Source organism: Ranitomeya variabilis, chromosome 2 (genome assembly GCF_051348905.1).
Source record: "Ranitomeya variabilis isolate aRanVar5 chromosome 2, aRanVar5.hap1, whole genome shotgun sequence".
Lineage (NCBI taxonomy): Eukaryota > Metazoa > Chordata > Amphibia > Anura > Dendrobatidae > Ranitomeya > Ranitomeya variabilis.
In genome coordinates this window covers 756,074,126-756,146,214 of record NC_135233.1, presented here as the reverse complement: position 1 = coordinate 756,146,214, position 72,089 = coordinate 756,074,126, and positions in this window count along the sequence as shown.

Below are 72,089 nucleotides of genomic sequence, written 5' to 3'. Positions count from 1 at the left end.
TGCTCCTTCCTTTCTGAGCTCTGCCATGCACCCAAACGGTGGTTCCCCCCACATATGGGGTATCAGCGTACTTGGGACAAATTGGACAACAACTTTTGGGGTCCAATTTCTCCTGTTACCCTTGGGAACTGAGGGCTAAAAATAATTTGTGTGGAAAAAAAATGTTTTTATATTGTCACGGCTCTGCGTTACAAACTGTAGTGAAACACTTGGGGGTTCAAAGTTCTCACAACACATCTACATAAGTTCCTTGGGGGGTCTAGTTTCCAATATGGGGTCACTTGTGTTGGGTTTCTACTGTTTAGGTACATCAGAGGCTCTGCAAATGCAATGTGGCGCCTGCAGACCATTCCATCTAAGTCTGCATTCCAAATGGAGCTCCTTCCCTTCCGAGCTCTGCCACGTGCCCAAACGGTGGTTCCCCCCACATATGTGTTATCAACGTACTCAGGACAAATTGGACAACAACTTTTGGGGTCCAATTTCTCCTGTTACCCTTGGGAAAATACAAAACTGGGGGTAAAAATAAATTTTTGTGGAAAAAAAGGAATTTTTATTTTCACGTCTCTGCGTTATAAACTGTGGTGAAACACTTGGAGTTTCAAAATTCTCACAACACATCTAGATAAGTTCCTTAGGGGGTCTTCTTTCCAAAATGGTGTCATTTGTGGGAGGTTTCATTGTTTAGGCACATCAGGGGCTCTCTAAACGTGGCATGGTGTCCTATCTCAATTCCCGTCAATTTTGCATTGAAAAGTCATACGGCGCTCCTTCCCTTCCGAGCTCTGCCACGTGCCCAAACGGTGGTTCCCCCCACATATGTGGTATCAGCGTACTCAGGACAAATTGGACAACAACTTTTGGGGTCCAATTTCTCCTGTTACCCTTGGGAAAATACAAAACTGGGGGCAAAAATAAATTTTTGTGGAAAGAAAGGAATTTTTATTTTCACTTCTCTGCATTATAAACTGTGGTGAAACACTTGGAGTTTCAAAATTCTCACAACACATCTAGATAAGTTCCTTAGGGGGTCTACCTTCCAAAATGGTGTCACTTGTGGAGTGTTTCAATGTTTAGGCACATCAGGGGCTCTCCAAATGCGACATGGCATCCCATCTCAATTCCAGTCAATTTTGCATTGAAAGGTCAAATGGTGCTCCTTCCCTTCCGAGCTCTGCCATGCGCCCAAACGGTGGCTTACCCCCACATATGGGGTATCAGCGTAGTCAGCACAAATTGCACAACAAGTTTTGGGGTCCAATTTCTTTTGTTACTCTTGGGAAAATAAAAAAATTGGGGGTGAAATATCATTTTTGTGAAAAAATATATTTTATATTTATGGCTCTGCATTATAAACTTCTGTGAAGCACTCGGTGGGTCAAAGTGCTCACCACACATCTAGATAAGTTAATTAGAGGGTCTAGTTTCCAAAATGGTGTCACTTGTGAGGGGTTTCAATGTTTAGGCACATCAGGGGCTCTCCAAATGCGACATGGCGTCCTATCTAAATTCCAGTCAATTTTGCATTGAAAAGGTAAACGCCGCTCCTTCCCTTCCGAGCTCTGTCATGCGCCCAAACAGTGGTTTACCCCCACATATGGGGTATCAGCGTACTCAAGACAAATTTTACAACAACTTTTGTGGTCCAATTTCTCCTGTTACCCTTGGTAAAATAAAACAACTTGGAGCTGAAGTAAATTTTTAGTGAAAAAAGTTAAATGTTCATTTTTTTTAAACATTCCAAAAATTCTTGTGAAACACCTGAAGGGTTAATAAACTTCTTGCATGTGGTTTTGAGCACCTTGAGATGTGCAGTTTTTAGAATGTGGTCACACTTGGGTATTTTCTACTATATAGACCCCTCAAAGTGACTTCAAATGTGATGTGGTCCCTAAAAAAAGGTGTTGTAAAAATGAGAAATTGCTGGTCAACTTTTAACCCTTATAGCTCCCAAACAAAAAAAAATTTGGTTCCAAAATTGTACTGATGTAAAGTAGACATATGGGAAATGTTACTTATTAAGTATTTTGTGTAACATATCTCTGTGATTTAAGGGCATAAAAATTCGAATTTGGAAAATTGCAAATTTTTCTAAATTTTTGCAAATTTCTGTTTTTTTCACAAATAATCACAGGTAATATCCAAGAAATTTTACCACTATCATAAAGTACAATATGTTACGATAAAACAATGTCAGAATCATCAGGATCCGTTGAAGAGTTATAATCTCATAAAGGGACAGTGGTCAGAATTGTAAATGTTGGCCCGGTCATTAACGTGCAAACCACCCTTGGGGGTAAAGGGGTTAGTCTGTGTATTAAATGTCTACCTTTAATAAAACATTTATATTTTGAGATACATTTTGACTTATGTTCTCCTCATATTTGATTTTTGTTGGTTTACCTGACCGTGATTTTGCTTTTACAGAGCCCCCGATTTTCCATTTGTTAATCACAGTTTGAATGCTGCTGACTCGCATTATCAATTCCTTGGATATATTTTTGTATCCCTTTCCTGTTTTATACAGTTCAACTACATTTTCCCGTAGATCCATTGACAATTATTTTGCTTTTCCCATGACTCACAATCCAGAAATATCAGTGGCTGGATGAAAGATGCAAGAGTCTTTCTGGATCACAGAAACTCAAGAAGAAAACAAAAACAGGCAGAGATGCTTACCTGTCTAAATGGGCCCCAATACAATTGCACTACCAGTTTGCAGCGAACCCAAGTAAAATGGCAACTGCACAGGTGCAATTCCAAATGAGACACCCAGCCTTCATTCAGGGATTGGCCGTGTGGCAGACCAATGCACACCATATTCTTGAATATTGGAGCATTTTTTTCTTTTTGTGGTTTTCATCCCAGAAACTCACTCAGCTTTTATGCACACACCAATCACAAGCAAACAGGTGAAAGGTGTGCATGTTATCAGGCCAAAATCACTAGGCTATGTGAACTTCATCCAACCACTAACCATGAGTGGAGAAAAAGTTTTGGTGTTAACATTCAAATTCTCCGAAAAAAAGGCCAAAAAAGCAAAAATTCTGCCGGGGTATGAAAACTTTTGAACACAACCGTAGCTGCAGATCATTATGGAGAAGCCCATTTAGCATTGCTAAATAACACTAGACTGCTCTCTGATGCTTCTGCAGTGTGGAAAATGGTGCCCAGTAATTTTTTCCTGTGAACCGTGCATTGAATCTCAAAATGTTCAAATTTGCATGAAACCATAAATTTCATCTTGAACTCGATCTTTCTTGGAACGATCCACTTGCTTCTAATGGGTATGAGATCAAAATTCAACACAGCTCCATTGCAGCTGATAATGTTAACTTCAATTGTTTAACCAAACCAAATGCAACATGTAGAGAGGAGCAGCTGACTACAGAGAGCGATCAGGAGAAAAGCATGGAATGTACATAGCATTAAGAGAAGTATTTGGTGGACCTCCCTTATAAATGAAGAAATACAGTATGTAGGTAAAAGACCAATATACAGTTTTTGACATAAAACAAAGGCAATAGGAAAAATAAAAGAATGATTGCCCAGCCAAAAAGTACAAATAATCTTCTATCTTGAGTTTTTATGGGCATTGTATTATTGTACGGTATGAATTATTGAGTACCACCAAGTGTTCACAGCTCTGTTCAGTGATTTGGCTATATAACTTCATTATAGGGTAATAATGGACAGCAATGGCTGTATTTTTGGGCTTTGAATATGAAGTATCCTATTGTATACTATTCTCACCTCATTTTGTAAACTCCGGTAGTTCAACATGGAAAATAAATGGTAGCCCTATATGGACTACAGTATATACAGGTCCTTCTCAAAAAATTAGCATATAGTGTTACATTTCATTATTTACCATAATGTAATGATTACAATTAAACTTTCATATATTATAGATTCATTATCCACCAACTGAAATTTGTCAGGTCTTTTATTGTTTTAATACTGATGATTTTGGCCTACAACTCCTGATAACCCAAAAAACCTGTCTCAATAAATTAGCATATCAAGAAAAGGTTCTCTAAACGACCTATTACCCTAATCTTCTGAATCAACTAATTAACTCTAAACACATGCAAAAGATACCTGAGGCTTTTAAAAACTCCCTGCCTGGTTCATTACTCAAAACCCCCATCATGGGTAAGACTAGCGACCTGACAGATGTCAAGAAGGCCATCATTGACACCCTCAAGCAAGAGGGTAAGACCCAGAAAGAAATTTCTCAACAAATAGGCTGTTCCCAGAGTGCTGTATCAAGGCACCTCAATGGTAAGTCTGTTGGAAGGAAACAATGTGGCAGAAAACGCTGTACAACGAGAAGAGGTGACCGGACCCTGAGGAAGATTGTGGAGAAGGACCGATTCCAGACCTTGGGGAACCTGAGGAAGCAGTGGACTGAGTCTGGTGTGGAAACATCCAGAGCCACCGTGCACAGGCGTGTGCAGGAAATGGGCTACAGGTGCCGCATTCCCCAGGTAAAGCCACTTTTGAACCATAAACAGCGGCAGAAGCGCCTGACCTGGGCTACAGAGAAGCAGCACTGGACTGTTGCTAAGTGGTCCCAAGTACTTTTTTCTGATGAAAGCAAATTTTGCATGTCATTCGGAAATCAAGGTGCCAGAGTCTGGAGGAAGACTGGGGAGAAGGAAATGCCAAAATGCCTGAAGTCCAGTGTCAAGTACCCAGTCAGTGATGGTGTGGGGTGCCATGTCAGCTGCTGGTGTTGGTCCACTGTGTTTCATCAAGGGCAGGGTCAATGCAGCTAGCTATCAGGAGATTTTGGAGCACTTCATGCTTCCTGGCACCTGCTCACAGTGCCAAAACCACTGGTAAATGGTTTACTGACCATGGTATTACTGTGCTCAATTGGCCTGCCAACTCTCCTGACCTGAACCCCATAGAGAATCTGTGGGATATTGTGAAGAGAAAGTTGAGAGACGCAAGACCCAACACTCTGGATGAGCTTAAGGCCGCTATTGAAGCATCCTGGGCCTCCATAACATCTCAGCAGTGTCACAGGCTGATTGCCTCCATGCCACGCCACATTGAAGCAGTCATTTCTGCCAAAGGATTCCCGACCAAGTATTGAGTGCATAACTGAACATTATTATTTGATGTTTTTTTTGTTTGTTATTAAAAAACACTTTTATTTGATTGGACGGTTGAAATATGCTAATTTATTGAGACAGGTTTTTTGGGTTATCAGGAGTTGTAGGCCAAAATCATCAGTATTAAAACAATAAAAGACCTGACAAATTTCAGTTGGTGGATAATGAATCTATAATATATGAAAGTTTAATTGTAATCATTACATTATGGTAAATAATGAAATTTAACACTATATGCTAATTTTTTGGGAAGGACCTGTAGTTGCTACAAAGTACAATGAACAATGTATTCTCATGTCTTTCCTTCTTAAAATACAGTTTTAAAGATTTTGATCTATATAATCAAGGGAATAGTTTCAGTGCTATTCACAGTCAGTATGTGTGAAGCGATCAAGTATTAAAGTGTCTCTCAATAGAACTCGTGTTCTAAAAATTTGAAGCAAATTATGGACTATGTTGGTTTCAGCTAGAATCAGTAGATTTTGTACATCTAGCACATATGCCATCACATCTGAATGTCAATTGATGTAATATATTTCCCACAGTGATACCAGAACTAGTTCACGTCCATAATAGGTTGGAATCCTATGAAAATGATTTAAAATAAAGGAAGGAGTGTTTATTGGATTATTGCCTGCTGGTAAAATGAAGAACTTGTTAGGTGATGCCACAATCTATATACTACCCCCACAATCTATATACTATTCAAAGAACAGAAGCAAATGTATTATGTTAAAATGTAAAGATAATAGACTCCTTCCTTCCAAATAATATCTATTTTCGCATATTCCTGATCTTGGGTTTGTAGACTTCGGAGATTGTGTCTCATCACTAAATTATTTAATGGATGCTGTCACTACTAGTTATTGATCACCGTAATAATACTTTTAAATAGTGGGTTCAGAATAGTTATAGAACCTACAGAATTCAGTGTTAGACTCTCTAAGTATCTTCCACATAAATGTGAAATATGTGTCCCTGGAAGAAGACGTAATAAATTCATTTCTTTTGAACAGATCCAGACGGCTAGCTTAAAATACATGCTGGTAGGGTAATAACTGGGACAAATTGATATTTCATGTGCTCTACAGTGTAATCAGTTTGCTTCATCTCGATTTCAGGAAAAGTATTCCATGCCATCTCTTTGCAAATTTAGGCTACCAATAAAATTAGAAATAGCTGTGCTATGTTGATCCCATAATTATATAAAAGCTTTCTCTGCCTGAACGTATGTAAGACATCTATATATTTCCCATCTATTTTCTTATCTCTGTGTTTGTAACAATCTTGATGTTAAAACTATGGTGTAGTATAAATGTCACTTCAAAAAACCTTGCTTTTTTTCCCTCAATGTATATTTTATGTATTTGTTTGGAATCCCTTTCCGTAGAGTTTATCTTGATATATGTGTCGTTTGCACATATGGAAAACAATAACAACAACATAAACTAGCTGTAATGCTGTAGTACACTACATTGGAAAAAATAAAGAATGATAAGAATCAGAAATTATGTCAAAATAAAGCTTTTGTTGTATACCGCAAATCCATCTCAAGACACAACAAAATAATATTACATGAGACTCCGTAGCCAAAAATATCATAGTAATAAAAATAGTTCATAAAAGTATTAGATAAAGTATATTTTAACATAAGAAAATAATGGTATTGCTATAAAGGTGCTTAAGTTTCAATAAAAATTCTACCTTTTATTTGAAGAGATCCGATGTGCCAATTGTAAAAAATCTAACTAGCAAATTAGGCTAACAGTGTACTAGGGGTATCTAAGTACACTTGGACTATCTTTTTTTAAATACATTGACTCAGCTCCAGCCTGATTTACACATAGTTTCTACTTTAAATTTCTCATGATGGGCACAGATCACAAAAAAAAAGTAAAATTTATGTTGGGTGAACAAGTACTTTTAGAGCTATACCATTTCTTTCATATGTAAAAATATGCCGATAGGTTCACTTTTACGTATAATCTCAAATGATGGAGTGACTAAGGAAAATGTTAAAGATACAGCGGCCCTTAGAGATTTAAAACTGGGGATATTATGACTGGTTTAATATATAAATTTTAAGATGAGCAAAATTATTTTGAAAAAAAAAATTCAACTTGATTGTCTTAAAAACTTTTAGGTACTAAAATCCAATTTCTTTGCAATTTGATTTGCTCAAATTCAGCAATATTGTGGCATACATTTTAGTTCCTGGAATGGAATAAAAAAATTATACTGACCTCACCCAGGCCCTCACTTGTCCCTCCATGCAGCTCTCTGCCTGGTCCTCTACATAGACACTGTTGTACTGGTCCAGTCACCCTTCTTTCTTCTTCACAGTGTTCTCCAGCATCTCCAGCACTAACTGAGTCTCACTGTGCTGCCCCAAAATGTAATGAAGTCGCTTGAGGGTTGGTGAGTGGTGAAAAGTACTATGAAGACCAAACAGCATACTAAAGGTAGTTAGCTGCTCGTAAGATTGGGCAAGGAGATGCAGAGAGGAACCGGTGATGACATGGATGCCATCGGTGGGTGTAGATCTGCAGAGGTTTTAGAGCACAGTATGGTAATATAGTAAGGCAAATGGGATGCAAATCAAATTTCATAGCTATATTTGAGAACATTTCTGAGAATGCAATGTAAATTGCATTACAATATTTTGGCTCTATATAATTAAAATATTATTACTGTTGTTATTACTATTTTTATTAATTAATAATGATAATAATAATAATAATATTGGCTCATCTCTAGAATTTTTATCAAGCTTAGACTAACCTTAAGAAAATACACATGAAACCATTATTTAAACTTTAAGGTGTAGTTTTATCACAGAATGTATAGAGTGAGCTCAGGGTATAGGATTAACCCCTTCATGCCATGGCCATTTTTCTTTTTTTTGCTTTTGTTTTTTCCTAAACTTCTTCCAAGAGCCATAACATTTTTATTTTTTCATCATTATTGACATATTAGGGCTTGTTTATTGTGGTATGAGTTATACTTTTGGATGACCCCAATCATTCTAACACATGGTGTACTGGAAAAAGGGAAACAAATTACAAGTGCGTTGAAATTGGAAAAAAAGTGCAATTTCTTATTTATTTATTTTTTTATTTACCATGTTCATTATATTGTAAAACAGACCTGACAATGTGATTCTCCAGGTCAGTATGAGTATGCAGATACTAAACATGTACAGTTTGGGCTGGCCTGGTCAAAATTACTGTTATTGTGAACAGTTAAGCAAGTTGTAGATGGAATGATCCTTTAAAAGGCCTATTATTAAAGATGACACATTTCCTTTATGTTTTAGGAAAAAAAAAAAATATATAGTCATTTTTTAAATTGGCCGATGCGAAAGTTTGGGCATTAATGGAGACTTATGTGCTTAGATAACTTTGACCAGGATTATCAGAACTTAACCCCTTAAGCACCAGGGGTATTTCCATTTTTGTGTTTCCATTTTTTGCTCCCCTTCTTCACACGGCCAAAACTTTCTATTTTTTTGTCAAAATGGCCATGTGAGAGCTTGTTTTTAGTGGGACGAGTTGTAATTTTGAATGCCACTATTGATTTTACCATGTCATGTACTCGAAAACAGGCCAAGTGCGGTGAAATTGCAAAAAAGGTGCAATCCCATAGTTGTTTTTGTTTTGCTTTTTTACTATGTTCAGTAAATGCTGCAACTGACCTGCCATTATTATTCTCCAGGTAATTATGAGTTTAAAGACACCAAACACTTCTAGGATCTTTTTTATCTAAGTGATGAAAAAATTCCAAACTTTAATAAAATAAAAAAGTTGCGCCAATTTCTGATACCTGTAGCGTCTCCATTTTTCATGATCTTGGGTTGAGGTAACGATACCATTTTGGTGCAGATACGATCTTTTGATTGCCCGTTATTGCATTTTAATGCAATGTGGCGGCGCCAAAAAAAATGTAATTCTGGCGTTTTTACTTTTTTTTATCCCTACGCCATTTAACAATCAGGTTAATCCTTTTTTATTGATAGATCGAGTGATTCTGAATGCAGCGATGCCCAAAATTTTTTAAAATTGTTTTATTTTGAAGGGGGTTGATTTAAACTTTTATATTTTTTTATTTTTTATATTTTTTAAAAAATGTTCTTTTACTTTTTGCATGTTTCAATAGTCTCTATGGGAGACTAGAAGCTGCCATAATTCGATCGGCTCTGCTACATACAGGCGATGATCAGATTACCTGTATGTAGCAGAATTACTCACTTGATATGAGCGCCGACCACCAGGCAACGCTCATAGCAATCTGGCAGTGACAACCATAGAGGTCTCCAGGAGACCTCTGGTTGTCATGCCGACCTTTCGGCGACCCACGGTCATGTGACACAGGCGCCGATGGGAGGAGGTAATGATGCACTTCCTGACCGTGCAGGTTAAATGCCACTGTCAGAGTTTGACAGCGGCATTTAACATGTTAACAGCCTCGGGTAGATCGCGATTCTATCTGCAGCTGTTAGGGGCACATGTCAGCTGATCAGATCAGCTGTCATGTGTGGGCTCATTGCCGGAGATCACACCAAACAGGGGGAGGCGTCCAATGATGGGCTATGCCTGTCATCGGACGTTAAGGGGTTAATTACATTGTTTGGGTCATGGCTTGTTCTGTCATGATTCTCAATGGCGAGAGAACATAGCCCAGCATATATGAGAACTAGCTCTTGGAAGATGGAAACTATACTGACCATGAACTAAACCTGCCGCACAACTAGAAGTGGCCGGGTAGCATGCCTACGTTTTTTTTATCCCTAGATGCCCAGCGCCAGCCGGAGAACTACCTAATTCTAGCAGAGGAAAAGAGAGTCCTGGCTCACCTCTAGAGAAATTTTCCCAAAAGGCAGACAGAGGCCCCCACATATATTGGCGGTGATTTTAGATGAAATGACAAACGTAGTATGAAAATAGGTTTAGCAAAATCGAGGTCCGCTTACTAGATAGCATGAAGACAGAAAGGGCACTTTCATGGTCAGCAGAAAACCCTATCAAAACACCATCCAGAAATTACTTTAAGACTCTAGCATTAACTCATAACACCAGAGTGGCAATTTCCGCTCACAAGAGCTTTCCAGACACAGTAACGAAACAGCAGCTGTGAACAGGAACAAAATGCAAAAACACACAAGGACAAAAGTCCAACTTAGCTGGGAGTTGTCTAGTAGCAGGAACATGCACAGAAAGGCTAATGATTACATTGTTGACCGGCATGAAACTGACAGACGAGCAAGGTTATATAGCGACTCCCACATCCTGATAGGAGCAGGTGAACAGAGGGGATGATGCACACAAGTTAAATTCCACAAGTGGCCACCGGGGGAGCCCAGAATCCAATTTCACAACAGTACCCCCCCCTCAAGGAGGGGGCACCGAACCCTCACCAGAACCACCAGGGCGATCAGGATGAGCCCTATGAAAGGCACGGACAAGATCGGAGGCATGAACATCAGAGGCAGTGACCCAAGAATTATCCTCCTGACCGTATCCCTTCCATTTGACCAGATACTGGAGTTTCCGTCTGGAAACACGAGAGTCCAAGATCTTTTCCACAACGTACTCCAACTCACCCTCAACCAACACCGGAGCAGGAGGCTCAACGGAAGGCACAGCTGGTACCTCATACCTGCGCAACAATGACCGATGAAAAACATTATGAATCGAAAAGGATGCAGGGAGGTCCAAACGGAAGGACACAGGGTTAAGAATCTCCAATATCTTGTACGGGCCGATGAACCGAGGCTTAAACTTAGGAGAAGAAACCCTCATAGGGACAAAACGAGAAGACAACCACACCAAGTCCCCAACACAAAGCCGAGGACCAACACGACGACGGCGGTTGGCAAAAAGCTGAGTCTTCTCCTGGGACAACTTCAAATTGTCCACCACCTGCCCCCAAATCTGATGCAACCTCTCCACCACAGCATCCACTCCAGGACAATCCGAAGATTCCACTTGACCGGAGGAAAATCGAGGATGAAACCCCGAATTACAGAAAAACGGGGACACCAAGGTGGCAGAGCTGGCCCGATTATTGAGGGCGAACTCCGCCAAAGGCAAAAAAGCAACCCAATCATCCTGATCCGCAGACACAAAACACCTCAAATATGTCTCCAAGGTCTGATTAGTCCGCTCGGTCTGGCCATTAGTCTGAGGATGGAAAGCAGATGAAAAAGACAAATCTATGCCCATCCTAGCACAGAATGCCCGCCAAAATCTAGACACGAATTGGGTCCCTCTGTCAGAAACGATATTCTCCGGAATACCATGCAAACGAACAACATTTTGAAAAAACAGAGGAACCAACTCGGAAGAAGAAGGCAACTTAGGCAAGGGAACCAGATGGACCATCTTAGAGAAACGGTCACACACCACCCAGATGACAGACATCTTCTGAGAAACAGGCAGATCCGAAATAAAATCCATCGAGATGTGCGTCCAAGGCCTCTTCGGGATAGGCAAGGGTAACAACAATCCACTAGCCCGAGAACAACAAGGCTTGGCCCGAGCACAAACGTCACAAGACTGCACAAAGCCTCGCACATCTCGTGACAGGGAAGGCCACCAGAAGGACCTTGCCACCAAATCCCTGGTACCAAAGATTCCAGGATGACCTGCCAACGCAGAAGAATGAACCTCAGAGATGACTCTACTGGTCCAATCATCAGGAACAAACAGTCTACCAGGTGGGCAACGATCAGGTCTATCCGCCTGAAACTCCTGCAAGGCCCGCTGCAGGTCTGGAGAAACGGCAGACAATATCACTCCATCTTTAAGGATACCTGTGGGCTCAGAATTACCAGGGGAGTCAGGCTCAAAACTCCTAGAAAGGGCATCCGCCTTAACATTCTTAGAACCCGGTAGGTAAGACACCACAAAATTAAACCGAGAGAAAAACAACGACCAGCGCGCTTGTCTAGGATTCAGGCGCCTGGCAGACTCAAGGTAAATTAAATTTTTGTGGTCCGTCAATACCACCACCTGATGTCTGGCCCCCTCAAGCCAGTGACGCCACTCCTCAAAAGCCCACTTCATGGCCAAAAGCTCCCGATTCCCAATATCATAATTCCGCTCGGCGGGCGAAAATTTACGGGAAAAAAAAGCACAAGGTCTCATCACGGAGCAGTCGGAACTTCTCTGCGACAACACCGCCCCGCTCCGATTTCAGAAGCGTCGACCTCAACCTGAAAAGGAAGAGCAACATCAGGCTGACGCAACACTGGGGCGGAAGAAAAGCGGCGCTTGAGCTCCCGAAAGGCCTCCACAGCATCAGGGGACCAATCAGCAACATCAGCACCCTTCTTAGTCAAATCAGTCAATGGTTTTACAACATCAGAAAAACCAGCAATAAATCGACGATAAAAGTTAGCAAAGCCCAAAAATTTCTGAAGACTCTTAAGAGAAGAGGGTTGCGTCCAATCACCAATAGCCTGAACCTTGACAGGATCCATCTCGATGGAAGAGGGGGAAAAAATGTATCCCAAGAAGGAAATCTTCTGAACCCCAAAAACACACTTAGAACCCTTCACACACAAGGAATTAGACCGCAAAACCTGAAAAACCCTCCTGACCTGCTGGACATGAGAGTCCCAGTCATCCGAAAAAATCAGAATATCATCCAGATACACAATCATAAATTTATCCAAATAATCGCGGAAAATGTCATGCATAAAGGACTGGAAGACTGAAGGGGCATTTGAAAGACCAAAAGGCATCACCAAATACTCAAAATGGCCCTCGGGCGTATTAAATGCGGTTTTCCACTCATCCCCCTGCTTGATTCGCACCAAATTATACGCCCCACGGAGATCAATCTTAGAGAACCACTTGGCCCCCTTTATACGAGCAAACAAATCAGTAAGCAGTGGTAACGGATATTGATATTTAACCGTGATTTTATTCAAAAGTCGATAATCAATACACGGCCTCAAAGAGCCGTCTTTCTTAGACACAAAGAAAAAACCGGCTCCTAAGGGAGATGACGAAGGACGAATATGTCCCTTTTCCAAGGACTCCTTTATATATTCTCGCATAGCAGCGTGTTCAGGCACAGACAGATTAAATAAACGACCCTTAGGGTATTTACTACCCGGGATCAAGTCTATGGCACAATCGCACTCCCGGTGCGGAGGTAGTGAACCAACCTTGGGTTCTTCAAAAACGTCACGAAAGTCAGACAAGAATTCAGGAATCTCAGAGGGAATAGATGATGAAATGGAAACCAAAGGTACGTCCCCATGAGTTCCTTTACATCCCCAGCTTAACACAGACATAGCTCTCCAGTCGAGGACTGGGTTATGAGATTGCAGCCATGGCAATCCCAGCACCAAAACATCATGTAGATTATACAGCACCAGAAAGCGAATAACCTCCTGGTGATCCGGATTAACACGCATAGTCACTTGTGTCCAGTATTGTGGTTTATTACTAGCCAATGGGGTGGAGTCAATCCCTTTCAGAGGTATCGGAGCCTCCAATGGCTCCAAATCATACCCACAGCGTTTGGCAAAGGACCAATCCATAAGACTCAAAGCAGCGCCAGAGTCGACATAGGTGTCCGCGGTAATAGATGACAAAGAACAAATCAGGGTCACAGATAGAAAAAACTTAGACTGTAAAGTGCTAATTGAAACAGACTTGTCAGGCTTCTTAGTACGCTTAAAGCATGCTGATATAACATGAGTTGAATCACCACAATAGAAGCACAACCCATTTTTTCGTCTAAAATTCTGCCGCTCGCTTCTGGACAGAATTCTATCACATTGCATATTTTCTGGCGTTTTCTCAGTAGACACCGCCAAATGGTGCACAGGTTTGCGCTCCCGCAGACGCCTATCGATCTGAATAGCCATCGTCATGGACTCATTCAGACTCGCAGGCACAGGGAACCCCACCATAACATCCTTAATGGCATCAGAGAGACCTTCTCTGAAAATCGCCGCCAGGGCGCACTCATTCCACTGAGTAAGCACAGACCATTTGCGGAATTTTTGGCAGTATATTTCAGCTTCATCTTGCCCCTGAGACAAGGACATCAAGGCCTTTTCCGCCTGAAGCTCTAAATGAGGTTCCTCATAAAGCAACCCCAAGGCCAGAAAAAACGCATCCACATTGAGCAACGCAGGATCCCCTGGTGCCAATGCAAAAGCCCAGTCTTGAGGGTCGCCCCGGAGCAAGGAAATTACAATCCTGACCTGCTGTGCAGGGTCTCCGGCAGAGCGAGACTTCAGGGACAAAAACAATTTGCAATTATTTTTAAAATTTTGAAAGTGAGATCTATTCCCCGAGAAGAATTCAGGCAAAGGAATTCTAGGCTCAGACATAGGTGCATGAACAACAAAATCTTGCAAATTTTGTACCTTTGTGGCGAGATTATTCAAACCTGTAGCTACACTCTGAAGATCCATTTGAAACAGGTGAACACAGAGCCATTCAAGGATTAGAAGGAGAGGAAGAGAGGAAGGCTGCAGTATAGGCAGACTAGCAAGTGATTCAATTAAGAGCACACTCAGAACTAGAGGGAAAAAAAAAAAAAAAATTGTAGCAGACTTCTTTTTTCTCTCCTTTCTCAGCCAGTAATTTAACCCTTTTTTGGGCCGGTCAAACTGTCATGATTCTCAATGGCGAGAGAACATAGCCCAGCATATATGAGAACTAGCTCTTGGAAGATGGAAACTATACTGACCATGAACTAAACCTGCCGCACAACTAGAAGTGGCCGGGTAGCATGCCTACGTTTTTTTTATCCCTAGATGCCCAGCGCCAGCCGGAGAACTACCTAATCCTAGCAGAGGAAAAGACAGTCCTGGCTCACCTCTAGAGAAATTTTCCCAAAAGGCAGACAGAGGCCCCCACATATATTGGCGGTGATTTTAGATGAAATGACAAACGTAGTATGAAAATAGGTTTAGCAAAATCGAGGTCCGCTTACTAGATAGCATGAAGACAGAAAGGGCACTTTCATGGTCAGCAGAAAACCCTATCAAAACACCATCCAGAAATTACTTTAAGACTCTAGCATTAACTCATAACACCAGAGTGGCAATTTCCGCTCACAAGAGCTTTCCAGACACAGTAACGAAACAGCAGCTGTGAACAGGAACAAAATGCAAAAACACACAAGGACAAAAGTCCAACTTAGCTGGGAGTTGTCTAGTAGCAGGAACATGCACAGAAAGGCTAATGATTACATTGTTGACCGGCATGAAACTGACAGACGAGCAAGGTTATATAGCGACTCCCACATCCTGATAGGAGCAGGTGAACAGAGGGGATGATGCACACAAGTTAAATTCCACAAGTGGCCACCGGGGGAGCCCAGAATCCAATTTCACAACATTGTTCACTATCATTGTCAAGAAAGGTCAGGTAATGCAAATTTCCCAGCTTTATAAAAACCCAATCTTCAATAACCTTGTGCCAAAAACATCAGAAATGGCTTCTATTAGGTAGCTGCATAGCACTCTGAAAATGAAAATTTTAAAGTCTCACAGAGCAGGAGAAAACTATAGGAAAATTGTACAGCATTTTCAAGTTGCCCTTTCTTTAGTTCAAAATGTTATTAAGGGCTCTTTCAAATGTCAGTGTCTCCGGTACCTGTGGTGACTGATTTCACACATACCGGAGACACACACGAAGTGAATGAGTCTGTGCACAGGTCAGTGTGTTTCCATAAACCATGTGTCCATATGACCCACATGTAGATATGTCGGTTTTTTACCATCAACATGGGCCACAAAACATCCCGCACACATGCACATGGATAACACACTGGGATGTTATCCGTGTAACATGTTTTGGTGAATGAGAAGCAGCGGTACAATAAGCGCTGTTCCCCAGCGCCGGTGCTGAAGACGGTTCTCATCATTCTTCCCTGCTCTGCTGTTGATCAGCACGAGCAGGGGAGAATGATGAAAGTTATTGTATATTCAAGTGATAACAATGACAGCAGACAGCAGCTGATGGGACTATTATTCCCATCAGCCTACACTTGATGCCACTAATAACAGTGACAGCAGGAATGGCTGATGGGAGTATTCCTCAACTGGCGCCTGCGCTTTAAATAAATGAAAAACAGGTGTGGGTTCCCCTGCATTTTGTTAAGCAGCCAGGAAAAACTCACAACTGGGGGGCTGCAACCCACAGCTGTCAGCATTAGCAAGTCTGGTTACCGAGAATAGAGGGGTCCCCATGCTAATTAAATAATTTAAAAAAATGGCGTGGGGTCTCACCAATTTTTGACAACCAGCCTTGTGAAAGCAGACAGCTGGGGACGAGCTTAAAAATAGCAGCCCGCAGCTGCCCAGAAAATTCACAACTATTAGATGCGCCAATTCTGGCGCTTTGCCCGGTTCTTCCCACTGGCCCTGTAGTGGTGGCATAAGGAGTTCATATTTGTGAGGTTGATGTCACCTTTGCATTGCCAGGTGACATCAAGCCCATGGCTTAGTAATGGAGCCGCATCTATAAGACACTCATCCATTACTAATCCTATAGTTATATGGTAAATAAAGACACAGCCAGAATCAAGTCTTTTATTAGAAATAAAACAAAACACATCTTTCCATTTTTATTTAAAAATAACAACCACAGTTTTACTCACCTAACGCATAATTCCACTGAATCTCTCATCACCTGTAATAAAACTAAAATAAAAAGTAACAATATCCCTCACCTGTCCATCCTTCTGTCCCACACCATAATTCATGTCTGGGGGATGAATAGTTTTCAACCTGGATGCTGCCAAGATGCGACCATCCAGGCTGAGAACCACTGGTGTAGTGAATTGAGGCGAGTGCAGCATCATTGACCAGTGGTGACATCATCGTGGTTACTGCCAGTCAGTGAGGCTGCACTCCCAGCAAGGCTGAACTACAGTGACCTCAGCACTGTGGGAAAAAGTCAGTGATAAGATCACCTCAGTTCAAGCTCAGTGACTTCACCGCACATCACGGTGAGAAATTCTCACAGTGATCTATTGTGAACTCACTGAGCTGAGCTGTGGTGACTAGGGTTGAGAAAAACGGATCGGTCAATTTCATAAATCGCCGACTTTCGGCAAAGTCGGGTTTCGTGAAACCCGAGCCGATCCCAGTGTGGGATCGGCCATGCGGTCGGCGATCTTCGCACCAAAGTCGCGTTTCATATGACTCGTTCAGCGCCATTTCTCAGCCAATGAAGGTGGACACAGGGTGTGGGCAGCGTGATGACATAGGTCTCGGTCCCCACCATCTTAGAGAAGGGCATTATAGTGATTGGCTTGCTTTCAGCGGCGTCACAGGGGCTCTAAAGGGGTGTGCACGCCGACCGCCATCTTACTTCTGCCGATCGTAGCATAGGAAGAGGTTGCTGCAGCTTCGTCAGAAACAGGGATATTGTTAGGGAGGAAAGATTAACCTCCAAACCGATTGTGCTGTAGCGATTTCCACTGTCCAACACCACCTTTTCTTTGCAGGGACAGTGGAGGCTAGATTTCTGTGCATCAGCTCTGTAGCTTATAAGGCTCCCTGATAGCTGCATTGCTGTTTGTACGCCGCTGTGCAACCAACTGCTTTTTTCAAACCAAAAATCCAGTTGCTTCTTTCTGCACAGTTCTCTTGTTCCTTTGTCCACACTCTTGTGTGCACCAGTCCTTTTTATTGCTGCCATACTTGTCCTTTGATCATTGTAGGGAGATTGAAATTCTACTACAGCCCTTGTATTTTTTTATATATCTGCCAGCCACTTTCTGACAATCAAATTGTGTAGTGTAATACAGTGGGCCTGATTTTTTCCTGCATTCTCCCACACATAAAAAGGGAGATTTATATTGCCACTGAGTGCATCTGCATCAGTCCTGTTTGTGGCATATCTGCCAGCCACTTTCTGCCACTCAAACTGTGTAGTGTAATACAGTGGGCCTGATTTTTTCCTGCATTCTCCCACACATAAAAAGGGAGATTTATATTGCCACTAAGGGCATCTGCGTCAGCCCTGTTTGTGGCATATCTGTCAGCCACTTTCTGACACTGAAACTGTGTAGTGTAATACAGTGGGCCTGATTTTCCTAGCAGTCTCCCACACCTATAAAGGGAAATTTCTATTGCCAATAAGGGCATCTGCGTCAGTCCTGTTTTTGGCATATCTGTCAGCCACTTTCTGACACTGAAACTGTGTAGTGTAATACAGTGGGCATAATTTTTCTGCTGTCTCCCACACATAAAAAGGGAGATTTACATTGCCACTGAGTGCATCTGTGTCAGTCCTGTTTGTGGCATATCTGCCAGCCACTTTCTGCCACTCAAACTGTGTAGTGTAATACAGTGGGCATAATTTTTCTGCTGTCTCCCACACATAAAAAGGGAGATTTACATTGCCACTGAGTGCATCTGTGTCAGTCCTGTTTGTGGCATATCTGCCAGCCACTTTCTGCCACTCAAACTGTGTAGTGTAATACAGTGGGCCTGATTTCTTTCTGCATTTTCCCACACATAAAAAGGGAGATTTATATTGCCACTAAGGGCATCTGCGTCAGCCCTGTTTGTGGCATATCTGTCAGCCACTTTCTGACACTGAAACTGTGTAGTGTAATACAGTGGGCCTGATTTTCCCAGCAGTCTCCCACACCTATAAAGGGAAATTTCTATTGCCACTAAGTGCATCTGCGTCAGTCCTGTTTGTGGCATATCTGTCAGCCACTTTCTGACACTGAAACTGTGTAGTGTAATACATTGGGCCTGATTTTCCTAGCAGTCTCCCACCCACACCTATAAAGGGAAATTTCTATTGCCACTAAGTGCATCTGCGTCAGTCATGTTTGTGGCATATCTGTCAGCCACTTTCTGACACTGAAACTGTGTAGTGTAATACATTGGGCCTGATTTTCCTAGCAGTCTCCCACCCACACCTATAAAGGGAAATTTCTATTGCCACTAAGGGCATCTGCGTCAGTCCTGTTTGTGGCATATCTGTCAGCCACTTTCTGACACTGAAACTGTGTAGTGTAATACAGTGGGCCTGATTTTCCCAGCAGTCTCCCACACCTATAAAGGGAAATTTCTAATGCCACTGAGTGCATCTGCGTCAGTCCTGTTTGTGGCATATCTGCCAGCCACTTTCTGCCACTCAAACTTTGTAGTGTAATACAGTGGGCCTGATTTTCCCAGCAGTCTCCCACACCTATAAAGGGAAATTTCTATTGCCACTAAGTGCATCTGTGTCAGTCCTGTTTGTGGCATATCTGTCAGCCACTTTCTGACACTGAAACTGTGTAGTGTAATACAGTGGGCCTGATTTTCCCAGCAGTCTCCCACACCTATAAAGGGAAATTTCTATTGCCACTAAGTACATCTGCATCAGTCCTGTTTGTGGCATATCTGTCAGCCACTTTCTGACACTGAAACTGTGTAGTGTAATACAGTGGGCCTGATTTTCCCAGCAGTCTCCCACACCTATAAAGGGAAATTTCTATTGCCACTAAGTGCATCTGCGTCAGTCCTGTTTGTGGCATATCTGTCAGCCACTTTCTGACACTGAAACTGTGTAGTATAATACAGTGGGCCTGATTTTCCCAGCAGTCTCCCACACCTATTAAGGGAGATTTAAATTCACAACAAGTTTACGTACACCTTCTACCTGGTTTTACAGTACCATATAATGGTTGTTAGTTTGGTTACATTTTTCCAAGAATGAGGAAGTCTGGTGGAAGAGGTCGTGGCCGTGGGCGGTCATTGCCAGCTGGTAATGATGGTAGGGGTGGTGGAGCATCAGGTGGTCGTGGGAAAAGCAAAATAGCACCTAAGTCTCGAGTTGTTGAGCCAGCGTCATCGTCTGGCTACACAAGGCCTCGAACGCTCCCTTTTCTGGGAGTAGGAAAACCGCTTTTAAAGCCGGAGCAGCAGGAAAAAGTTTTGGCTTTCCTTGCTGACTCTGCCTCCAGCTCTTTCGCCTCCTCTTCGGAAAGTGCAAAATTTAAAAGCAGCGCGTCATCAGTGGATGCTCCCGGTCAGGAACAAGTCGCTTCCTTGTGTCCTTCACCCAGAACAACAGTGAAGGATGCGTCAGGCAACACAACAGGTTACTCCATGGAGCTCTTTACACATACCGTGCCTGGGTTAGAAAAGGAAATTGTTAACAGGCCATTGCCATTACAAGATTAATCGGACATGGAGTGCACAGATGCACAGCCACAGCTAGATTATTATGCCGTTCCATTGACTCAGATCACAACATTGCCCTCGCAGGGTACTGAGCCAGAATCTGACCCTGATGAGACTATGGTGCCCCGTCCCGAACGCTATAGCACCGGCTTACACAGTGACACAGAGGAAGGTGCACAGGACATAGAAGAGGAGGTGATAGATGACCCAGTTGTTGACCCCGATTGGCAGCCAATGGGGGAACAGGGTGCTGCTGGCAGTAGCTCTGAAGCTGAGGAGGAGAAGCCGCAGCAGGCATCAACATCGCAACAGCTTTCATCTGGCAGGCCCGTATCTGGCCAAAAATGTGTGTCAAAACCAAAAACAGTTGTAGGACAGCGTGGCCATCTGGTTAAAGTAGCACAGTGTGCAATGCCTGAAAAGGTATTCGATAGTAGGAAGAGTGCAGTCAGGCAATTTTTTAACCAAGATCCGAATGATCAGTGCAAAGTGATCTGTAAGAAATGCTCAAGGACCTTTAGCAGAGGTCAGAATGTCAAAAATTTAAATACAACTTGCATGCGTAGACATTTAACCACCATGCACTTGCAAGCCTGGACTAACTACCAAACGTCCCATAACGTTGTTGGACCCGCTCAAAATGAAGATAGTCAGCAACGCTACATTCCTTCCCTCACTGTAAGCCCACCGTTTATGACACCACCTGCAGCAAATGTGGAGGTATCCTCGCAAGGCCAAAGCAGTCAGGGAATCACCAGGTTCTTGGTAGGAAACACTGTATGTAGGCCAACAACAAGAATACCATCACCAACCCTCTCTCAGTCTGCCATGTCCACCGCCACCCCCTTTAGTTCCACTATATGCAGCTCTCCAGTCCAGCTCACCCTACAAGAGACTCTCATTTGGAAAAGGAAGTACTCGTCCTCTCATCCGCGTACACAGGGTTTGAACACCCACATTGCTAGACTAATCTCGTTAGAGGTGATGCCCTACCGGTTGGTTGAAAGCGAAGCTTTCAAAGCCCTGATGGCCTACGCAATACCACGCTATGACCTACCCAGTCGACACTTCTTTGCGAGAAAAGCCATCCCAGCCCTCCACCAGCATGTCAAAGACCGCATTGTCCATGCACTCAGGCAATCTGTCAGTAGAAAGGTGCACCTCACAACAGATGCATGGACCAGTAGGCATGGCCAGGGATGTTACGTGTCCATCACGGCACACTGGGTTAATGTGGTGGATGCAGGGTCCAGAGGGGACAGCCATATTGGGACAGTTCTGCCTAGCCCACGGTCTAGGAAACAGTTGGCTGTATGCATTTGCCACCCCTCCTCCTCCTCCAGCAGAAGCGACAGCTCATCCACAGACCACAGTCGCACGACTACTCCATCCGCAGCTGCCAGTGTTGCACACGAGGTGTCCCATTATGGAACAGCTAGTGGTAAGCGTCAGCAGGCTGTGTTGGAAATGAAGTGTTTGGGTGACAAAAGACACACCGCGGAAGTTCTGTCCGAGTTCTTGCAGCAAAAACTCAGTCATGGCTGGGCAGTGTACATCTTGAGGCAGGCAAGGTAGTCAGTGATAACGGAAGGAATTTTATGGCTGCCATAGCCCTTTCACAACTGAAACACATTCCTTGCCTGGCTCACACCTTGAACCTGGTGGTGCAGTGGTTCCTGAAAAGTTATCCGGGGTTACCTGCCCTGCTCCTGAAGGTGCGAAGACTTTGCTCGCACATCCGCCGTTCGCCCATACACTCCAGCCGTATGCAGAACCATCAGCGATCTTTGCAGCTTCCCCAGCACTGCCTAATAATCGACGTTGCAACAAGGTGGAACTCCACACTGCACATGCTTCAGAGGCTGTGCGAACAGTGGCATGCTGTTATGTATTTGTGGGAGGATACACATACACGGGCAGGCAGTTGGATGGCAGACATGGAGTTGTCAGGTGTGCAGTGGTCAAAGCTCCAAGACCTGTGTCAAGTCCTTCAGTGTTTTGAGGAATGCACACACCTGGTTAGTGCAGACGACGCCATCATAAGCATGAGCATCCCCCTAATGTGTCTGCTGATGCAAAGTTTGACGCACATAAAGGAGCAGGTGTCTGCAGCCGGGGACGAGGGAAGCCTTGATGACAGTCAGCCATTGTCTGCTTAGGGAAGTCTCCTGGACGAGGTGGCGGACGAAGAGGAGGAGGACAAGGAGGATGATGGGGATGAATATTTATGGGAGGAGGAAGCTTCTCAGGGGGCAATAGAAACTGGTGGCGTTGCAAGGGCAGGTACAGGGTTTTTGAGGGAGACAAGTGATGTTGATTTGCCAGAAAGTGCTCCTCAACCCAGCACAAGCAGTGAATTGACACCTGGAACATTGGCCCACATGGCGGATTATGCCTTGCGTATCCTAAAAAGGGACCCCCGCATTATCAAAATGATGACCGATGACGATTACTGGTTGGCCTGCCTCCTGCATCCACGCTATAAAGGGAAATTGCAAAATATCATGCCACATGAGAACCTTGAGCAAATATTGGCTACCAAACAAGCAACTCTTGTAGACCGTTTGGTTCAGGCATTTCCAGCACACAGCGGCGGTGATGGTTCTCACAAGAGCTGCAGGGGGCAACATGGCAGAGGTGTTAGAGGTGCACAAATCAGAAGTGGTGTCGGACAGAGGGGTTTTATGACCAGGTTGTGGTGTGATTTTGCAATGACCGCAGAAACGACAGGTACTGCAGCATCAATTCAAAGTGACAGGAGACAACATTTGTCCAGTATGGTTACTAACTATTTTTCCTCCCTTATCGATGCTCTCCCTCACACGTCATTCCCATTTGATTACTGGTCATCCAAAATAGTCTCCTGGCCTGAATTGGCAGAATATTCATTACAGGAGCTTGCTTGCCCAGCTGCTAGTGTGCTATCAGAAAGAGTATTCAGTGCTGCTGGTTTAATACTGACCGAAAAAAGGACTCATCTGGCTACCCAAAATGTTGATGATCTAACCTTCATTAAAATGAACCAATCATGGATTTCTAATTATTTTGCCCCACCTTTCCCTGCTGACACCTAGCTTTCCTGTAAAAAGGTCTTGCTTTTGGACTCGTCTTACTGACTGCTCCAATTTCTCCATTTGCAGCTGCTGTATGTCCACCATAGGCCATTTTTACACCTCCCTAAATGGGCTGACTCCCCCCCATGGGGCCGTGGTCACCACTTGGCGCAAGCACCCGTGCGAGTGCCGTTTGGCTGAACAGGTAGGTGTGCCCACTTTTGGGCAACGGCACTGGCACAGGGTCCCTCCTAATACAATGAAGTGTCTCTCGCGGTGGTGGTGCACACCCAACGTCAGACACACCGCAGTAACATGAGGGGCCCTGGGCCATTACCGCCACCCACGAGAGAGTGTTCCCCCCCAGCTCAAACAGTGCTCTACCACTTGCAAAATTACCTCTCACTGCTCCACCACTGTTTAGTCTGTGCTGTTAAATCCTTCAATGGCACTGCCAATACCAATTTGTTGACATGATTGATGCTAGTAAAAATATTCAGGGACCCTGTCCTACATTTACACCAGTTAATACTTTGCGCCAACTACCACTGTCTGCAAGTCAGCAGAGGAGCCCACCCCTGTACCTAGTTATGCCACCTGCTTATTTGTGAATTTTTTTTTTTGCCAGACATTAACCTCACTTTATTATTTTGGCCTACTAACTGTGTCAGACACTCCTTACAGTTGTCCTCCACTGAACAAAGCTAGGCCGCCTGCGTACTCCTGTAACCTATTTTTAACTGCATTTTGCCTATTACTTTTTTGGCCCTATTAGCTGTGTCTGCCCCTCATTGCAATCGTCCTCCGCTGAACACACCAATGCTGCCTGTGTACCCCTATAACCTATTTTAAACTGCATAGAGCCAACTTTTTTATTTTAGGCCTAGTAAGTCTGTCTGCGGTCCCTCCTTGCAATCGTCCTCCGCTGACCAAACCAATGCTGCCTGTGTACCCCTGTAACCTATTTAAAACTGCATAGAGCCTACTTTTTTATTTTAGGCCTAGTAAGTCTGCGCCACTCCTTCCAATTGTCCTCCGCTGACCACACCAATGCTGCCTGTGTTCCCCTGTAACCTATTTAAAACTGCATAGAGCCTACTTTTTTATTTTAGGCCTAGTAAGTCTGCGCCACTCCTTCCAATTGTCCTCCGCTGACCACACCAATGCTGCCTGTGTACCCCTGTAACCTATTTTAAACTGCATAGAGCCTACTTTTTTATTTTAGGCCTAGTAAGTCTGTCTGCGGTCCCTCCTTGCAATTGTCCTCCGCTGACCAAACCAATGCTGCCTGTGTACCCGTGTAACCTATTTTAAACTGCATAGAGCCTACTTTTTTATTTTAGATTTAGTAAGTCTGCGCCACTCCTTCCAATTGTCCTCCGCTGACCACACCAATGCTGCCTGTGTACCCCTGTACCTATTTTAAACTGCATAGAGCCTACTTTTTTATTTTAGGCCTAGTAAGTCTGTCTGCGGTCCCTCCTTGCAATTGTCCTCCGCTGACCAAACCAATGCTGCCTGTGTACCCCTGTAACCTATTTTAAACTGCATAGAGCCTACTTTTTTATTGTAGGCCTAGTAAGTCTGTAGCACTCCTTCCAATTGTCCTCCCCTGACCACACCAATGCTGCCTGTGTATCCCTGTAACCTATTTTGAACTGCATAGAGCCTACTTTTTTATTTTAGGCCTAGTAAGTCTGCACCACTCCTTCCAATTGTCCTCCGCTGACCACACCAATATTGCCTGTGTGCCCCTGTAACCTATTTTAAACTGCATAGAGCCTACTTTTTTATTTTAGGCCTAGTAAGTCTGTCTGCGGACCCTCCTTGCAATCGTCCTCCGCTGACCAAACCAATGCTGCCTGTGTACCCCTGTAACCTATTTTAAACTGCATAGAGCCTACTTTTTTATTTTAGGCCTAGTAAGTCTGCGCCACTCCTTCCAATTGTCCTCCGCTGACCACACCAATGCTGCCTGTGTACCCCTGTAACCTATTTTAAACTGCATAGAGCCAACTTTTTTATTTTAGGCCTAGTAAGTCTGTCTGCGGTCCCTCATTGCAATCGTCCTCCGCTGACCAAACCAATGCTGCCTGTGTACAGAGGTGTATCTAGCGTTTCTGGCACCCGGGGCAAGAATTAATTTTGGCGCCCCCCCCCCAAGGACATATGCCCCCCCGTCAGCCCCATCATTGCTCTCTCCTCCTCCACCATCCCCATCATTGCTCTCTCCCCGTCAGCCCCCATCTTTGCCCTCTCCTCCCCCCACACACACCATTCACTTCTCTGCACATTCCCCTGCAGCGCGATACACACACACACCCAATACTGAGCCACACACACACATACACACACACTCACATACACACACACACACACATTCACACACACAAATTCACACACACTCACTTACACACACACTCACACACATACAAACACATACGCACACACTCACACACTCACACACATACATACACCCACACACATACACACATACACACACTCACACACACACACATACACACATACACACACTCACACACACACACTCACACACATACAAACACTCACACACATACACACACACATACACACACTCACACACACATACACACATACACATACACATACACATACACACACACTCACATACACACACACTCACATAAACACATTCACACACACATACACACACTCACACACATACACACACACACATACACACACTCACACACATACACACACATACACACATGCACACACACATACACACACACACACACTCACATACACACACATTCACTCACACTTCTCAGCTCTCCTCGCGCTCTGCCGCAGCATCTCCATTGCTTTCCTCTGACACAGCTGGCTGCTGAATGATGACATCATCCAGCGGCGCGTCTGTGTGAGAGGAAGCAGGAAGACAGATCGCTGGGCAGCGGAGCTGCAGGGATTTCTCCCTGCCCGCCGCAGCCACTCTGCAGGGGCCCCCCTCCACCTCTGCACACGTTGGGAGCCGGCGCTCTGCAGCTTCTCTGTGCCGGCTGTCAGCTTGACAGTCGGCACAGAGAACAGCTGACTCCCAGACCGGGGGCGGCAGAATGCAGCCGCCGGGGGAGACACTGCGGACCGCCGAATTAGGCGTCCCGACTGCGCCCCCCTGCCAGCTGCGCCCAGGGCACATGCCCCGGCTGCCCCCCCTAGATACGCCACTGCCTGTGTACCCCTGTAACCTATTTAAAACTGCATAGAGCCTACTTTTTTATTTTAGGCCTAGTAAGTCTGCACCACTCCTTCCAATTGTCCTCCGCTGACCACACCAATGCTGCCTGTGTACCCCTGTAACCCTTTTTAAACTGCATTGAGCCAACTCTTTTGGTTAAGGCCTACTACCTGCGTCTGTCTGCGCCACTCAATACAGCTGTCCTCCTCTGAAAAAAGCTGAGCTTCAATTGTCAGGTTTTCAGCCTATAGGAATTTGAAAACTGCATTGGGTCTACTAGTTTGGTTGGGCCTACTAACGGTGTCTGCCGCTCCTTGGTGTTCTCCTGTTTTTTTATCCTGAGCTTCTATCTTCAGGCTTTCGGCCTGTATTTAGAATATTAAACTGCATTTAGGCTACTAGTTTGGTTGGGCCCTACTAACGGTGTCTGCCGCTCCTTGGTGTTGTCCTCCAAGGAAAAAAGCTGAGCTTCAATCTTCAGGCTTTCGGCCTATATTTACAAATTTTAAACTGCATTTGGCTTACTAGTTTGGTTGGGCCCTACTAACGGTGTCTGCCGCTCCTTGGTGTTCTCCTCCACTGAACAAAGCTGAGCTTCAATCTTCAGGCTTTCGGCCTATATTTACAAATTTAAACTGCATTTGGCCTACTAGTTTGGTTGGGCCTTACTAACGGTGTCTGCCGCTCTTTGGTGTTCTCCTCCACTGAACAAAGCAGTGCCGCCTGGTTAGTCCTGTTACCAATTTTGAACTGCATTTAGCCCACTTTATTATTTGGGCCTATATCTGTGTTTCCTCCTCATCCTGCCCATTGCCCAGCCAGTGCTACATGAGTCTGCTGGTACATTGACCCAGACCACTACATTCCCCTTGCACTCTACACAGCCAGAATCTGACCCTGCTGAAAGTCAGGTTCCCCTTCCCGCATACTATACCACCTTACACAGGGACAAAGAGGAAGGCGAGATGAAAGTGCAGGTTCCTTCATCAGGTGGGGAGGGCATACTCGTTGGTGGCGTCACTGTCACAGGGCCCTTCATAGTATGCAAAAGTGTCTCTGCTGGTGGGAGGCGCCCCTGCCATCAAACACAACGCCGTACTTTGAGGGGCCCTGTGCCAGTGCCAATGCGAATGAGTGGGCCCCCCCTGCTTGCTCAGGATCACAGCACTTTCAAAGTTGAAATACTGACCTCTCCCTGCTCCACCGCTGTGACGTAGTCCGTGTTTCCTGGGCCCATGAAAAACTTGAGCCAGCCCTACCCCCCCACAACTTTAGCCAAATGACCCCCAATTTTCAATGCCTAACTATTATTATAAGGTAAATTAAGATTCACAAGCTTAAGTGACACAAATTGATGTTTTTGACATTAAAATGGGCACTGTAGGTGTTTTCCTTTCCTCCACTCACTGCCGACTTTGCTTCCTCATTGACTTCCTTTCTGTTTCATGTTTCGGTCGATCCCCGACTTTGCACGATAATCGGCCGATTTCACTCGACTCGACTTTTGACAAAGTCAGGTTTCGCAAAACCCGACTCGATCCTAAAAAAGTTAAAGTCGCTCAACCCTAGTGGTGACTAGTGTTGAGCGATACCGTCCGATACTTAAAAGTATCGGTATCGGAAAGTATCGGCCGATTCCGGCAAAGTATCGGATCTAATCCGATACCGATACCCGATACCAATACAAGTCAATGGGACACCAAGTATCGGACGGTATCCTGTATGGTTCCCAGGGTCTGAAGGAGAGGAAACTCTCCTTCAGGCCCTGGGATCCATATCAATGTGTAAAAGAAAGAATTAAAATAAAAAATAGGGATATACTCACCTCTCCGACGCAGCCTGGACTTTACCGCCATAACCGGGAGCCGTTGTACCTAAGAATGCGCGCTTGAAGGACCTTAGGTGACGTCACTGCTTTGTGATTGGTCGCGTAGCGGTCACGCGACCGCTACGGACCAATCAGAGCGCCGTGACGTCATCTAAGGCCCTTCAAGCGCGCATTTTTAGGTACAACGGCTCCCGGTTACGGCGGTAAAGTCCAGGGGCCGCCGGAGAGGTGAGTATATCCCTATTTTTTATTTTAATTCTTTCTTTTACACATTGATATTAATCCCGATACCGATTCCCGATACCACAAAAGTATCGGATCTTGGTATCGGAATTCCGATACCCGCAAGTATCGGCTGATACCCGATACTTGCGGTATCGGAATGCTCAACACTAGTGGTGACCTCATTACTGACTTTTTCCCAGAGCAGGGGAGAATGATGATAGCCATCTTCAGCATACAGCGCTTACTGTACCATTTCTTTCCTGTTGCCCATCCGTGTTGTACTGATGCGGCACACGGGTGACACATGGTTGCCATACGTATGCTGCAAATATTACACACATGGACACTGACATCTCCGGTACCGGAAATATCAGAAAGTGTGAAACCAGCCTAAGAAATGGCAGTTAACCGGTACAGTGGAGGTCAAGATAAGTTCTGGAAGACAAACCAACATTTCAGTGAGAGCTGCTTATAGGATTGCTAGAGAGCCAAAACAAAAACCCCACTAGACACTGGAGTTTTGGTACATAATTTCTTGTACAGAAATGACTGCACAAATGTGGCTTTCATGGACAGTTACATTAACCCCAAAGAGAATCTAAGGGATATTGTCAGATGAGAGACACCAAACCCAACAATGCAGACAAGCTGAAGGCTGCTATCAAAGCAACCTGGGCTTGAATAACACCTCAGTGTTGTGCCAGTATACCAGCTTTTTCACATATCATTGTCGCCACTTTCAGGCAGAGGTTACCGTAAGATGTGCTTTATTTGGCTAACAGCCTTCCAGCACACGTTGGTACACATTGAGAAGGATCACACCTGCAATTGTGAACGGCATCTGATTGCCATCGGCCATAGGAGGTATATACTGCCGACTGCTATAGGCAGCTTTCATTCTACCTGGCATTGCATGATGCTATCCAGTCAGTCTGATTTCACTCATGGGATAACATTCAATCTAATAATCACATATACTGTATATTTCAGGATTGGCTTGTCTTCTATGGTTCAGGTGCAAGGTTTAATTATTAATACTGCATTTAATCCTATGTGGTTATATGTTTGTAAACCATAGGACAGTAGCCATTCAGTGCAAGTATACACAGGGATATATTTGATCAGTAATTTATGGGGACAATGGTCAGAATCCCTTCTGATTAACTATCAGTGATGAGCGAACATGCTCGGCACTGCTCGTTACTTGCCCGAGTATCAATATGCTCATTGTACTCGGCGAGCACCGAGCATTTCCGGGATTATTCGGCGATAACTGGTGTCTCCACCCAGCATTTTTGGCAGACTTTAGAGACCCAATCACGCTGCAGGGATTGCCTGCCAGGCCATGAAACGCCGCAGTCATCTTTGTTGTGGTCATGCAGTGATTGGCTTGGCTGCACAGCATCATCCCGAGTATAAGAGACCTGGCACCGCCCTGCTGGCCGCATTCTGCTCCAGATTCAGTGAGAGTAGGGAGAGCTACTGCCGAGATAGGGTCAGAATCGTGGTTTTTAGAGTTAGAGTAGGTCTGCAACTCTTAAATCCACAACTCCTGAGAAACCAACAGTCCTTTTTAGGGCTAATTCATGGGTCTTGATATAGCAGCGCTAGGTAGGCAGGGCACAGCATATCCACATCAGTGCAAAGCCCCCAGGCACTGTATGTGCATACATAGCTCCCACTGCATCCCTTCCCAAAGCTCCATAACTGTCTGCTGCTGCTGCAGCTTCTGTACTATATACCTAATTTTATTTTTTTTTCCAAAAAATTCACCCCCCCAAAAAAAAATATACAGTGTGTTCTGTGAGACTGAGGACTGTTTAAAAATCATAGTTTGTCAGGCATACATAGCATAGTTGTGTGTGCTAGCCTTGTGCCACTTTTTTTTTTCGGTGTTATAAATTCACTAAACAAGGCGTAATATATCTGCGTGCTCCAAGTTTTGGCATTTTAGGCCATTTTGCCACTGTTTTTGCTGTCTGTTACTCTAATTATATACAGCACTATCTGGCATTTAAAAAAAAAACAGGCCACATATTCACCACTGTGGTATTTCTGTGACAGTCCTCATATATCTGCATGCTTCAAGTTTGGTCACTGTAGGCTGATGTACCACATTTTTTGCTGTCTGTTACTCTAGTTATATACAGCACTATTTAGCATTAAAAAATATAAAAAGGCCACATATTTGCCAGTGTGGTATTTCCGTGACAGCCCTCATATATCTGCATGCTCCAAGTTTGGGCATTGTAGGCCGGTGGACCACTTTTTTTGCTGCCTGTTACTCTACTTATATACAGCACTATTTTGCATAAATTAACTTCACAAAAAAGCCCCCAAAAATTGAATACAGTCTATTATGTCAGGCTGAGGCCTGCCTGGTGTTTGGGTTTGAAAAATCGTAGATTTGCAGGCATACTGATCAGATATTATTTCGCTACTAATAAATATATTTGTGTTGAGCATTTGAAATAGTGCAGCAGTCCATTTAAAATGGGCAAGGCAAGGGACAAGGGATCGGGAAGTGGACGTGATGATGAAGGTGCATGCAGAGGACGAGGCTGTGGACTAGGTGAAAGTGGGCAACAACAAAGACCCACATCTTTTCGCTCGACCTTCCTGTCCCAGTTTCCAGGGGACTGCAGCACACCACTATTGAAGCCAGAGCAGTGTGAAATGGTTGTTGGTTGGATATCGGATAATGCTTCCAGTCACTTAGCCACCACAACCACCATGTCTTCCACATGGTCAAGTCTGAGTAGCCATGAGTGTGGCCTGGATATTCCTCACCCTGATCCTCCTTCCTCCCACCATGCCGAGTGCCCTGAGACAACTGATCCCACACTTGGACACTCTGAGGAGCTGTTCAGTTTTCCATTTCAAGATTCAGAACTCTTGGCCGGTCAACTTGAAGTGGGGACAGATGAGATCACATGTAGAGATGCCCAAAGCTTTGACCAGCCCCGATCACACAAAGGCGATGGTGGGAAAGTGTCAGAAGAGGTGGACGATGATGAGACACAATTGCCAGAAAGTCAAAAGGAGGAGCAGGGTGCGGATGTGGAAGATGAGGTGGTGGATGACTATGTGACTGACCCAACTTGGCAGGAGGACATGCAGAGCGAGGGCAGCAGCACACATGGGGAAGGAGGCATATCACCCCAACAGGTAGGAAGAAGCAGTGTGGTGGCCACAGACAGAAGGCGTGCATCCATTCCCAGTAACACCAACATGAGGGAAGTTGCCATTCCAACTGTTAGATCTTCCCCAGTCTGGTTATTTTTTGAAGACTCTGCCGATAACCCCAAACAGGCCATTTGCAGCACCTGCCATGCCTGACAACCAGCCTGACCACCACAAGCATGATCAGGCACATGGCAGCAAAGCACCCGACTTTGTGGGCCGAACCCCAGGCTCCAGGACCACTGTCTGCAGGTCACACCACTGCTTCTTCCACTGTTTTGCATAGAAGCCAATCCCCAGTACACCGTGCATGTGAAGATGCCTCTAGACCTGCACTTGTTGTGGCCCACAATCAAGCAGCACCATCATCAAGCTTGTCCACATCCTTGTCCCAGCACAGCCTTCAGTTGTCTATAATCCAGTCTTTGGAACGCAAGCAGAAATACCCAGCCAATGCCCCACAGGCCACAGTCCTCAATTCTAATATTTCTCTTCTGCTTGCACTAGAAATGCTGCCTTTTAGGCTCATTGAGATGGAAGCTTTCCGCAACCTGATGTCGGTGGCCGTCCCAAGGTACTCGGTCCCCAGTCGCCACTTTTTCTCCCAGTGTGCCATACCGGCATTACACCAGCATGCGTCCCACAACATTACCCATGCCCTCAACAATGCTGTTACAGGGAAAGTCCACCTAACCATGGACACACGAACAAGTGCTTGTGGGCATGAACGGTACATCTCACCGACGGCACATTGGGTTAACATAGTGGAAGCCGGGACCCAGTCGGACCTTGGGATGGAAAACATCCTCCCCATGCCGAGGATTGTTGGCCCTACGTCAATCAGGGTTGCCTGTGGAATTATAACAGATAAGTGCATTCGCCTGTCAACTGAAAATGCTGACAGGCTGACTCTTATAAAAATGAACAAGGGCTGGATTGGGAAAGACTTCTGTACACCACCAAGTGAAAACAGCAAAACATAACCTCAAATACATTCTCTCTTTTGGGGAGGTGTATTCTCATGCACCTCTTCACAACCACACATGGGTATACGCTTCCAGATTTGGTCTGTTTGCTGTTATCCTCCTCCTTATCCTCATCCTCATCATCCAGAACGACTAGATGACCAGGGTGAACATGCTCTGTACTGTTATAGGCCAGTGCATTTTTGGCAAGAGGGCTGTGATGGCACTATTTTAATTTGTAAAAAATGGACCCCACATTGGGGAATTGGGCATGACATTACATTGGGCCTACTTCTTCATTCTGTCTCCTGCAATGTGTCCTTTAACTGCCACTAGATCACCAGGGTGAACGTGCTCTGTACGGTGCATTTTGGGCAAGGAGGCTGTGATGGCACTCTTATTTTGTACAAAAAAGGACCCCACATTGGGGAATTGGGCATGACATTACATTGGGCCTACTTCTTCATTCTGTCTCCTGCAATGTGTCCTTTAACTACCACTAGATCACCAGGGTAAACGTGGTCTGTGCGGTGCATTTTGGGCAGGTGGGCTGTGATGGCACTATTTTATTTTGTAAAAACAGGACCCCACATTGGGGAATTGGGCATGACATTACATTGGGCATACTTCTTCATTCTGTCTCCTGCAATGTGTCCTTTAACTGCCACTAGATCACCATGGTGAATGTGCTCTGTATAGTGCATTGTGGGCAAGGGGGCTGTGATGGCACTATTTTATTTTGTAAAAAAAGGACCCCACATTAGGGAATTGGGCATGACATTACATTGTGCCTACTTCTTAATTCTGTCTCCTGCAATGTGTCCTTTAAATGCCACTAGATCTTCAGGGTGAACGTGCTCTGTACGGTGCATTTTGGGCAGGGGAGTTTTGATGGCACTATTTTATTTTGTAAAATTGGGGAAATGGGCATGAACTGGGAATTGGGCACACACCACATGGCCAGCTAGGGTTGTTAAATGTTACAATGACATTTCCCAGTGAATGCATTTGTAGTGGTTGAAAGCAACGTTAAAGCTGAAAAACGCTTCAAAAACGCTGAGTCTGAACTAAGCCTAAGTGCGGGAGGAAATTTTCATTCTGGGGTTAATAGTTTGGCCTTACAGGCAAGTCATTAACCTGCAAAGGAAGTAACTTAACATATTTCCCAGCAAAATCCGTTTTGGTTTCGTTTTAGTGTGTTTTTGGTGACTCCGGGAAAAATGGCATGAATCTTGGAAAAAATAGTTTAAAGCTGTAAACTAGGAGTCAGGAATGCTTCCAGGGGTGATCCCTATGATGTTCTTGTTTCATTTGAGCAGTGTTTCCATCATTTTCAAACGTTTTTAGACCTTCAAAGGACCCCCAGGGGGGTCGCGGTAAAAATACTCGGGTCTCCCATAGACTTACATTGGGCTCATTGTTCTGGCCGAGTACTCGAGTATTCCAATCTACTTGACCCAAGCAACGAGCACCCGAGCATTTTAGTGCTCGCTCATCACTAGTCTTATATGATCTGTATAAGCAAATTAAGACTATAGAAAGTTATATAAGACAACTGGAGTTTGACATGAGTAAGGTCGATGAATTGTATGAAGCATATTGTATTGAATCCAAAGATGCCTATATAAGAAAGCATGTAAAATGAAGCAGGCATTTGCTACATCACCTTCAAGCAGGGCTGCACAGATGAGTTTGTCTGAAATAAATGTTTCAAAGAGTACAATGAGAATATGTGCATGGTGGAGATGAAAAATCTACTGGGTGAATTCTACATCAAAATGAAAGGCCATCTTCTCCCCTTTCCCTATCATCAGGGCTCCCCTTCACCTGTTTCCCCACCTCTCCTATGCATCACACACCAGAGATTTATCTGTCCTGGTGTGACATTATATTGTTGTATAGATGGAAAAATTTTAAATGTAAAAGTTATGGCTTTTGAAAGAATGGGAAGAAAAAAACATAAGCACTAAAATGAAATATCAGCAGATCTTAAAGGGGTTAATGGGTCTTTTCACATTTGTATGAAATTTGACAAATTCTACAAAAAGCAATGGATACTGTCCAAGGCCCTGCTTTTATTTAGAACATGATATTATTTTAATCAGAAAAAAAGTTACTTTTTCATTCTTTTACTTTTTCTTAAAGAAGGAAGTATTAACCATGTACATTATAAAGTAGAATGGAAAAAGCACATACTGAAAAGACATATCTTTAATAAATAACTACACGCTTTCAAATAGGAGCTTTATATGTATTTTAGTACTGTACATGGTTTCCATTTGAAGAGGTGATTAGGTGTATAGAAGAAAAGGTGAAAGGTTACAAACTAGTAAGTTGATAGCCAGAATTCACTTGAATGATTTTTTCCATACAATTCTTGGTCTTGTAAGGCTTTCTTTTTCATTTAATCAGGATGTCTCAGCAAGACATAATTGGGAAAATAAGGGAGATTTTTGAAAAACGGAAAAGATAGCAGGAAGTTAAAATCACTGGGGTAATTTGAGTAGAGACATTTAACTATTATATCTGCGTAATGCCTCTGTGAGCAGAATGAACATTTGTGCATCTTATATTTTAACTGCTTCCAAGGTGTTGCCAATGATTTCAAGGCCTATTTGCAACTAAGCCAATATAAGGTAAAAAAGAAATGCTGCTGCTGAATGATAGTCATATGTATAAATTCCATTCATTAGGATTTTTTGCAAAGGTAAAGCCAAAAACAACAGAAGTACATAACTTTTTATTTGCCTGCAGATTAATGTGATTGAAAAATCAAACATCACTATTCTCCCTTTTAGATTACTTTGCACGCTTAACAAGTACTTTATAAACTTGTATAGAATTTACCAATAATGACTATTAATTGTATGGCAGACAAATAATAATTCCAGTTATTTGTTTATAAGCAGGCTGAGCAATATAAATGCTGCATGTGCCATAACTATAAGAAATTATCAGGTCAGGAAAAATTTGAATTTACCTGTTTGTGCGTATTTTCCCAGGAAATTTGATTTGTAGAGAAGTTATTCTCCTTGAATTTAATGCCCCTTATTATGATTTGGGGGCTCTGTAGACCCAAGAACTTAATAAATGTGAGATGTTTAAAATAGAAAAAATACATACACTGACGAGAAAAAGGGTAACAATGTTTAGAACTTTTGACTTTGAGCTCCATATCTCACCATCCACTATGCTTAGAACGTGAGACTACCAACATTTTATAAACAATCATTTTGGCTATCTCAAACATTAATTTGACTTGCAGCTATTTAGCATATGATTAGTTATGCAGAGTCTTGTCATGTGACTGTTTTGCTCCTGGTAGTTGAAAAATCTTTCTTTCTGTGTGCTGCAAATTATATCCTGTGCTCACATTCCCTAATAGCCCAGTATGTAGTTATGCTGATTCACAAGTGAAAGGTCACTGCTTCAAATCAAGGAGCATCCATAAAGAAGATTTCCCAAGAAAAGAGAAACAGAATTTTTCAGCTCATCGATAGCGGTTTCTAGATCAAGAAAATTGCATGTGTTGGAAGAATATGAATTGAAGTTTGTTCATCCATTCAAAAGCCAAGAGGTGGACGTCCTGGCAAAATATCGGAGTCAATCAGTCTGCTCATCACAAGGGTTATCATTTTTGACGCGACAAACATTTCAGTGGAGATGGCTTGTATTCTTCATAAAATTGAGGCAACATATGTCCATGCAAGCACCATGCGATCCACGTCACAGAAGTCTGAAATGGTGACCCAAAAAAAGTGAAGAAGATTTGAATGTAATGCCATCATAAGAAGTGTCGGCTCGAGTTTGTAAAAAAAAGGTATGAAAAGTGAACAGTAGAAGATTGGAAGTGAGAGATTTGGAGCAATAAAGCAAAAGTCAACAGACTAGGTTCCAATGGATGCAAATAAGTCTGGAAGAAACAAGGGAAAAAGGGGTAATGGATCGAGAAATTTAAGGAACTGTCAAGTCCGGTGGAGGAAGCCTGATGATATGGGGTTGTGTCAGAGCCAAAGGCACTGGATACTTGACCAGAATCGATGCTTGTCTCAATGCAGAGCTATATTTGGGTATCCTACAAGATTAGACATATTGTTTTAGCAGGACAATGACCCAAAGCAAACGTCGTCATTGAGAAAGAAATGGTTCAATGTCAATGAAGTAGAGATGCTGGATTGGTACCCAAAGTCCTCAATCCAATTGAACACTTGTGGGTAAAATTAAAGAAAAGTTGTATATATATCCAAGGGAGTCAACCCGTATGCACCAACTGGAAATGTGTAGAAGAGACCTGGGATCATATTTTGGTCTAGATATGCTTGAATTTGATCGAGAGCATTCCCAGAATGATTCAGGCAGTGTTTACAGCCAGAGGTAGATTTACAAAACAATAATAATATAATAAAAATTAAAATTTATATTCTTAGGAGCAAAATATTACCAATATAATGACATGACAAGAATCTGTATAAATAATCATATGCAAAAAGTTGCAGGTCAAATTTATGTATGAGATTGCCAAGATGATTGTCTATAAACTGATGCTAGTCTCACGTTTGAAGCCGTAGTGGATGATGAAATATGTAGACTGAAATTCAAAATTTCAAAACATTGTTACCCTTTTTGCCCTTCAGTGTAATCTCAACATATCACTCACCTCTCCGGGACCCTCTGCTCCATCTTTACCATTACCAGTCTGATCCTCGTCGAACCTTCTTATCGCCACCGTGAGAACTGAATCCCTGGGTCTCCTCGTTCTTGACTGGTATTTCAGCTCTGATGATGCCCGACAAGGTTCTGTGCAAGTGTGCATTAGGTCATAATTAGTGATGAGCGAGTATACGCGTCGCTCGGGTTTTCCCCGGGCATGCTCGGGTGGTCTCCGAGTATTTGTTAGTGCTCGGAGATTTAGTTTTCATCGCCTCAGCTGCATGATTTACGGCTGCTAGTCAGCCTGAGTACATGTGGGAGTTACATGGTTCTAGGGAATCTCCACATGTATTCAGGCTGTCCAGCATCCGTAAATCATGCAGCTGAGGCGATGAAAACTAAATCTCTGAGCACTAACAAATACTCGTAGACCACCCGAGCAACGAGTATACTCGCTCATCACTAGACAAAACATTACAAAGTGTGCTGTGACCTAGTGCACGAATGCGCCAAACCATCATGGACCTCATCAGAGCTATAGGTTCTAGCCTAAAATGAAAGATTCAGGTATTTAGCATTCAGCAATGGAGATAAGAAGATGCGACAAGGAACCAATGGGTGATGGTGAGGAGTGGAGTAGCCGGAGAGATGAGCAGTAAGGTGATTATAGATATATATTTTAACCTCTTGATGACTTTTTAAGGATTCAGAAAAATAAGCACACTTTGCTGAATCCCGTATCACATGAAATACGATCTGAATTTTAGCGAATGTGAATTTTTGTAATAACAGTGAATTCAATTCAATCCACTTGAATATATTTGCTCATCTCTACTAATTATAGATAATACTTGCCTTTGTTTACTTATACCAATGCAAGTATTGTTATATGCCATGTCCCTGGGCTTGTCCACATGCAATTTTATCTATGTGGACACTTAAAACAGAAATGTACTCCAAGAATCCACATAACCTGAATGAATTCAAGGAAAACTTCACAAACACTATCCACACCCTGACTGTTGAAGAGCTGCAAGCAGTATCAGCCAACATGCCCCAACGTGCCCAAAGGTGCATAGATGTGAACTTGGGCCACTTTCAGCATGTGTTGTAACTATGAGGCATATAAAACTAATTACACACAGTATAAAGATATTTTTGTTACCAAAATTTTTGTTACTGAAATTTACAACAGGAATTTTTGTTAATGGAGATCAGCTGAATACATCTGACGAAATTTGTTTCTGCAGTACTCACATGGATTTCTGCAGACCTTAATCTGATGAATGAAACAGTCACAGAATCTTCTGCAACAAATCTGTACTGTGTATATCTTAAAATGCAAATAAGGACTTCCTCAGTATGGGTCATTCAGTCATCCATTTTTTGTGTACCGTGATTTTCAAGAATAAAACTCGTACCTAATGAATGAAGAACAGGGGAGCTTATATCCCAGTGTAGAAAATACATGTAAATGAATTCTTAGTCTTGTTTACCTTAGAAAACACACATGCGTTATTCATTATTACAAAAACAAGACAAGTAATAACATAATTGAATCACAGTAAAAATGCAATAATAAAAAACAGGCTCCAATATGGCCGTTTTGTACTTACATCACGTGACATATACCTGTCTAAACATCCGCTAGCAGCATGTGATGCCGGCTCTTCCTGTCCACCTCCTTGATGGAAAGTGTCCTCTGATGTCACTGGAATATATTATTTCCGACATGCACCACAGCCGAACATCGAAAGTGACGGTCTACCTGGGGAAGTCCCACCCTCATGCGTGCATTGTAGGTCTAACATGGAAGCAAAAGCGAAATACACATAGGGGCCCCGGCCTGACACACAGGCATTTCATCACACAGGGGTAAAAGGAGTTATTGATCTGTCACCCCTCCCAGGGGTTTTGCTGTCATTTATCTCTGTCTCCCCTGTTATTCAAGGTGATACATGCAGCTATGACACTGATCATCCAAGTTACAAATGTTTGACTATAGTGTGTTTCACATTGATCCAGAAGCTGTCTTGTATCTTTATTACTTGGTACACACTTCAGACCCTGGGATTTGTACCATCTCTACACCTTTCTCCATCCTTCTGCTGTCCTCCCTATAGTGTATTACTGACATGTATTTACCCACATTTTCCCTTTTTGGGACATTCACACACATCCTTGCCCGTGCAGTCACATCATGGTTGCATGATCACTCGCCTGTTTTTTTATTATTGTATTTCCATTGTGATTCAATTATGTTATTACTTGTCTTGCTTTTGTAATAATTAATAAAATGTGTGTGTTTCCTAAGGTAAACAAGACTAAGAATTTATTTGCATGTATTTTCTACACTGGGATATTAGCTCCCCATGTTTTTGATTCATTAATTGCATTGTTTTGGGAGCATCCCCTACTAAGGACTATGTCCCTTTCTTCTAACCATACTTTTGGCTTTGTATATTTAAAACTTGCACCTAGTAGAGTCTATGGGGTTGCTCACATGTTTGATTTTATTTGCAGACTAAATGGGCCACACAAAATCATGTAGACATTGGATCAAAATCAACAACTCATGTTTATGGCTCCATGAAAACATCAAACCACATTTAGTTGCCATCTGAGTGCTATGCATTTTTTCAAAGACTGCTAGATAGAGGAAAGACCAAACTTGGATGAAACTCAAATTCCACTCAGATGAAACTCTGAACAAAATAATTGATGAAGCTGGGATTATTTTTTTCATACTTGAAAAAATATGGATGTCTGAATGAGCTCCTAATTAGAACAATAACCTGTGCTATCTGCTTGAAAGCAAGAGCATATTTTATAGGGCTAAAAATAAAATGTTTTCATTTTTTATACATTTTTAGGCATTTTGTTCATTTCATTCATTTACAAAAATAAACATAAAATAAATCATTAACTGAAGTAAGCAGAGCAAAGAAGCTTGACACCAGCATTCAAAGGATAATTTAAAGATTAATGTGCAACTATCAGATAAAGCAAACTGAGGAAAGTTTTTCCCCATAGAAGTTATCACTTTGGATTGCACTTGCCACATAGCAGTGAGATCTTGCTGTTATGTTATAAATAACACCATTTATTAAAGTCACAATTTGAAATGAAATTTGTTATGTATGAGTATAACTAAAACCTGATCAGTTCACACTTTCCTCTGTTTGCCTGGGGATATTGGGAGGTAAATAGATTGCTAGAAAGCAACCTGTGACTACAGCTTAAATTACATTTTACCAAGTGAGTTGAATGACTTTTTAATTACAGCACTGATATCCACATGCTGTCACCACTGCCTGATATAGCGGAGAATGATTTGATTTTTAACTTTGATGCACGAAGGGGAAATGAAAAGTACAGCTTTTTTCTTAGAATTGTAATTTTCCGCTTCCTTGCAAGGGAGGACCCTAATCTTCAAAGCCTTACAGTAGATTATGTTTTTGGTGATTTAGAAAAATGTGCAGAAATATAGGATTCTCAAAAAATAAAGACCTCTTTTTGCCTTTCTTGATAAACATTATATTTAAGAATGGGAAAATGCACAATATTATAATCAGTTTAGAACAACAGCTTTAGTAAGGGATTTTTTTCAGAAACTAAAAAACATAAGTTTTAAAAGAAACACAATTTATTCACCTCTCAAGCATAACTGACAAACATTGTGCAGGTAACCATTGTACCATGTAAACTACATTGATGAATCGAGGCACGGACAGGACAAGACCTTTGAAGGTGCTCTGTAGTATCTGGCACTAAGATGCTATAAGAAGATCCTTAAATTCTTCTGAGTTGCAAGGTAGTGCTTCAATGGATCTGTTTTTTTGCACAAAGCACATTATATAGATGTTCCACTGTGATTGAAATCTAGGGATCTCACTTTGCCTTGTTCCTGAAACTATTCCTGAACAATTTTGCAGATTCACAGCATTGCTATTAGAGAGCATTGTTGTTACCATGTTTAGGGTCGGGGTTATGGGCAGGCAGACTAGGCAGCTGCCAAGGGATCCAGGCACAGAAGGGGCCCACTGCTGGTTCCACAATAGAGCTCACAATTCAAATAGCACAAGGCAGTGCTTTGCTTTACAGAAGAGACAGATATACAGGTGCTCCTCACAACATTAAATTATCATCAAAAAGTTAATTTACTTCAGTTCTTCAATACAGAAAGTGAAACTCATATATTATATAGAGTCATTACACACAGAGTGATCTATTTCAAGAGTTTATTTCTGTTAATGTTGATGATTATGGCTTATAGCCAATGAAAACCCAAAAGTCATTATCTCAGTAAATTTGAATAATTAACAAAAAAACACCTGCAAAGGCTTCCTAAGCATTTAAAAGCTGAAGGCTGATATGAAAGCAACCTGGGCTTCCATAACACCTCAGCAGTGTCACAGGCTGTTCGCCTCCATGCCATGCCGCATTGATGCAGTAATTGATGCAAAAAAAGCCCCGGCCAAGTATTGAATGTATTTACTGAAAATATATTTCAGTAGGCCAACATTTCAGATTTTAAAAGCTGGTGTTATAAAGTATTCTAATTTACTGAGATAATGACTTTTGAGTTTTCATTGGCTATAAGCCATAATCATCAACATTAACAGAAATAAACGCATGACATAGATCACTCTGTTTGTAATGACTCGATATTATATATGAGTTTCACTTTTTGCATTGAAGAACAGAAATAAATTAACTTTTTGATGATATTCTAATTTAGAGAGAAGCACTTGTATATCATTTACAATTGGCAATACATAGCCATATATATCATTGACAGCAAAATAGTATAAAGAAACAATTGATAACAAGCAAGTGTGGCAAACCATGAATGTAATGTATTGCTATTTTTGGTATGTGAGATAGAAACTGTTACACTACTACAGGACATAGTCTCTACTACCATAGTCATATAGTAGGCTTTAAACAGAATTAAACATCATTAGCCTGGAAGCTTACCCGTAATGTATAGGTCGATGTACCAAAAGACCTGGCTCATTCTTGACATGCATTATGTGGTAGCTTTTTCAATAGGGAGTGAATAGGAAAAATCTATAGTTGCCGAGTTCTCAATCTGCACATGCGCCGCCTTCGGAGGCCATTTTCCTGGAGGCCTCCACATTGCAGCAATGGAAGTGCAAGGGCTCCAGAATTTCAGAAAATGTCAGCAGAACCAACGAGCACCACCAAATACTGCTGTATGGGAGTCAGATCATCGCCCTGCAGTGTCGTACCACCGAACAACCCCTTTTCCCAGTCCAGGGCCGGCAGAATTGCCCGACTCCTGCTGCCACTACACATCTGGTAAGTGCATTCTGATTGTAAGACTCACACTCATTTTCCTCCAAAATGTTTTGGGAAAAAAGTGAGTCTTATAGTCCAAAAAATGCAGTAATTATGCTCAATATTAAATGATACAATAAATATTAATTCTAAATAATTATAATTAGGGTTGAGCGACTTTTGCTTTTTTAGGATCGAGTCGGGTTTTGTGAAACCCGACTTTCTCGAAAGTCGGATCGTGTGAAATCGGCCAATTAATGTGAAAAGTCGGGGGCCGACCGAAACACGAAACCCAATGCAAGTCAATGGGGATTTTTTTTTTCTCTCTCTCTCTCTCCCCTCGGACAGAGTGTAAATCAGTACATTCCTCAGACTGTGTAAATCGCTACATCCAAAACGGTAAGATGACGTTTATACCCCCACCCCCTGTGATGCCGCAGAAAGCAAGACAAGACCTATGTCATCACGCTGCCCACACTCCTTCATTGGCTGAAAAAATGGCAGTTAAAGCGTCATACGAAATGCGACTTTGGCGCGAAGATCGCCGACCGCATGGCCGATCCCACACTAGGATCGGCTCGGGTTTCACGAAACCCGACTTTGCCGAAAGTCGGCGACTTATGAAATTGACCGATCCGTTTTGCTCAACCCTAATTATAATTAATAAGAGGGAATGGCAGATTATTTATAATTATTTTGTATTGCTACTAATTTTATCATTTATATTGAGCATACTTATCATAATATGCTAATATTAATATTGAGCAGAATTAATTTCAGCCCATTGGTTCAGCCCTCCAAAGCAGTCACGGTTTCTCATGTGGCCCCGCAGGAAAATTAATTGCACACCCCTGATCTATAGTGATTCACTAAGAAAAGTTTACAAACAAAAATTAATTCTATCTCGATTGTGCCCAAAAAAATGACAAACAGGTCTTGCACAACATTTAAATGCTTTAAAAAGTTTTTGAGCTCCAATAAGCCAGAAGTCATGACTTAGTGGGGGAGTGGCTTAAGATGCAATAATATGCACTTCAATGTTACCAAAATGTATAGAGCAATTTTGACAAACATTATTGGTAGAAACCAAGCCAGCTAATAGGTGGTGAAAAATTCAAGAGAAATGTGTAAAAATGCACCAAATTTATCATCATCCGGCATGAGGCACTATAAATCTGTGCATCTTCAACCTCTAATCTAAATTTGCTATTTGTATATATACAAATACGCAGTTCATATGTATATATATATATATATATATATATATATATATATATACACACTGTATTTATAATGACAGGATTAATAAAATATCCTCTAATGTTGTTACAAAATATAATAAGTGCAAAGGGTAAATATTTTGTAGACGCAAGATCGGTGGCAATATAATTAGTGCATTAAGACTAAAAGCTAGAATTTATACTAGTCTTTAAAATATTAGTGTTAGCAATGCACTTTAAATAATTTTATAAAATGCATATGTTCCAAAGAACATAATAAGCTCTTCTAAATTAACACTGTATGTAAGCTAAAGGTAGAATTCATAATCACTACAATTCTGTAAATAAATGTATGAACAAAGTCTGCAAGATGTATGAGCTTCATCTCTGGGGAAAAAACTGTACAGCCCATTCATCATATATGATTCCAACCAGCTGTTATGTTACATTGAGGACTTGTCAGATCTCAGATGTTTAGAAAATAATTTAAGGATACAAGCAATCATGAGCAATCCTTAAATTGCAAAATTCATGTCCCAGTTACTATGTGCTTTGTGAAATTCTGTACTATGCAATAGTAGAATAGTATGTTTGCAAACATCTAAAAAAAAAATTGTGATTTAACATTACTAAAATTCCATTCAGAGCCACTTAAGTAACAGACTGGTATTTGCCTCAGTATATTTGTGGAAGTTACCTGATAACTAGTGATGATCGAATAGTGAAGTATTCGGATTTGGGAAAATCTGCAGAAATAGTTTCTAATATCCGTGTATTCGTATTGAATAAGTAATCCAATGCAAGTCAATGGGAAAGCCGATTATTTTTCTGTTGGACCCAACAAACCGGTCTGGGGCATGGGAACAAAGCTGAAATTCATAGGAAAAAGCTAAAGCTAAATGGAAACAGCATGGAGAAGATGCCTGCATGCCTTTCTGACTCACATATGGCATCTGGGAATAATGTTGTCATTGTATTGGGCTGGTTTTACGGATTTTTAAAAATACTTACCAAACCAAACCAAAATTTTTTTTTCAAGGAAGAAATGCTAAGAAACATTTTTTCTTTCATAATATATAATGCTACATTAAAATAAAAAAAAATATATATATATATACCTCGCCTTTAGCATATGTTCACATGGAGCGTTTTGGCTTTAGTTTTTCCTTTAACATTTGTGAGGGCTCTCACTCCTACATTAGGGAGGTCCCTCCCTCATGCCAAATAGTTAGCAAGATAGTGGAATGCATATTCCCCATTCCTTTGCAATGCCATTTCAATCATACCCAATTGAATTTTGGGCTATCATCGTCACCACCACCATGTCCATCGCCATGTCATTATGCGGCCCTCGTTCATTCAGAGGGCCAGTAGGTGCTGTTAAACTTGCTTTTTGTAAGGTCCACAGTTCATTTTGGCAACTGTATCCCAATGGAACCATTGTCATAGCGGGTGAAGCTGCTGTAAGGTGAATATAATATAGGAGTTGGGTGAGCTGTATGCTCAATGTCAGTAAATTGGATTCTACCAGACACCATAACCATTAGAATTAAATTCTGAATACAGTGTATGCAAGGAAGGGCCTGTGTTGTGGTCAGTTTGTCAGGCCTGAAACCATGTCAGGAATATGTACAAGCCTCATTTTACATGGAAGCAGGCTCCTCAAGGGAAAGAGACAAGAGTGCCACTGACCAATCTGCACAAGCCTATGTACTTCTTCTGGAAACTTCCCAACCAGGCAGAATGTATCTGTAGCATGGCTTTGAGCAGCAATGGAGTAATTACAGGATATGTCCCAGAGAGTGACGAGGTCTGTGGAATGTATTACTCAGGTGACAGGCAGTGATACAGACCTCAGGTAAAGACCTTGACTTGGCAATGACCATGTTCCAAAATGTGTAAGGCTGCAGCCTGAATAGGTCTGTGGAGCATATTAACTCATTTTCTTAGACATGCTTATAATATACAGAAACTGGGCAATACCTCACCACCATTTTTTTGTAAGGACCCAAATTTAGAAAATGTAAGGCAAGCAACAGTTTAGTAAAGAGACACAAGTCTCATTTAGGAACCTGGAAAAGTCAGCAATGATCTTTGTCCAGCACAGGACAATGTAAAGTGCTAATGAATATGTATGCACTATCTAACTTACAATTTGTGAACAGACATATATGCTGACAAGGGACAACTGAATGCTGTGCTGGGACAACAAACAGGACGTGGTTGCCGACTGTTGTGCCTGTGCAACTGCAGTTTGTGTACAGGAGGCCTCAGCGCCTCCTTCATGGACAGCAGAGTGGGAATGATGACACACAGGGGAAGGGCCAGTGGTCTCTCCGTCACACACATATTTTGTACCAAGGCGTTCCTCCCACCTACTGGGGTGCTGCATATATGAGCAGTATATGGCGTATGCAGAGGTATTATGTTGAATTTGCCTCTATAAAGGGATGTGTGGGTAAGTTTTTAGAATTAGCAGCATATATATAGAGCATAAAAAACAAAAAAAATTAGCTTGATTTAAGTTAGTATACATGCAGCACATAAATGCATGTTCAGTTTGGCCATAATGCATAGAAAACCTACATGAAGCAAAATAAACAGAAACCCCGCTGTAACTAAGTAAGTACAAAGCAAAAATACATTTAAATAACACAGGGTTCTTAGTATTACTGTGTTTGATCAAAAATGGCACAAAAGCCATCCCACCCTCGACAAGGTGACTCAGATCGTAAAGGTCCTACGCTGTCTAATATTTAAAACTTTACCATGTGTCAGAGTTGACCTCAATGTGTGAATAAGGACAGACAAAAGGACTGGATATCAACCTGTGGACACCAGTCTAGGGAAGCCTTACATGTTATTTCCAGATCAGGAGAGAGGGAGGCCACACCCCGGCTTGCACAGAATGTAAATATGCAAATAAAAAAACACTGTTATTTTGTGAAATCCAAGCAGAGAACAGAAGCCAATGCCATAAAATAAAATAAATCAATTTTTATTAATACAAAATTTAAAAAGGTACAAAACCTTATAAAAATGGAGACACAATACAAATAAGACTGCCCAATCTCACAGCACACCCATAAATAATAGATATAGTCATATACAGTTTATCCCTCTTTTCCAATTAACAATACAAATCCATATATGCCTCTTGCATAATATTCACTGAATTATTTTAGGGCTGAGACTTGTATGAAGTTGGTGTATTAAGGCTATAGAAAAACCTTAGCATCATAAATAGACATCGAAATAATGTCTAAAAATATAAATATACTCATGTCATGGAGGTAATAAACTTGCACTGAGTTAGTGTTAAATGCATTCACGGTTGCAACAATGCTAAGCCATCTAAATACCCTTAGCAGACTATATGTCAATACCACATAAAAAATTATACTAGTGTTCACTAATTCTCACTTTATACAAACTAAATATACATAAACAAAGTGCATAGTGCTGTAGTTTGTAGTGCATACATACCATCACATAGGTTGAATTCCACATTAACATATGTCTTGTATTAGGGCTAACGCCTCTAGTGCAACAATGCACTTAGACACCATAGGTGTTCATAAGTAAGCAATGGGATAGCATGTGCATATAATTTGAAAAAGAGGTGTACGACCTGATTAGGCTATCCAAATCCCCGAGCATTTCGCGTGCAGCATCTTCAACAGGGGGGTTCTTCACCTTAATACACCAACTTCATAAAAGTCTCAGCCCTTGTAAAATTCAGTGAATATTATGCAAAGACGCCATATATGGATTTGTATTGATAATTGGAACTGAGGGATAAACTGTATATGACTATATCTATTATTTATGGGTGTGCTATGAGATTGGGCAGTCTTATTTGTATTGTGTCTCCATTTTTGTAAGGTTTTATACCTTTTTAAATTTTGTATTAATAAAAATTTATTTATTTTATTTTATGGCACTGGCTTCTGTTCTCTGCTTGGATTTTGTATGGTTTTGAGAAGCGCCTGTGAGTAAGCCTGTCAATCATAAGTTTAACTATTATTTTGTGTTAGGCTGAAACCTGAAGAATTGTGTGGAGCATATTAATGCATGTAAGCTCCAAAATGTCCAAGTGCAGACCCAAAAAACAACATCAGGCTACCAGATACACGCTTAAAGAGACTGTGAGAAGGGCGGCATGATAAAAAAAGTACAATAATAGAATATAAAGCAGTTATTAAAGGAGGTAGAGATAGAGAATGTGAAGACAAAAGAAAAAATCCAGCTCACCATAGTTGTAGTCCCTGGAGGCTCGGAGCACGGAAACACTGTGTCAAGGCGTGAGGAATGCAGGAAATAGAAAAAAATCCAGCTCAACGAGGTGGTGAAAAAGCAAAGTCTTGGTACTTTATTCACTTCATATCAAAAAATAGAGGATAAAACAACAGCACAATATAATTAAAAACACTATCTACGCGTTTCTGGTGACATAGCACCCTTAGTCATGATAACTTTAGTGCAGCCTGTTCTATGCTTTTATGCTAGCATAAAAGCATAGAACAGGCTGCACTAAAGTTATCATGACTAAGGGTGCTATGTCACCAGAAACGCGTAGATAGTGTTTTTAATTATATTGTGCTGTTGTTTTATCCTCTATTTTTTGATATGAAGTGAATAAAGTACCAAGACTTTGCTTTTTCACCACCTCGTTGAGCTGGATTTTTTTCTATTTCAGAGATAGAGAATACAAGTTTCATCATTGCGCAATGTGCCAAGGTTTAAAAATATTAGCCAAGGGGTCTCTCTCAGACCAGCTGAAAGATGCCATGATGGGGACATCACAATACACTTAATGGTTATTACAAGAGGTAGAGAAAGAGAGTACAAGTTTCACAATTGCACAATGTGCAAAGGTTTCAAAAAGTACAAAACAATACCCACGTGGGATATACATAGATGAACACTAAGTAATAGTTGCAGAAGCAAAAGGAGGAGTTGATTTCCTGAACAAAATGGTTTTGGATGGTAAAGGATGGACGTTAAGACTACTTCCAAAAAAAAAAAATGGCCTGCAATTAGATAACATTGCTGTCATGCATAGGGCTTACAAAGTCGGAGTTCAATTTTAGAAGAGTCTGCCTGTCTGCATTTTCCATTGACAGCCATGTGCGCCTATCCATTATAATTGCGTTGGCCGAACTAAAAACCTGCCCAAACAACAAACTGCCAACAGGGCATGGCAGCACCTCCTAGGCATACAAGGAGAGGTCAGGCCAAGTGTGCAGCTTGGAAAACCAGTAGTTAAGGGGCACTGAAGAATCAGGAAGGATGCTGGTAAGGTCACTTAAGTACTCCTTCACCATCTTGGTCAACTTCTCCCTCCTCTTCATAGTTACACCAACAGATAACCTTTGCTGATGGGACCGTCTCACGAAAATGGCCCAGCTGGTGGACATCCACCTGATGTGCATGTCCCTTCCCTCTAATCCTTGAGCTGGTACCTCTGCCACCAGTGCTTTCTGAGGATAATCTTTTGAGTAAGTCTTCCACTACGGCCCTCTGGCATGCATGCACTGAAAATGGCATGTCTGCCTCCAACATTAGGTGCTCAGCCAGTATTTTATGGTGGACAAAATGTCTTTCACACAAAGGTCTTGGGAAAAGCATCTGGACATGAACTCTGCCATGTGTAGCAGACTATAAATAGTCAGACGTTCAATGTCCTCACCAGGAAGAACAGTAACCATCCTCTCCTGCTCACCATGCATAGCCTCCTCCTCCTCCTCCTCCTCTTCGGGTCATCCCTGCTGGATAGGCATGAAGCTGGGTTTGGGAGTCCCTTCTGTAGCACAGAGCAAAAAAAAATCCTGTTCCTCTTCCTCCTTATCCTCCTCATCATCACCCAATGTGGCCGGAGAATACTGTGTGAGGCTGGGCTGTGTAGTATCAGCCATTGTACAATCTTGCTCAATAGCCACCTGCTTGGCATTCAAAACTTCCTCTTTGAGATTCTGCAGCAAACATTTTAATAGACAGAGCACTGGGATGGTTATTCTCATAATAGCATCATCAGCACTCAACATCTTTGTGTAGTACTCAAAGTTTTGAAGAATCTCACACAGGTCAGCAATCCACACTCACTCAGCAGTTATGTGTGGGGGCTGAGTGCTACTCTGACGGACATTGAGAAGCTGGAATTCTGAGACTTCCCTCTGCTGCTCACTAAGCCTTGCCAACATATAAAAGGTCGAATTCCAGTGTGTGGGAAGGTCACAAATCAGTTGGTGATGAAGCAAATTCAAGCGCTGCTGCAGCGAAGCTAGACCAGTCACAGCCTGAGATGACTTTCAGAAATGTGCGCTGACACGGCGTACCTTGGCATGTAGGTCAGACAAGTCAGGGTATGCTTTTAAAATCCACTGTACAACCAAGTTCAGCACATGGGCCATGCATGAAATGTACACCAGCTTGCCAAGCTTTAAAGCCGTCACCATTATCGCACACAACCAGACCTGGTTAGAGCTTCATCGCAAGAGACACTAATCATTCTGTTATTTTATACTGGCTTTATTTTTCAGAAGTACCCTTACAAAGGTCTTATGTACAAATTCACTGTATCTAGCAAAGTGTGGCTATTTTTTGGAGATCGCAACTTGATTATACACGGCAACAGCAGACTGATGTAAACTACAGGTAAATAGTCCCATTTGCATATCTCTGCAGGCTTTGAGCCAGTCGCACAACTGCTAGATAAAGTCTTGCCGACAGACTCCAAATGCGGCGTAATGAAGACTATTGCCATTGCTAAATTGTCACGTAAGATTATCTCTACCTGGATTGCGCCAGTTGCACAACTGCTAGATAAAGATACGCTATTTTTAAAACAATGAAAATTATGATTTTTTTATTCAGTTAACTTGCTGACACACTCCAAATGTGGAGTAGTGAAGACTATTGCCCCTGCTAAATTGTCACGTACGATTATCTCTACCCAAACCCAAATTGCGCCAGTCGCACAACTGCTAGACAAATATGAGGTATTTTATTTATTATTATTTAGCATTTAGATTTTAAAATGAATGTTACTATTTGCTGCCACTGAGGAATGCTATCTTGTGTTAAAAAATTACAGGCTGCTACACAGGAATATTATGTAGCTCTCTAAAAAATAGTTTTGTATATGCTGGTACTACCTAATATTATTTCCCTCTACAAATGGCTGATTTTTATATTTTAGTAGTGGGTGAAACCCTTCCTATTTCAGTCTAATCCCACAGTGTGTTCCTAATACTATTTACTATACAAAACAGTGAAAAATAGCTGAGATCTGCAGCATGTACTTGCAATGATGAGAACACCCAGGTGCCTGCCTTTCCCCCTCCCTCCTATTAAATCTCTCCCTACTAAAATCCCCACTTAACAAACAATTAATCTTGACAATCTTCATCTCTTAAAAGAGCTTTTTGGAATAAATAACGCTCACTATAACCTCCTATCACTCTCCGTACGCTCTTTTCACTCTCTCTATGCTAAAACTACTCTCTCCCTATGCTGTTTCTGGCTGCAATGTGCGAAAGATGGAGCCAGCAGCCTTTAAATAATCCCTATGATGCTGTAAGGCCAGCCAATCACAGTAATGCCACACCAAAGATGGCACAGCATTACTGTTATTGGCAAGCCAGCCCAGCATGTTCATTGACTGTAAATAAAGCTCCAGACATGCTGGGCAGGTCTCTCGAATATACCGAGGTGAATACCTAATTACTCTCCGAGTAACAAATAGCCTAAATACTGGACTATTAGTATGATTAACGAATAGTGCCGAATGTAATCGCTCATCACTACTGATAACCCTTTTCATACTGTTAATTTAGAAGTCTATAGTGTCCATAATAGAAATCAGCTCTCCATGTACTGCCTTCTTAGTAATCCTGTGTTTTACTTGTCTTATACCCAGCAGTCAATCAAGGGAGACAGAGCTGCATTGGAAGAAAAATAGCAGCTTATGAGGTGTGCCAAAAACTAATCTAGCTACGCTAGAATCATAGATGTTATGCCCTATTTGTGCTAAGCAACAAAACCAAACAGCAAGATCTTGGGAAGGTTATCACCCCTTAAAAGAGAAGCTGTCAGAAGGGTTTTAGCCCCCAAACTATTAGTATGTGCATGTTGCTTTTTCAAGGACAAGTACAGCAATACCTTTACATGGCCAGTCCATTCTTTTCTTACTGAGAAATCTGCATTTGAATTGATATGCGAATGAGTCTGAAAATGTATAATAGATCTGAATCCTCTGTCACTCCAGCTCTATTCCACTCCCAAGGCCACCTCCTCTTGCTTGACTGACAGCTGTTATGCTCTGTACCTGTGACTTCAGGAAAATCAATCGTCAGTCAAGCAGGAGGAGGCAGCAATGGGCAAAAAATTTATTGAAATGGAATTGAATTCTATTGAAATATACAAAAATATCAGGATTTTTGAGAATACAAATTTTTGTTACATTTCCTTCATGTGGATTTATGCGTGGGTCTAACATATCTCTGAATCGTAAACAGCTGGCTTTTGCTCCTTTTCCCTGTAGCAAACCACATCTCCCTATTCATTCTAGGTCAAAACATTTCAGCCACGGCAAAGCTTTGAAAGTCAATGCACATCAAAAGTCTTGACACCACAAATGTGCAATGCACAGTGACCTCTGAGACCAGATCATGACAGGAAGGCTAAAGTTTACAGGTTAAAGATCCAACAGCAGAAAGAATAGGACCAAATTGCGGGCAGCACTGCTATTTCTCAATCATCCCACAGGGGTTGTTGTCATACAGCGTGAAACTTTGATGAATTAATTTTAGTTCAATTCTGTATATTTTAATTAATATGTAATTATCTTTATTGTTTAAGTGTATCTTTGATAATTATAACACTGGGTCAATTCTCCTCCTTCGCCACTGTATATACACCATACATGGCACTCATTTACAGTAAATTAATAGGTTGACTGTAACACAGGCAGTGTTTTCAAGTACCAGAGACTTTCTCTGTTACTGCTTTCTGATCTGGCCAATCGATACGGATCCTCACCCTGAAACCAAACCTAATAGATGTCAATGGGGGCCTGAACTTTGGTGCTGTAAAATGGTGATAGCAAGGGCTATGGGGCAGTAAAAGGAATCAAAATTGGGGTAAAAGCAGGTTCAATTTCCCTGCAAACAAATGTGGATAGGAAAAAGAATTAAAACAACATAGTATAAAAAATAAAAATAGTATTCTTGAACCAGAGATCGGAGGTCCAACTGGAGGAGGAGGTTGAGAAGGAAGTGTATGTGGCGATGTAGGTGGAAGAGGCAGAGAAGGAGATAGCTAACACTGTTTTTGTGTTTTTCTTTTACTTTTTTGGGGGGTACTCTGCAAAACAACATTGGGGTAGTCTACAAAACAGCCTCTGTGGGGGTACTCTGCAAAATAGTTTCGTTGGTGGGTACTCTGATGGGGATACTTAGGAAAAGTCTTGCAGTTGATTGGATGAGGAACATACGATTGTGGAGGAGAGAAGGCGGTCTTGGGAGGACCAAAGATGATATGGTGGGAGATATCTGGAGATTAGCTCAGAGACATACAGGGGAGACAGATTATGGACGGCTTTTTAGATCATTGTTAGCAGATTGAAGTGGATAATTTGGGGAAATGGAAACGTATGAAGGGATTTGCAGAGGGAAGAAGCAAAGGAGTTGCAAGGAGAAACACAGATTAGTCGGGCACTGGAGTTAAGGACAGACTGGAGAGGTACGATGATGCAATGGGGGATGATGAGGTCATAGACCTCACATGGATTCAAGGCCATCCGAGTGACATGGGCAGGAAGAGGAGGTGGTCACGATGTCCCAGCTACACAGCAACATAGGGAGCAGAGTGCAAAAGCACAGCAACTGGCCCCTAGTCAGTACATCAGCTGATATTGCCTATTGAGCTGATGAACTGAGCACATCAAAGCCATCTCAAAGGAGCTCCCTAGAGTGGAACTTCTTCAGTCAATGTGCTGATAACATGACACGATTGGTATATACGCTGTGCTGTCAGAGACTGAAGCGAGACATAAATGTTCTTAGCCTGAGCACCAACTGCATTTTGAGGCATCTGAATGCAAAACATGAGCTACAGTGGAGTATACACCTGGAAAACCAAGAAGGATCTGAGACTCCTCCTGCTCGCTCTTCTGCTGTGGTCACAGTCTCTACTTCTCACTACTGAGCAACAGGGCCACCTGGCTCCTCATAAAGAGAGGATGTAACAGCACCACCAACAGAAGTGTCATTGAGCATCTCTACATTGTCCCATGGAAGCATTCAGCTGTCCATCCCTCAAACACTGGAGAGAAAGAGGAAGTACCCCCCTACCCATCCACAAACCCTGGTTCTGTATGCCAACATTTCAAAATTCCTGGCCTTTGAAATGCTGCAATTCTGGCTGGTTGAGATGGACACTTTTCAAAATCTTATGGCAGTGGCTGTCCCACTGTACATGGTTTCCAGCCACCACTACTTTTCCAGGCGGGACATCCCTACCCTCGACAAATATGTTGTGGACAAAAGCAGATGTGCACTGCACAACGTTATCAGTGGCATGGTCCACATAACCACTGGTACGTGAACCAGTAAGCATGGGCAGGGATGTTATATCTCCCTAACTGCCCACTGAGTAAATGTAGTGGTGGATAAATGTAGTGGCGGATGGGCCTGAGTCAGTAAGCATTTTGATGCATGTCCTACCATCACCGAGTAATGCTGGATGTTTCCATGCTCCCTCCTCTTCCTTCTCTGATTCCTTCACCACCTCCTCATCCAGTCAGCATAACAACTGAATGACCAACTTCAGCACAGCCACAGAAAAAGGACAGAAAGCTGTTCTGAAATTCATCTGTTTGGGGCGAAAAACACCACACCGGTGCTTTGGATGGGAATAAAGCAACAGATGGATGAGTGGTTGGTGCTGATGAACCTCAAGTCCAGCCTGGTGGTGTGCAATAAAGGGAGAAATCTCATAGCAGCACTGTGCCTAGCCGGTTTGATGGACATCCCTTACCTGCCACATGTCCTGAATTTTATAGTGCAGAGTTTCCTGTAATATTACCCCAAGATGTCAAAGCTGCTGCAGAAAGTGCATGCCATCTGTGCTTGCATTTGGCGTCTCTCACTGCTGCTGCTTACTTGTCGGCGCTGCAGCATTACTTCTGCCTTCCGGCCCATCGCCTCATATGTGACGTACCGACAAGGTGGAACTCCACGTTGCGCAGCTTCGAGTACTGCACATGGCCAGCGCTGAAGATGCCATCATCAGCATTACTATCCCACTTCTATACTTCCTTGAAAAAACACTCCAGACAATGATGGGGGAGGATGTGGCACAGGAGGAAGAGTAGCAGGAGGAACAAGTACTATTTACACCATTATCAGGCCAGTCATCCACACAACAGCTGCAAGGCACACAGCTGTCCAGCCAGTAGACCGTTTTGGAGGATGAGGAATAACGGTATTCACAGCAGGATGGCACTCAAAGCAGCTTATGGGTATCACTAGAGCATGGCTGATGGGATACAGAGGACACAGACGATACACCACCCATTGAGGACAGCTTTTTGTTGCCTATGGGAAGCCTTATTGCTGTACCTGTGAAATAACTGCTGAGTTGCCTGGATTGTTACCAGTGCTCATTACTGCATGGCCATCCGCTACAAAGACAACGTGCCATTCTTACTGGAATCACTGGAACATGATTGGAAAATTAAGGAATACAAGCGCAAAAAATACAAATTGGACACATGGCCTGAGCTTGCCCTTTATGCCTTGGAAGTGCTGGCCTGCCCTGCGGAAAGCGTACTGTCAGAACATGTGTTTAGCATGGCAGGGGGTGTGATCACAGACAGGCACCTCAGCGTGTCCACAGCAAACTTGGACAAGCTCAAATTCATTAAAATGAATGAGGCATAGATCCCACAGGACTTGTCTGTAGCTTTGGCTATATAGAGAAGTATACCAGCCACACCCAGCCATTGTTATTCTCCCCTGCGGTTTGTTCATTCTATTTGTCATTCCTAGTGTAGGGCAAGCACTAAAATGATTGGGTGCTCGTTGGGTGCTCGTTGCTCGGATCGAGCAAATTGAAATGCTCGGGTGCTCGAGCAACGAGCCCAATGTCAGTCTGTGGGAAACTTGAGCATTTTTATGGCAGCCCCCCTAGCGGTCTGCAGAGGGACTAGAAATTGCGGAAATCGATGGGAACAGTGCTCAAATGACATGGCAACAGCATGAGGAAGACCCCTGGAAAAATTTCTGACTCCCAGGTCACTGCTGTGAACAATGTTGTCAGAGTCTTACGCCACTTTTACAGACTCACAATAAAACATATAAAAACGAAACCAAAATGGAGTTTCCTGGGAAAAATGCTAAGGAACATCCTTTTCATGGTAATAATTGAAAAAAGAAAAAAAGCCAGGATGGCAATGTCCGGTAACTCGACAAGTTCTTTTGAGATCACAATCAGAGTGTCATGTAAATAACACTTATGAGACAGCCACTAAATCTCATCGCTGGTGCTCTTCTGAAAATACATCCATGTTTTCAATCCATATGCAAGAAAGAGAAAAGAAGGCACTCACCGATCTCATGTGCAACCACTTTATTCCATCTTCAAAACATGATTCATGGCCGGGGGAGTAGGAATACGTGTGAGCAGGGGAGGACGATGGCCGTTTCGCGCTGTGCTTGCGCTTCTATGGGTCAGTATGTGTGAGGGCAAAATGACAGAAGTTATATGCCGGCCATAGCACACTCCCCCCACCAAAACCCCTCCCACCTACCATGAAATACACCACAATTAAAAATACACAGATTAAAAACATTACATCTCTTCCACAAAATTCAGAAAGTCTGCGGGTGTTTAGGAGTGCTGGATGGGTAATTTGAGGGTACTCCCCATGTCAACTTTTACAAGTTTGTCTCTAATATTGCTGGGTCTCCTAGTGCATATGAGGGCCCCAATGTTTGGGTAAACCTTCATTAAGAGTGGCCAGTTTTTCCTGATGATGGTATAGATACTCAGCATCATAGGGTTGCAGATGTGTACAAAGGGTATTGTTTCTAGTTGAACTGTAGGTGGAGAGGGAGAGTTTGGAAAGAGGGCTCTCTGTTTTTCTCTCTCATGCAGTATAGTTGGGAAGCATCTGTCTCTGAATCTGAGGGACATTTTCATCAAGTCTAGCGGGTAGTGTATCCCAGTCCATCACTATTTGGGAAATCCTTTGGAATAGGGAATGAGGCAGGCTGTTTAGTTTGTATTTGGGGTGGCAGCTAAAATAGTGGAGCAGGCTGTTGCAGTTGGTAGGTTTTGAATACAGGTCAGATGATAGGGTCCCTGTGCTATGTTTGGATATCATTATGTCCAAGAATTAAATGGCACTTGTATTGTGATTAAGAGTGAACTGAAGTTCTGGTCTGATTAAGTTCAAGAAGAAAAAAATTGACTCAAGTGTGTCGAGGGGGCAATGCCAGATGTAAAATATATTTTCAATATATCTGTGCTAGCATATGGAAAGACATATAAAAAGCTTGTTGTTGCATACATATTTGTCTTCAAAGAGACTAATGTATTCATTTGCATATGTTTGAGCCGCGGATGACGTCGCGGCTTGTGATTGGTCGCGTGAGCGGTCACATGAGCGGCACGCGACCAATCACAAGCCGCGACGTCATCGAGGGTCCTAAACTCCTCTTTCTTAGGAACGGAGGCTGCCGGTTACAATCGGTAAGGTCCAGGGGCCGCCGGACGGGTGAGTATATCCATATTTTTTATTTTAATTCTTTATTTTTTACATGAATATGGATCCCAGGGCCTGAAGGAGAGTTTCCTCTCCTTCAGACCCTGGGAACCATCCAGGATAGCTTCCGATACTTGTGCCCCATTGACTTGTATTGGTATCAGGTATCGGTATCGGCAATATCCAATATTTTTCGGGTATCGGCCGATACTATCCAATACCGATACTTTCAAGTATCGGAAGGTATCGCTCAACACTAGTTGGGAGCAAACCTAGTCTTTGTAGGTGTAGATGTTCCTTAATGTCCTTATCTATGAGATTGATGACAGTTTTGGCAGCATGATTAGTGTGAGGGGTATTGACTTGACTAGGATTATGTAATCCTGGAGTAGATGTGGACATCTCCAGAACAGAGGAACCTGCAGTTGGAGGTACCCTGTTGGCAAAGGTCTCTTCAGACAAACCGAAGTGGGTCATTAGTCAGAACCTGCAATAGAATCACTGCAACTCATTTTCAAGCTGGAACAAGTCCAGTTGGGTGTAGGACAGAAGGAAACTCACTTCTGCAAGACAGTCAATTCTGCAGGGGAGAGGGCGCTGCTGGAGATGTTCACAGGCAGGTTGGATATCTTACCTGGCCTCGCGTGATCATTCGGTCTCTTTGATCACAGGGAGAACCTCCGTGTTGGAACCCTTGCCTGCAGCCTTTGGCTGAAAAACATGATCTGCATTGTCCAGTTGACTTGTCACTCCCTGAGCTGGATGAGCCATGGTATCATGGTCCTTGATGTCGGCGCCATGTTCTTGAGGAAGATTAGTGGGTCCATTTGTAGACCCAGTTTATTCAGGTAGTCTTCTGTGTATCACTGGAATTTTTGGCGTTTTCGTTCCTGCAGAGATATCTGGTGATCCTGGAGAATCTTGTCTGTCTTTTTCCTGAGAGTCCATTTGGTGGAAAAGGGTGGCCGTCAGCTGAGTCTAGATGCCTGAAATGTTGTGTCTCGGCATCCTAATCCAAACAGTACAACAAATTTCTGGTAAAAAGTCTGTGTTTGGAGTTCAACACTCTTTATGAACCCCAAACTTTACAGATTGGTTTCGCTAATCTCTAATTATCATTTGACACTAGTTTTTTGGAACATAGAAAAAAATGACATACTTAAAATAGTTTGTTACGTCATATACAGGAGCTTCTCACAACATTAGAATATCGTCAAAGGTTAATATATTTAAGTTCTTCAATACAAAAAATAAAACTTACATATGAGTCATTACAAACAGAAAAAAGGGGTTTGGTACCTTGTTAGCCAGTTGAAAAAATCATGCTTTCAGTGTGAAAAACAGGATAATCTTATAGTTATGATGCCAGATATGAATCTGCTCCAAAGAAGTTGAGGGCACCAGGCCTCTGATTGTACTTGGATATTTGGACTTTCACACCACTAATCTAATCAAATTAAGGATTTAGGGTACTGTCACACAGTCCAATTTTGATCGCTACGACGGCACGATCCGTGACGTCGCAGCGTCGTATGATTATCGCTCCAGCGTCGTAGACTGCGGTCACACGGTGCAATCACGGCGCTGGAGCGATGCCGAAGTCCCCGGGTAACCAGGGTAAACATCGGGTTACTAAGCGCAGGGCCGCGCTTAGTAACCCGATGTTTACCCTGGTTACCAGTGTAAACGTAAAAAAAACAAACAGTACATACTTACATTCCGGTGTCTGTCCCCTGGCGTTCTGCTTCTCTCCACTGTGTAAGCACCATAGCCGGAAAGCACAGCGGTGACGTCAGACGTCACCGCTGTGCTCGCTTTCTGGATTGCCGGCGCTCACAGTGCAGAGAAGCTGAGACGCCGGAGGACAGACACCGGAATGTGAGTATGTACTGTTTGTTTTTTTTACGTTTACGCTGGTAACCAGGGTAAACATCGGGTTACTAAGCGCGGCCCTGCGCTTAGTTACCCGATGTTTACCCTGGTTACAAGCGAACACATCGCTGGATCGCTGTCACACACAACGATCCAGCGATGTCAGCGGGTGATCAAGCGACGAAAGAAAGTTCCAAACGATCTGCTACGACATACGATTCTCAGCAGGGTCCCTGATCGCTGCTGCATGTCAGACACTGCAATATCGTAACGATATCGCTAGAACGTCACGAATCGTACCGTCGTAGCGATCAAAATGGCACTGTGTGACAGTACCCTTAGTCTCTGAGTTCAGTTTGTTTGCTTATTCGAAGGTTTATTTATTATACCATGCCCCTCTTTTCTTCTGTTTGTTTGTGCATATATTTTTGTTTCTTCAGAAACTTTGTTATACCATGCCTGACGAAGTGACCTAAGAAGTCCTGAAAACTTGCTTTGTAACATCATTTACTTTCTTTTTGCTAGCCATTCAAAGATAAATTCATAACTACAAGATTATCTTGTTCTTCACACTGAGAGTATTACAAACAGAGTGATCTATTTCAAGTGTTTATTTCTGCTAATGTTGATGATTATGACTTACAGCCAATGAAAACCCAAAAGTCATTATCTCAGTTAATTAGAATACTTTGTAACACCAGCTTGAAAAATAATTTTAAAATTCGAAATGTTAGCCTACTGAAATATATGTTCAGTAAATGCACTCAATACTTGGTCGGGGCTCCTTTTGCATCAATTACTGTGTCAATGTGGCATGGCATGGAGGTGATCAGCCTGTTGCACTGCTGAGGTGTTATGGAAGCCCAGGTTGCTTTGATAGCAGCCTTCAGCTTGTCTGCATTGTTGGGTCTGGTGTCTCTCATCTTCCTTTTGACAATGTGAGCAGGTAGCAGGATGCAGTAACGGACAGCAGGCAGAGCAAGGGTAAATGATGGTTTACTTGTAGTGGTAAACAGGAGTATAGCGGGAGTTTTAAACACAACTGGTGTGCAGGGTAAGTTAAACAACAATAAGTAATGAAGCAGTTCTTTAAGGGTCAACTTATCAGTCCAGCGGCTTCCTGACTGTAGAGTCCTTGGTACAAATGGTGGCTCCAAAGCAGTTAGCGTGGGGTGAGTCCGGTGTCATCCTGAGGGTGTTGATAATCCAGTTCCCGGTGTTGACTGTGGGTCCTTGTCATCTTGGATGGGGTCTTGAATGGGGTCTTGAATCCAGGGTTTGTTATGGGGTATGAAGTGCAATCTCCAACTCCATCGGAGCTTAATGTGGCTCGACAAATATAAGCGGTTGAGATGGGGTCAGCTCCCGGTGAGTCACCCTGTCCTTCCTAGGTGGCATGCTCACAGAACTTTCTGGCCCAGGGCATTAGGCACTTTTAGCTCAAGGCGCCAACGGGCACATGGCATATCTCTCATCACAGTCTGTGTATCTGGTCGCAGGGGCTCTATAACGCCAGCCTGCGCTGTCACGATGCTCAAAGGATGGAGCACCAACTGTTGCCTGCTGTGCGCTGCTTGTTCGCGCCAGGACTGACTGCTTCCTCGCGCTCTCTGGACTTTTTAGCTTGGCCACACCCCTTGCTCTCAAGTACAAAGGTCAATCCGAGTTTCTAAGCTTTCCCCCGGACAACAGAGGAGACAGCCTCGACAGTTCCGGACCCTGCACAAGAGAGGAACCCCCACTCTGGTCCTTCTTCTTACAACAATACCCCAAGGACTCTCTATGGGGTTAAGGTCAGGTGAGTTTGCTGGTCAATCAAGCACAGTGATACTGTTGTTTTTAAACTAAGTATTGGTACTTTTGGCAGTGTGGACAGGTGCCAAGTCCTGCAGAAGAATTACATTTTCATCTCCAAAAAGCTTATCGGCAGAGGGAAGCATGAAGTGCAATAAAATTTCCTGGTACATGGCTGTGCTGACTTTGGTCTTAATAAAACACAGTAGACCTACACCAGCAGATGACATGGCTCCCTGTTATGACCCCAATGGCAGAGGATCTCTGATATTCTGGCAAGATAGCAAAAATATAAATACTGCTCTAGGGAGGTGGAAACTGGGCTAACCGCATACCTGATCCTGACACAAACAACTAAAAGTAGCCGGTGAACGTGCCTACGTTGGTTCTAGACGTCTCGAGCCAGCCGGAGAACTGACTACCCCTAGAGGGAAAAAATAAGACCTCGCTTGCCTCCAGAGAAATTGAACCCCAAAGATATAGAAAGCCCCCAACAAATAATAACGGTGAGGCAAGAGGAAAACACAAACGTAGAGATGAACTAGATTCAGCAAAGTGAGGCCCAATAGTCTAGATAGCAGAAAATAGATAGTGGACTATGCGGTTAGCAGAAAACCCTACAAAACATCCACGCTGAACATTCAAGAACCCCCACACCGACTGACGGTGTGGAGGGAGAATATCAGCCCCCTAGAGCTTCCAGCGAGTCAAAAAACAAATGTAAAGCAAGCTGGACAAAAACACTGAATAATGCAAACGATCCAAATTGTACAAAACAGACTTAGCTTTTCTTGCATGAGGCAGACTGAAAGGAATCCGGAGGAGACCAAATAGGTCTGGATACAACGATGCCAGGCAAGAGACTGAGTCCAGAGGAGACTCAAATAGGAAACACCCGCTGCTTAACGACACAGCTGGAGCTCAGGCCTGCAACAAGACATACCTAACACAATACCGTTAGTGACCACCAGAGGGAGCCCAGAAACACAGTTCACAACAGTACCCCCCCCTTGAGGAGGGGTCACCGAACCCTCACCAAGACCCCCAGGGCGATCAGGATGAGCAGCGTGAAAGGCATGAACCAAATCAGCCGCATGAACATCAGAAGCGACAACCCAGGAATTATCCTCCTGACCATAGCCTTTCCACTTAACTAAATACTGGAGTTTCCGTCTAGAGATACGAGAATCCAGAATCTTCTCCACCACGTACTCCAACTCGCCCTCAACCAAAACCGGGGCAGGAGGCTCAACAGCAGGAACCATAGGCACCACGTACCGCCGCAACAAGGACCTATGGAACACATTATGAATAGCAAAAGACGCTGGAAGGTCCAAGCGAAAAGACACCGGGTTAAGGATTTCCAAAATCTTATAAGGACCGATAAAGCGAGGCTTGAACTTAGGAGAGGAGACTTTCAAAGGAACATGCCGAGAAGACAACCAAACCAAATCCCCAACACGAAGTCGGGGACCCACACCGCGGCGGCGGTTGGCAAACCGCTGGGCCTTGTCTTGTGACAATTTCAAATTGTCCACCACATGGTTCCAAATCCGCTGCAACATATCCACCACAGAATCAACCCCAGGACAGTCAGAAGGTTCAACCTGAGCCGAGGAGAAACGAGGATGAAAACCAGAGTTGCAGAAAAGGGTGAAACCAAGGTGGCAGAACTAGCCCGATTATTAAGGGCAAACTCGTCCAGTGGCAAAAAGGTAACCCAGTCGTCCTGATCAGCAGAAACAAAACATCTCAAATAAGTCTCTAACGTCTGATTAGTTCGCTCGGTCTGGCCATTAGTCTGAGGATGAAAAGCCGACGAAAAAGACAAATCAATACCCATCTTAGCACAAAAGAATCGCCAGAATCTGAACACAAACTGGGATCCTCTGTCAGATACAATATTCTCAGGGATGCCATGCAAACGAACCACATTCTGAAAAAACAAAGGAACCAAATCAGAGGAGGAAGGCAACTTAGGCAAGGGCACCAAATGGACCATTTTAGAAAAACGATCGCACACCACCCAGATGACAGACATCTTCCGAGACACCGGAAGATCCGAAATGAAATCCATGGAAATGTGCGTCCAAGGCCTCTTTGGGATAGGCAAGGGCAAAAGCAACCCGCTGGCACGAGAACAGCAAGGCTTAGCCCGAGCACAAATCCCACAGGACTGCACAAAAGAACGCACATCCCGCGACAAGGAAGGCCACCAAAAGGACCTGGCCACCAAATCTCTGGTACCGAAAATCCCAGGATGTCCCACCAACACCGAAGAATGAACCTCAGAAATAACTCTGTTGATCCATCCATCAGGGACAAACAATCTCTCTGGTGGACAACGATCAGGCCTATCAGCCTGAAATTTTTGCAGCCCTCGTCGCAAATCTGGGGAAATGGCAGACAAAATTACTCCCTCTCTGAGAATACCAGCCGGCTCAGAGACTCCCGGAGAATCAGGCACAAAACTCCTAGAAAGTGCATCAGCCTTCACGTTCTTCGAACCAGGCAGGTACGAGACCACAAAGTCAAAACGGGAGAAAAACAACGACCAACGGGCCTGTCTAGGATTCAGGCGCTTGGCAGACTCGAGGTAAATCAGATTTTTATGATCAGTCAAGACCACCACACGATGTCTAGCTCCCTCGAGCCAATGTCGCCACTCCTCAAATGCCCACTTCATGGCCAACAACTCCCGATTACCAACATCGTAGTTCCGCTCAGCAGGCGAAAATTTCCTTGAAAAGAAGGCGCATGGCTTCATCACGGAGCCATCAGAACTTTTTTGCGACAAAACAGCCCCTGCACCAATTTCAGAAGCATCAACTTCAACCTGGAAGGGAAGAGAGACATCCGGCTGGCGCAAGACTGGCGCTGAAGTAAACCGACGCTTCAGCTCCCGAAAGGCCTCCACGGCCGCAGGAGACCAATTCGCAACATCAGAACCCTTCTTGGTCATATCTGTCAAAGGTTTAACCATGCTGGAGAAATTAGCGATAAAACGACGGTAAAAATTAGCAAAGCCCAAGAACTTCTGCAGGCTCTTAACAGACGTGGGCTGAGTCCAGTCATGAATGGCACGGACCTTAACTGGGTCCATCTCAACAGTAGAAGGGGAAAAAATAAAACCCAAAAAAGAAACCTTCTGTACCCCAAAGATACATTTTGAGCCCTTCACAAATAGAGCATTCTCCCGCAAAACCTGAAACACCATCCTGACCTGGTTCACATGGGACTCCCAATCATCAGAAAAAACCAAAATATCATCCAGATAAATAATCATAAATTTATCCAGATATTTCCGGAAGATGTCATGCATGAAGGACTGAAACACAGAAGGAGCATTAGATAATCCGAAAGGCATCACCAGGTACTCAAAATGACCCTCAGGCGTATTAAATGCCGTTTTCCATTCATCTCCCTGCTTTATGCGCACAAGGTTATACGCACCACGAAGATCTATCTTGGTGAACCAACTGGATCCCTTAATCGGAGCAAACAAATCAGACAACAATGGCAAAGGATACTGAACTTTAACAGTGATCTTATTCAGAAGACGATAATCAATACAAGGTCTCAGAGACCCGTCTTTCTTGCCCACAAAAAAGAATCCTGCACCAAGAGGGGACGAGGATGGGCGAATATGTCCCTTCTCCAAAGACTCCTTTATATAACTCTGCATCGCGGCATGCTCTGGCACAGATAAATTAAAGAGTCGTCCCTTAGGAAACTTACTACCAGGAATCAAATCTATAGCACAATCACAGTCCCTATGAGGAGGAAGGGCACTGGACCTGGCCTCATTAAATACATCCTGAAAGTCTGACAAAAACTCAGGGATCTCAGAAGGAGTAGAAGAAGCAATAGACACCAATGGAGAATCGCCATGAATCCCCTGACACCCCCAACTAGACACAGTCATAGCTTTCCAATCTAAAACTGGATTATGGGCCTGTAACCATGGCAGACCCAAAACGACAACATCATGCATTTTATGCAGTACCAAAAAACGAATCACCTCCTGATGTACAGGAGTCATGCACATGGTCACCTGTGTCCAATACTGAGGTTTATTCTCTGCCAATGGCGTAGAATCAATTCCTCTAAGAGGAATAGGATTTTCCAAAGGCTCCAGGACAAAACCGCAGCGCTTGGCAAACGACAAATCCATCAGACTTAAAGCAGCACCAGAATCCACAAAAGCCATAACTGAGTAAGAAGATAATGAACAAATTAAAGTCACAGACAAAATAAACTTAGGCTGAAAAGTACCAATGGCGACAAGATTAACTTTTTTCTTTAAACGTTTAGAGCATGCTGAGATAACATGTGTTGAATCACCACAGTAGAAACACAACCCATTTTGACGTCTATGATTTTGTCGCTCGGCTCTGGTCAGAATTCTGTCACATTGCATAGAATCAGGTGACCGTTCAGACAGCACCGCCAAAGGATTATCAGATTTGCGCTCCCGCAAACGTCGATCAATTTGAATGGCTAGAGCCATTGAATCATTTAGACCTGTAGGGATAGGAAACCCCACCATCACATCTTTAATGGCTTCAGAAAGACCATTTCTGAAATTTGCGGCCAGTGCACACTCATTCCATTGAGTAAGCACGGACCATTTCCAAAATTTTTGGCAATATACCTCAGCTTCGTCCTGACCCTGAGAGATAACCAGCAACATTTTTTCAGCCTGATTTTCAAGATTAGGCTCCTCATAAAGCAAACCAAGTGCAAGAAAAAACGCATCAACATTCACCAATGCAGGATCTCCTGGCGCCAGAGAGAAGGCCCAATCCTGAGGGTCGCCGCGCAAGAAGGAAATAACAATCTTAACTTGCTGAGCGGAATCACCAGAGGAACGAGGTTTCAGAGACAGAAACAATTTACAATTATTCCTAAAATTCAGGAATTTAGATCTATCTCCAAAAAACGGCTCAGGAATAGGTATTTTTGGTTCAGACATAGGGCTATGGATAACAAAATCCTGAATGCTTTGCACCCTAGCAGCAAGCTGATCCACACTAGAAGTCAAAGTCTGGACATTCATATCTGCAGCAGAGTTTCAGCCACTCAGAGAAAAAGGGGATGGATGAAGCTAGGCAAACTGCAGCAGAAAAAACAAACAAACAAAAAACAAAAAAAACCTCAGAACTTCTTTTTAATCCCGCTTCTGCGATGCATTAAACATTTTCTTTTGGCCTGGCATTCTGTTATGATCCCAAAGGCAGAGGATCTCTGATATTCCGGCAAGATAGCAAAAATATAAATACTGCTCTAGGGAGGTGGAAACTGGGCTAACCGCATACCTGATCCTGACACAAACAACTAAAAGTAGCCGGTGAACGTGCCTACGTTGGTTCTAGACGTCTCGAGCCAGCCGGAGAACTGACTACCCCTAGAGGGAAAAAATAAGACCTCGCTTGCCTCCAGAGAAATTGAACCCCAAAGATATAGAAAGCCCCCAACAAATAATAACAGTGAGGCAAGAGGAAAACACAAACGTAGAGATGAACTAGATTCAGCAAAGTGAGGCCCAATAGATCTAGATAGCAGAAAATAGATAGTGGACTATGCGGTTAGCAGAAAACCCTACAAAACATCCACGCTGAACATTCAAGAACCCCCACACCGACTGACGGTGTGGAGGGAGAATATCAGCCCCCTAGAGCTTCCAGCGAGTCAAAAAACAAATGTAAAGCAAGCTGGACAAAAACACTGAATAATGCAAACGATCCAAATTGTACAAAACAGACTTAGCTTTTCTTGCATGAGGCAGACTGAAAGGAATCCGGAGGAGACCAAATAGGTCTGGATACAACGATGCCAGGCAAGAGACTAAGTCCAGAGGAGACTCAAATAGGAAACACCCGCTGCTTAACGACACAGCTGGAGCTCAGGCCTGCAACAAGACATACCTAACACAATACCGTTAGTGACCACCAGAGGGAGCCCAGAAACACAGTTCACAACAGCTCCCCAAATCATCACTGATTGTGGGAATTTCGCACTAGACCTCAAGCAGCTTGGATTGTGTGCATCTCCACTCTTCCTCCAGACTCTGGGACCTTGATTTCCAAATGAAATGCAACATTTATATTCATTTAAAAATAACACCTTGGACCACTGAGTAACAGTCCAGTTCTTTTTCTCCTTTGCCCAGGTAAGACGCTTCTGGTGTTGTTTACTGGTCATGAGTGATGTGACACAAGTAATGCGACACTTGTGGCCCATGTCCTGGATACATGTGTGTGTCGTGGCTCTTGAAGCAAAGACTCCAGCAGCTGTCAACTCCTTGTGAATCTCCCCCAAATGTTTGAATGGCCTTTTCTGAACAATCCTTTCAAGGCTGAAGTTATCCCTGTTGCATGAGCACCTTTTTCTACCACACTTTTTCCTTCCACTCAACTTTCCATTATTATGCTTGGATACACCACTCTGTGAACAGCCAGCTTCTTTAGTAATGACCTTACCCTCCTTGTGGAGTGTGTCAATGATTGCCTTCTGGACATCTGTCAAGTCAGCAGTCTTCCCCATGATTGTGGAAACTACTGAAACAGATTAATAAACCTTAACACTTAGGAACACTTTGCATGTGTTTTTTTGTTAATTATTCTAATTTACTGAAATAATGACTTTTGGGTTTTCCTTGGCTGTAAGCCATAATCATCAACAATAACAAAAATAAACACTTGAAATAGAACACTCTGTTTGTAATGACTCTATATAATATGAACTTCATTTTTTGTATTGAAGAACTGAAATAAAGTAACTTTTTGATGATATTCTAATTTTGTCAGAAGCACCTGTATCTATCATCATAATGGAACTAATCCAATGTCTGTTTCCAAAGGCAATCAGCATAGTTATAAATGGTTAAAAAAAACATAAAATCAGTGATAAGTGCAAAAATAATTAAGCAACATATTCACAAAGTAAACCAACTTGCTATGTAGATTTAAACTCTAAAATGCTTTTGAAAGCAGAATTTGACTTTCAATGTTAAAAATTAGCCAATTACATAGAATTGCAAAAAACTATTTCCACCTTATTACTTTTTGATGGTAATAATTCATAACGCAGAGTACTATTATGAGTAAAACTGTTAGTGGAGCTCATATTCTGTGATTTGAATACCTATGAAGTACTCTAGAAAGGTTTCCACTGCATCAATTCACACATTTACAAGAATGTCTACTATCTCTTTCCCAGTAAAGACACAATCTAGTACTAGTACAAATAATAATGAGAAAAGATTGGGATTTCATCATTGCAAACTCTCTGAAAATATGAATTCCTTCGAGTATTTTATTACTTGTTTCTCATATCTATTAATGATTGCTGTGCATTAAAGCTGTGTTTTTTACATAACATTGTCTAACTTAAATTGAAGTATACTTTTTGAACAGCAAAAATAATATAATGATAGCAGTAGTGAAACTCATGTTGGATTGAAGGGGTTTCTACCCCTTTTTCAAAAGCATCCAATGGGATATAAAATCAAGAAAGACATTTTATTGAGATGGTAGTGCCTCAACAGCAAGGTTTCAGAAAGGTAAGTGACATTTTTCTCTTGCCACATATTAAAAGAGGAGAGGAAGGCCCTGGTAAACCCTTTCTACCATGGCCACTTTTCATTTTTGAGTTTTCTTTTTTCGTTCTCTTTTTCATAACTTTTTTTTTTTTAAGTACAGTGAAATGGTGAAAAAAAAAACACAATTCTATTATTTTTTCATAGTTTCGTACTTTTTAAGGTTGAAAGTAGAGATAAGTCCAAAATATTCAACCTATAGCCTAACCTATTTTGTTTTGTTTTATGACGCTTATTATTCTGTAAAAATGATTTTGCGTTGCAACATGATTTTTCCATGTCAGTATAATTTCAGCTGTTTAAATCTAGTATAGGTTTGCTTTTTAAAGTGGAGATATAAAAACTTTGTGATTTTTTTTTTTTATTTGGTTTGTCCATTTTCTGAGACCCTTAACTGTTTTATCAATCTGTTGATGGCGTTATATGATGGCTTATTTTCTTACATTGCAAGCTGCAGTTTTTATTGGTACCATTTTGAGGTACATACAATATTTTGATCACTTTTTATTGCAATTTTTGAAGAAGGTGTGGTGACCTAAAAACAGAAATTTTGACATTTCGAGGTTTTCTTTTTACTTCACGGTGTGTACTATACAGTATAAGTTCAATATTTTTATAAATCATACTCCTGCAGATGCAGTGATGCAAACTATGTTTATTTTTTTAATTTCTGTATTTTTATGTTCATGTTTATGTTTTTTAATATTTTTAAAAACTTTTTTTTTCTACTTTTCGCCTTATTTTTCCGTTTTACCCTTGGGAATCAAATCCTCATATTGCAGTATACAGAGTAAATAATGATAATTTTAATAATAATATTTTTTATTTCCAAAGCACCAACATATTCCGCAGTACTTTAAATTACAAAGGGGACTTGTACAGACGATAAAAACATTAGAGCAACACACAATTCAACAGATACCAAGAGGAGTGAGGGCCCTGCTGGCAAGCTGCAATCTATAAGGAAATAGAGGAGACATAATTTTTTTTTTTTTTTTAATCTGCTTAAATAAAGATTATGGAATCATTTTATTCTGAACCGACTGAAAAAAGTTGTGCAAATTCCAAACAAAGCCCATGCCTATGGCTGTATTTTGGCTGTGTTTTATGAGGAGCTGTAAAAGGACACCCGTAGAGGTCAACTGGACCATTTCGCACTAAACCATCACAGTGAAGTCAGAGTTTTTAGGAAGCAAAATTGTATCATGCTTTTCTTGTATGCCATTAGAGGTATGTGCCGATGTATGGCAACCAATAGAGCATCATATAGCAGCATAGACAGTTTTTGCATCTCTGTGGGATGGAGGTACTGAGACTCTTATCTTCACAAGGCTGTGCAGTGTAACATGAGACCTAAGACAAGTTCAAACTTTTTTGGTGTCCTATGAACGTCAGAGTGAAAATAGTGTCTAAAAAGAGACAAAAAAGCCCACCAGTAAATACTGTTTTGCCATGATCACAGAAACAATTTTTACTTAAGACATGTTCCTATAATTTAGTTTTTAGAAAAATACGATTTAGTTTTCACATGTTGTTTTTTTTTATTCTGTGAGGGGCAAAATAAAAACAAATGCAAGGATGACTAAATTATTTGCAGATATCAAATCTCATCCACATTTATATATCATATGAATACCTTAGTCCCAAGATATACAGATTGAGAACAGTAGTAAAATGCAATGGGTGAATTTATCACTAGGGGAGTATTTAAAGTCCGTGGCTTCATTGCCAGTATTGCCGCATTTATCAATGTGATGCACAATATTTGATAAATTTGGTGCATCTTTAGATATAACACTTCTGTCTCTAACTGATTTTCCACTAATTACACTACCAACTAGAGTTTCAGTTTGGGACTTTTTTAAAGTCTAAATTCAGTAATCTGATTAAACCTTACTTGCATAGAGCTAACTATACCCAAATTAAATACACTTTTAAACATAGTGTGTAGATTAGATTGTAGATTAGTAAAAAGACACATATTTTAGTTCAAAAACTGTCATGTGGCAAGATCTGCAACTTTAAAAAAAAAAAAATCGGACACAAAACCCCTTGATAAATTCTGTCCATTGTCTGAGCTTACGTTACAGTGTGTTTTAGAAAAAAACAGATGACCAGGGAAAAATTATTGCAGACCCAAGGAGAACATCATTAGTAACATTCATAGAATCCTAGAATTTTAGAGTTGGAAGGGACCTCCGGGGTCTTCGTGTCCAACTCCCTCCTCAATTGCAGGATTCATTAAACCATCTCAGACAGATGTCTGTCCAGCCTATGTTTGAAGACTTCCATTGAAGGAGAACTCACCACGTCTCGTAGCAGCATGTTCCTCTCATTGATCACCCTCACTGTCAAAAAGTTTTTTCAAATATCACATTTTTCACATTTATACTGTGATGTGATTGGACTAGAGCCTTCATGTTATATCAGCTAGAAAATAACAATATCAATGTAGGTCAGCAATCGATTATAGAAGCTTGAAAAAATTCCTAAAAAAATAAATAAATAAATGAATAAATATTGTGTAAACTCATTTCAAAATGTAGAGTAATAAATAGCATTAGGGTTATGTGAATGTAAACAATGATTAACATCTTAACACACTGGATAAAATTTGCAACTGTGTGGTAAATGGTGGCCCTATATTACTAGCGAAGAGGCGATGGATGTCTGACTGTTAGCCTTTTGTTTCCTTCTGGTTTGACACTGTAACAAGGATTAATTTACATCTCCAGAAGAGCAGATGCAACTTGTCCATAAAGTGTAAAATCTTTTTGAGGATGGGGAACAGTTAACAGGTGTACATGAGATTAATCAAAATTCTTTTTTTTGCTCATGTTGACACTTTCATGAGCAATGAGCATTTGCTACATGGCAGTGGGGAGTCACTCCTGCTTCATGTTCCTTAGGTGGGAGGATAAATGATTGAGGACTGGTGCCAGATGGCCTGTGTAAAGAACAGTGGGGGCTAAGGCAGAAGCTACCAGAAATTATTCTCCTTTGATACATAGACAGGAGGAGTGAAATCAGTGCTTTTCTTCAGAAAATGCCATATACCACTAGGCATTAGTGTCTGTTCAATGCAGATATACAAATGAGCAAATTAACCAAT